This window comes from Porites lutea, chromosome 7 (assembly GCF_958299795.1).
Source record: "Porites lutea chromosome 7, jaPorLute2.1, whole genome shotgun sequence".
In the NCBI taxonomy this organism is placed as follows: Eukaryota; Metazoa; Cnidaria; class Anthozoa; order Scleractinia; family Poritidae; genus Porites; species Porites lutea.
The window spans coordinates 16,773,639-16,844,602 of record NC_133207.1 but is presented as its reverse complement, the minus strand read 5'-3'; the positions used below and the strand labels follow the sequence as shown (position 1 = coordinate 16,844,602).

The 70,964-nt window shown below is 39.4% G+C and overlaps 5 protein-coding genes and 2 pseudogenes across 5 annotated transcripts; 1 reads left to right on the top strand and 6 right to left on the bottom strand.

Moving 5' to 3' along the window:
• Positions 1-5,414: 5,414 nt before the first annotated feature.
• On the bottom strand, positions 5,415-9,957 carry LOC140944885 (uncharacterized). The gene is made up of 3 exons (XM_073393986.1): positions 9,699-9,957; positions 8,206-8,790; positions 5,415-6,994 (listed from the first exon to the last, which is right to left on the bottom strand). The coding sequence occupies exons 1-3, from the start codon at positions 9,919-9,921 to the stop codon at positions 5,847-5,849; spliced, it is 1,956 nt and encodes a 651-aa protein (XP_073250087.1). The 5' UTR covers positions 9,922-9,957; the 3' UTR covers positions 5,415-5,846.
• A 6,154-nt stretch (positions 9,958-16,111) lies between these two features.
• LOC140944520 (semaphorin-5A-like) lies at positions 16,112-20,750 on the bottom strand. Its single transcript, XM_073393644.1, has 5 exons — positions 20,651-20,750; positions 20,393-20,554; positions 19,778-19,948; positions 18,687-18,857; positions 16,112-16,236 (listed from the first exon to the last, which is right to left on the bottom strand). Exons 1-5 carry the CDS (start codon positions 20,748-20,750, stop codon positions 16,229-16,231), a joined length of 612 nt encoding a protein of 203 aa, XP_073249745.1. The 3' UTR covers positions 16,112-16,228.
• Positions 20,751-22,841: 2,091 nt separating this feature from the next.
• On the top strand, positions 22,842-34,916 carry LOC140944519 (uncharacterized; annotated as a pseudogene).
• Positions 34,917-38,217: 3,301 nt separating this feature from the next.
• Positions 38,218-44,466, bottom strand: LOC140944869 (roundabout homolog 2-like). The gene is made up of 4 exons (XM_073393973.1): positions 44,208-44,466; positions 41,599-42,180; positions 39,771-40,298; positions 38,218-38,606 (listed from the first exon to the last, which is right to left on the bottom strand). The coding sequence occupies exons 1-4, from the start codon at positions 44,428-44,430 to the stop codon at positions 38,371-38,373; spliced, it is 1,569 nt and encodes a 522-aa protein (XP_073250074.1). The 5' UTR covers positions 44,431-44,466; the 3' UTR covers positions 38,218-38,370.
• Positions 44,467-46,353: 1,887 nt separating this feature from the next.
• Positions 46,354-52,364, bottom strand: LOC140944882 (uncharacterized). Its single transcript, XM_073393984.1, has 3 exons — positions 52,033-52,364; positions 49,118-49,690; positions 46,354-47,958 (listed from the first exon to the last, which is right to left on the bottom strand). Exons 1-3 carry the CDS (start codon positions 52,256-52,258, stop codon positions 46,802-46,804), a joined length of 1,956 nt encoding a protein of 651 aa, XP_073250085.1. The 5' UTR covers positions 52,259-52,364; the 3' UTR covers positions 46,354-46,801.
• Positions 52,365-54,120: 1,756 nt separating this feature from the next.
• On the bottom strand, positions 54,121-58,868 carry LOC140944884 (uncharacterized). Its single transcript, XM_073393985.1, has 3 exons — positions 58,581-58,868; positions 56,810-57,400; positions 54,121-56,311 (listed from the first exon to the last, which is right to left on the bottom strand). Exons 1-3 carry the CDS (start codon positions 58,804-58,806, stop codon positions 55,164-55,166), a joined length of 1,965 nt encoding a protein of 654 aa, XP_073250086.1. The 5' UTR covers positions 58,807-58,868; the 3' UTR covers positions 54,121-55,163.
• Positions 58,869-60,873: 2,005 nt separating this feature from the next.
• Positions 60,874-62,910, bottom strand: LOC140944518 (contactin-associated protein-like 2; annotated as a pseudogene).
• Positions 62,911-70,964: the final 8,054 nt, after the last annotated feature.

Here is a 70,964-nt window from a genome sequence, read left to right as displayed (position 1 = left end):
CAACGAGAAGTTTTATGAGAATTAATTTCTATTATTTTTTTCGTTTTTGGGTTTGTTTGTTTAAAATCCCTCAGTCGAGGGATTTATACGTTTGAGGGATTTATACAGATAAATTCCTAATTAAATAGGTAAGAATTCAATTCATCAACCCCGCTCTTCCCTGCTACGTTATCAAGCCCTTCCCGGACTTTCAGTTTGTTGAATATTCAAGAGGGTTGTACGTTGAATAAAGGTTGTTGAATAACAAAAAAAAGGGCGTGAATCATGAAATAGCTACACTTAAAAACCTTAGACAAAAATGATCTTTTATCTGTGAAGAACAACAACAATAAAGGTCCAAAGTTGTCAAAAATAACAAGCATATCAGGTTATTAAGAATACGAGGTACTCGTTGTATTGCATTCCTACCAGGGCGTAGCTGCTTGTTGCACATTTGTTTTTCCCTCTTAGCTCCCTGACAAGGTTTTCCACCATAACTGGGGATGGTCGTGTACAGTTTTGAGAACGTTCCTGCGAACCAATTCCACAACTCTGATTACAGGAAGTCCAGCTACTCCATATTGACCACCAACCGTTCACTAAAGGAAGAAGGTAAAATCAACGAAATCAATCAATCCACAAGAACAAGTAGGAGAGGACCCAAATTAATCTTTCAGGTTCAAGGGATTTATTTCAAATTACTTGTAACGAATTTGAATTGTTATGAGTTAAAGGGTTTCCTTTTCTCTTCTTTCTTTGGGCATCCATGTACTGAATTTGAGTCACCCCTGGATTGAATCACACTATTAGTCCGCTTTAGTAAAGGAGTACGAGTGGAACGACTTCGATAGGCCACAAATTGGTCTGTGCTGAAAAATTAAAGTATTTGTTCATGCTTAGCGTGCGTATATCGAGTTATGGATGGACATCTCACCAGCCAGCTATATGTCATAAAGAATTTGCTCATGCTTTTAGCTGTACGCATATATCGATTTATAGATCCATGCATTTGGGAAGTTTGGAGAGCACTTCGAAGCTAGAGTTGCGCTCTAACGCATCTTTATCGTGATCTCCAAATTTTCCGCGTGCATCCATAACTCGATGTACGAACGGTAAGCATGAACAAATTCTTATTTTTACGTCGTAGTGGTGCAAAACAACAAAAGCGGCAAAGAAATGTACAAAAAGTGTGATGCACGTGCGAAGTTGTTGTTTTGCTTATTAGACCTTAATTGTTTGTTTCACAAAGCTTCAGGACTTGCAAAGCAGCTAACATTGCGCTAACGTATAGCAATATACCTTTCTCACAGCAAAATCCACTAAAACCTTGTTTGCAACTACACCAAATGTTTTGAAGAGTCCCACCGTTACAGCACCGCTGATTGCAACTCCTGATCTGCACAGGAACGTCCAAACGATATGGATATGGGGAATTTCCAAAGCAATTGGTCAGTTTAAAAGCTTGGCGTTTTCGCCATTGCCTTGCCATTTTACCTCACAAAAAGGTGCAATCAATCCACGGGGACCAGGAAGTCAAATGAATGTCCAATCTCTTAACGGACGAATTGGAGGAGTTTTATGTGCGTGGCTGCTTCTACCCTTACGAATCATCCAGCATCACAAGAAAAAGGGCAAGTATAATCAAACGCAGTCTTAGGGCCATTGATATCCTTTCAAAAGGTAGTGAGGGGATAAGCTAAAAGAGAGTGTAGCTGAATATGAAGGTCGAATATATGTTCCGTCAGTTAAGCTTGATTTCAATTAAATTCGCTTATAAACTGAACTTCCCTCGTATTTCTCACTCACATCGCCTGACTGTTAGCTCTAGTTTATCTATAATTGTTTTCTTTTTTGGCTTTTTTAGCTTTTTTAGGATGTTTTTTCATGTGAGATACAGAAACTGTACTTAACTGTAATTTCCTACTTTATTTCCTTAAATGCTATATTGATATTGACCTTTTGCGATGTCCTCACTGAAAGTTACCATTTTTTAGAACTAAAAAATAAGGATTTGGAATTAACTGGGTGTTAAATTTATCAAGGCAAAACCGAAATTGAAGAAAAGGTACCACTAAGGCGAAAGTTTTCCAAGTGCTACTTCACTTATCTCTCAATTTCTTTCTTTTCTCGTTTCGTTTCTTTTGCTTTGTTCTAAATGTTTTTCCAAGTACCACACGGGCAAAATATGTGCGCTAGTCGATATTTTTAATTTTGCAGGCCGGAATCACGAACTCGGAACCTGGGTATTGAATGAATTTGTTTTCCAAGTAATTGTCACGCTAAATGAAGCTAAAAATCCCTGATTAATTGGTTAGTCTTCTTATATTTAGTTCACTCCATGCGCGCGAACTTGACGTGATCCAGTGCCGCGAAGTAGGTAAAAGGGAAGAGGAAATTATTGCCCAGTGATCGCTTGTGGACCTGTGGTATCCTATGGACATTGATTACGAAAAAAGATCATGATGATGGAAATCACTATTTTAATATTTTAAAACGGCAATGTTTTCTTGGCGAGTTTTGGTCAGAAAAAGGACTAATTCAAGTGGTCACACTTTTTGTGCGTGGAGGGAGTTTGCGTATAGCAGAGCGATCGATAAAAGCTCTGGTGCCGGTTGTTCAAAAGTAATGGATGGAGCTATCCACCAGATACGTCACTATCAAATCCATTGGATAAGTATTAGGAAAACCAATTTCGCTTTTTATCCACTGGATAGAGATTAATTCGAGTGGATAAGGGTGGATACCCTTTGAACAAACTGAGGCTGTGCTCCGGAGGCCCAGAGTTTAAGTTCCGCCGGGATCGCTAGCTGTGTCTACTCTCTATTATAGTCCCGAGGACGAATCCTCGAGACACGCTTGAAAATAGCAAACTGGTTTGCCTCTACAATTTGGCATTTTTGAATGATTTTGTTTCATAGTACTAAAAAACCCCTTAAGGAAAGAAGATATATGATTAACCTTTTTATTTATTGATTCATTTATATTTTATATATATTGCTTTTTCATTTATATAAATGAAACGCTCTTAGATAGAAAACAATGAAATCTAGAAAAAAGTAATTACATTTCCCGGAAGAATTTAGTTGCAATTCATTTCAATTAGCTATTGTCGATTTAATAGAGCCTAAACAGTATAAAATTTCCTTTAGATTTGAATTTTTTACGCTTTTTTTCTTTGGTTCCGTCAAGCCTTTGCAAACCGAGACAATAACTGAATGAAAATTTGCCAAGTTGTTGAGAAAGAAGAAAAATAAAGAGGGGAGGGAGAAGAGACGCTTACTCGGGCATATTATAGCGGAGCTCCGCGCGCGAAGCTCGCAGCGGAGCACCATGGGTAAATAAATCTACCCATCCCAGAAAATTTGGTAATCACGTGACCGACCGACCGGCCGACCGACCGTCCGTCCGCACCACAGGCATACCAATGTTTACTCTCACATTTTCTAACTACTTTGGGAGCCCAGGAGAAAGCTGATTGCACATCAATGTTGTCATCAATTGACAGCTAGGAAAACAGGGTGTCCGCTGACCAGTATCACCTGACCGTATCGCGGGCTCAGGTGTCGACCCATTAAGATCGAGTATTTTTTGAAGTTATCCGCTGGCAATTTACTTGTTTTCAAATGATCGCAGGCTCATGTTTACCTTTTTTTAAAATTCATATCAAATATGTTGTGTTTATGTCAGTATCGTCCCGCACTATTACGATTTTGATTTAAAACTGACCTCAGACGCAAAAATTCAGCCAGTTTTTTTTAAATACAGGTGGGAAGACCTTTTCTTACCATGGTTACGTGTTGGTCACGCTCCACGTCCAATTTTTATGCTCTGATTGGTTAAAATTTGACAGGTGAGACCATGCGTAAAATTTATGTAGCATCTTGAAAGTTGTTTACTTTGACAGCTGAAGCTGACAGAGTTTTGAGTCAACTTGTGATGTTTTTAACTGTCTTTTTCCAATGGATGTACACAATGAAATACAGCTGCTATCAAGAGTGTTCTCTTATTCATGGCTGGTTTGTTTATTGGGTTTTTGGTTGAGAATTGCGTCGCTTGTCAAAGCCGATAATCCGATTTCGGATGGCATCGTTTTTGTTTTTCACCTTGATGGATGTGCACGAGAATTATAAAGGCTCAAGCGATCCTTGCCTTACTTGACAGCTTTCAGGAGCTGCATCTCGAAATATTGTAAGCCTGAGTAATTAATGTATTTAAATATAATTTCATGAAGTCCAGCGGCGCAGTTTATGAAGCTAGTTTATGCACGTTTAATTTGTATTAAGATTTGACTGAGACACTGATCTGACCTAGTATGAGGTTTGATATAAGATTAAGCTTACAGAACTTTAAAAAACCTTTAGTCGATATTAATTCACCGTAAATAGAAAGAAAAAACATACCGAAGAATATTTAGTTATAATTTTGGTTGTAGAAAGAAAGCTTTGAGCGATTTTCTTGTCGTGAGTTCATCTTTGGAAACAGCAAACATCGGGAAACCGGCGGCTTAAAACATAAACTTAATCTTTAAGCTTACTAGTAAAGACTTGAGGATTCTTAGAGACACTTAAATACTCATTTGTTTTCGTGAATGAAAATTCTTGTCTCTGTATATGTTCCACCGAATCATATTTCTTTATTGATTGTTGGTAGTCTCAAAAGTGTAATTTTCATCGCTTTGCCGTTTGTTTTCAGCCGTTCATAAACATCGCTTGCAGGAGTACTAAAGATGCCAAACGTATCAAACGCTTTTTAAGATTACACATCGTTATAAAACCGTTGATAAAATTAGACTCAATAAATTCTCTATAACGTTGAAGCGTAACTCTGTTAAGATTTCTTCGCAAATTTGGCGCTTGTCAAAAGTTAGAACCGGCTGGCCGTATAGGTGATTTTGGAAATTTTTGAACGGTTTCGCTAATTAAAAGTCCACGCGTGCTTCGATGGTCCTGAATATTGAATGAATGCAATTTGCGTTGAAAAATTGTGAAATACTGCATATTGTACGAGGTCTGTATGATAAAAACAGCGCCTCATAGTACTCTTTCTTCTCAGATGTGATGTATAAAAAAAAAATAAAAGGTTGGTTTGCACGCACCCAGATTTATTGGCAAGAATTTGTAAACTTGTCGAACGCCGAAAATTCGGTCTGATTTGTTTTCCAAGAATTTGTTTTCCACGCCTTATCTACTGTGATCAAGAGCCATTATTGCTCTTAAATGTGACCGAAGACTATTTTTTGGGTGTACATATAATATAAGGCTATATCAACTCGATACAAGATTTGTTTCACTCCAAAATCACTTAGCTTTTCCCTCAAAAGTCACATGAATGTGCCCTTAAGTTAACTGATTTGTGGAATGCAAAATTATTGTTTGATTTAAGTTTTAAATTTTTCAATGGGAGCTTCGCTTTTAGCTGTGGCTAAATCTATATATTAGGGTGGAATTTTAAGAATTTACGTCCTCTTGCCCTTTCAAAGATTAAGTAATAGAATTATTATAATAGTAAACATTTAAACAAATATATGAAAAAGGTGCTTACTGAGCCTGATTTAAGTCAATAAGCTTCGAGGAAAAGACTACTAGCTGTTTAAAAGTGAGAAAAACTGACCGTTCTGGTCGCTCAGCCCTTCGTAAATTCTAACGTTATCTCCGGTCTATATATAAGTGGATGGACAAAAGCATCTATTAGAAAAATGAAACGTGAGGGTTAACAGCAAAGTTTTGTTTGCGACTCTGTTGAACTCGCTTGATTACAGATATTATAGCCGATCATTTCGCGTGTAGCTGTATAATCGTATTTTAAATACGATTAGTTCGCCTTATGACAAAAATTGTTAAATATAAAGTCATGAAATCTCATGCATGTTATGCCAGGCCATAACACTTGAGCTTTCCTAATGTGTGATAACCTTCCTCATATGAATCATCTAAGTCTCCCAGTCTGATCTGTGTCACAGGAAGAGCAGACTTGTCCGTCAGTAGACCGCTGTCCTCTCTCCAGCCGCTGCCACCGTTATAACAATTACACTTTTGCCCATTTAGGCAGGAGTTTGTTACTCCGCATGCGCACGTGTTGGCTGCTCCACCAGCTCCTCCCCAGTAGTTCATTTTCCTTCCATCACGTGACACCCACCACGCAAGTGAGTCCTGTACAAAGGCAACTTCTATGCACTCAAACTTGATAAATTGTTCACAGTTCTTTGAAATTCGAGTGAGTGCCGTTAATTGTGCGGTGCTGACTCCACTGTAGGTTACATCTTTACGGTAACATCCGGGGTGATCAAACGTACATCCAGGGATATTACTGACATGTGTTCTCCTCTCGCTGTCGTGACTTATGACTGTCACGCCAACTCCTCCCTTGTCACTCATGTCACAATACACAGTGAACGGAGCCACGCCTCCTTTGCCATCAGGGTCAATAATATAATTTCCTGAAGAGCTTCCACTGCGGCCTGATTTTATACTGCTACAGGACAAAGGTTTGTTGTACACTTCAACAGTAGACGATGCCATTATTGTCCGTTGATAATTTTTCGCTACACATGTGTAGAATCCAGCGTCACTTGTGGTCACCTTCTTGAGAAACAAAGTTCCGTTTTGGAAAATAACATGAGTACGAGGAAGATATTTGTTGGTCCTCTTCCAAGTTATTTCTAGGGCTCCATTGGCTTTACAATTTAACATCAGGTTGCTGAACTCAGATACGGCAGCCTTTAAAGGAGGTTTTAGGGTAAATTTGAGCCTGTCAATCACTGTTACCTGGGCGAGAGCGCAGTCCTTTCCAAGGAGATTTTTCACTGAGCAAACGTAGGTCCCCCTATCTTCTTTCGTTACACGTAGTATAGTCATGTTCCCATCGATCACTGTTGTCTTTCCTCTTGGCAAGTGACCTAATGGTTTTTGCCACGTGATCGTTGGTATCGGCAGACCGCTAGCTTTGCACACTAGGTTCACGTTTTCTCCTTCTTCAACGATAACAGAGGAGGGCTTTTGTGTGATCAAGGCAGCAACTGCAATTGGGAAACACGAAAGAAAGAACGTTAACCTATAACTTTAAGCACCCACGAGGAATCTTCCTTAAGTTACCTTACAATGAGTATAGTCTACTTTCATGTTGGTGAATTAACAACTTTTTCCGTGCCATTTAATGCAGCCAGCGTACCTTCCAAGCATCCCCTGAGTCGGAGGCCACGGTTATCTTTTGAGACTGGTTTTTACTAAGGAAAAGTCGGAGTTAGATGGTAACCAATTCCGGAAAGTGATGTTTAAGAAGAAACGCAGTTCTCAGATTCCTCTAGCCTAAGAATACAGACGTCCGGCTCCTCGCTCCTCGCCTTCACTAGCGGGGCGAGAAGCAAGGAGGGACGGGATTCCGCTAACGCTTCCGTTGATAATTACGAGTGAATAAATACCCAATTGTCAAAATGTTGGAAATAAGGAGGGCTTCAATTTAAACTTCTAGGATGCCAGTGTTTGTGTTTTAATCCCAATAACATTGTTTTTGTAATACTGTTATTTGTTTATTGTTTCACTGCTTTCCGTGACTCCGATAAACTGGTTTTTAGTAGCAGGTAATAAACGGAGACAAAAGTGCTCGGAGTTGAAAGTAGATGGAAATGACATTCCGATTTTTGCGATTGCAATTCCGTTGAGCTTGGCACTTCCGATCGATATCTATTACGATTCCGATTTTTGATTTACATTAGGTCATAAGTGACGACTTTGACTCCGTCGCCTCATGATGACAACTACCTTGAACGTAAGCCTTTAGACTTAATACTAAGGCTATAATCTCACAAGAACAGAGAGAACAGAGAATCTTGAACCACCAATTTTCGTCTTAACTGCAAACCAACACCTAAAAACAACTTTAAATATGTACAACTGTGTACAAAATTAGGAAAAATATATTGTGAGCAGTAAAGTGTGCATGTAAACAACCTAACAAAGTGTACATCCAAGAGCTCATTAGAAGCTTGAGTAATATATTTTTGCTGGTAGTGTAACGGAAGCTGAGAGTCCACTACGAAAATAATACTGGAAAGTAGTAGAGGTTTTTAGCTTGTAAGTTTTGTTTTTCCATTTCAGACCACGTGATGGTACCCCAGAGAACTGTGCCTTCATATGCTAATTAAGGAAAAGACAAAAGGCAAATTTCCTGGACAACATCACGTGGTCTGAATTGGGAAAACAAAACATACAAAGTAAAAAGGTGTATTACCTTGAACAGTTAATGTGGCCGATGAGGTCACGACTCCAAGAATATTTCTCGCCTTACACGTGTACACACCTCCGTCTTGTGACGTCACATCTCTTATCATCAAGCCAGTACGTGTTTGCACGATTCTTTTGTCGGTGGTAAGACGCGAATTTTCTTTCAGCCACGTGACCTGAGGTATTGGATTTCCTTTAACCTCACACTGCAATGAGGCTATACCAGTTTCGTTTACCACCATGGAAGACGGAGGTGACACAATAGAAGGAGCTGAGATGGATTCACCAGGATCGCCCCTAGACCCTTGAGGGCCTTGATCGCCTCTAGGTCCAGGAGGCCCGTGATCTCCTTGAGGTCCACTTGGTCCTTGTGGTCCTTGTGGTCCCTGAGGCCCGATTGGTCCATGTTTGCCGGGGGGACCAGGCCTTCCTCGTCTTCCCCTGATACCCCTCGGGTAATGCGCCATGCAGGCCAGGTTGCTCATCGCCAGTTTAACCTCCCTTTTAATGTCACCCCGACTGATTATTTCGCTGACGTTTGTTTCCTCGTTTATTTTCGAGTTGCGTTTGTGACGAATGTGTATTTCTGCAACTGAGAAACAATTTATGTCACTTTCATGTTCAACCAGCGAAAGAATGTTTTGGTCGATTTAATTGCCCCTTCTATCTTACAGACTAAGTTATGCAGTAGCACAATAGCGGCTTATTGATACTGGCTAAAGACAAACTTTATCTACTGTACTGCATGCCATATATTTTCATGCACTAAAAAGATAAGAAAAGAAACTTCTATCCGAGGAATGCTAAAATCGAATAACAACATTTACGCTTTGTCAGGTTAGGTTTCAGCACTTAAGAATAGAAAGGGAAATCTTCTCAACATGTCCCAAAACAGCTGAGACCGATACGCCACAATGACGTTTCTGATCAGTATTAAACGGTTAAAAAAACTAATTAAATTTCTTAGTTCTTTTGAGAGTAAAAAAATAAAGGCTTAGTTACAGGATCCAACTATTAAGGGCGTTGTTGCGGAATTCAACAGTTAGAACTTCAAGCCCGCGAGAATCAGCTAACAAGCTCAGGGGTACCCAACGACAATTTTCGGAAAAATATCTGTTCGGAAGACGATTTGAGATCTAGAATTTTCGGAACATTTGTTGTAAAATTTCTTGCTTGCTTGCCTCTCCTAGGATTTTCGAACATCTCAAAAAAGGTAAAATTGCCCATCTTCAACGGATTTTTACCCTAAAAAGGTCACCTAGAATTTTCGGGAGCCTTTTTTCTGGCTGAAATTTTCGAACAGGTAAGTTTCGATCCCTATAATTTTCGGATCACTAGACTTTCAGCTAGGAAATCCGAACAGATGAAAAATTTATAGGGGATAAAAATATACCCATATCCACCGTTTAAATACTAAAACACGTTTAACAATGCTATGTTTAAGTGGTTTTGAACTATATTCTCGTTGGGTGCCCCTGACAAGTAAAACAAAGCACTCACCTTTACCAGTGTCACTGCGCAGCGCGGAAGCAATCAGTTCATTGTTCACAGTGCCTCGTGAGTGGATCTTTTCTTCTGTCTGTTGAGTCAAGACTTGAAGCATTTTTCGATGAGCGTGAAGCTCGATCTCGACGTGGATCAATGCCACGAAACAGAGAGCAAAAGAGAAAACTATCGACGAAAATACTATAGGGTTGTTGATCGGAAGCTTCTTCGTTTCCATTTCAACAACACGCTAGTCTCTTCAATGTAGTGATCAGGGCCCTTTAAGCCAGTGAAAAAACTTGCAACGAAACGGTTGAAGCGAACTCTTGTATGCAGTTACGATTGTCGTAGTTCAAAAGGATGTTTTAGCGGACGACGACTCACGCGTTAACTTTTAATCTGACCCTGTTTCCGTTTTTCAATACTGGCTGTTTTCCAGGTCGCTGAGGAGGCTTTCTATGTAAACATGCTTTAAAACGTTTGTAGGACGACCCTTATAGACATTAAAAGAATATGCAGGTTACACGTACGTTATTCAAATAAAGCTGTTTATGTCATATGTGTCATATAAGTACACTGAACTTTACTTTTTAACAACTTTGAAGTTGTTACTCTTCATAAGAATGCAAAAACTAGCAAAATAGCAAATCCGTCATGACGAAACGGAAGCTGCTGTTGTTTCTATCACAATTTTTAATTAATAGTCCACTGTTTTGTAACAGGCGGTGTGCGTCACGACCCACAAAGGTTCATGGGTAAAACTGTTTATGTGCCTCATTTCAATCGTGATACGGTCGAGTTCGCATCTCGTGAGAGAGATAAATCAAACCCAGGGATAAAAAAAAAGCTTCCTTTCCTGAAAAACATTACGGAAGAGAGCGATTTAGAGAATTTCAAGATCTCATAGTGGCCTTAGATGCTTGCTATGAGATAATTTCAATAAGTTTATCGCGGTTCGGAGACGATCAAAGGTGCGATTTTAGGCGGCGACTTCTTGCTTCTCAGAAGATTTTATATATTGTTTGGTTTATATGTATATTTTTATCTCAGAGTGAAAGAGATCTGTAGCTCATACCTGAATTTGCTTAAATAAAAAATTCATCCATTTAATAGTAACGTTTGATGAACTTTAATAACCCGGCAAGGAGGGGGGGCGCGAACAAAGAGCAAGGTGAGATACAGAGAAATCTTAGTTGCTTCGTCTCTCATAATTTTATTTTCATCGACAATTTTATATTATTTTGCAAACAGTGACTGTTTGTAATCCTTATGAGCAAATAAATCTTCTATAGGCAAAGGGAAAACAGACCAAAAGTAGCGCCCGCTCAGCTACAGCACAATGGGAATTTCACTGAAGCTGCGGCCGCAGAAACAAGCCACCATCATGTCTGTACGTTCACTGAAGTGAGCGCATTGTATCGATTTTGTTATAAACCTAACCTCAAAGTTTTAAAATCCTGTATGATATTGTCTAGATCTTCGATAATATTGTGTTTTGGTGGAGATTTATCCGCTCGCGTAAGTTTACATGAAGATTTGCATACAAATAGCACACACTGCATGCAAATTATTTTAAAGACACGCTTTCAGTTTCCGCACTGGGTTATCAAAAATGTTTTGTTTCTAAAGGTTATCACAGTATTCAAACTTATTTACCTTTTCTGGCTTAAAATGAAACAAAATCTTCTTGGATTTTGCGTTACCCACTTCACGTCGGCTTTCGCTTAAGCAAGTTTCTCAGCCCTTTTCCCGGGACCCTTACCAAATCCAACACTGTTTTGAATGTATTTTTAAGCTATTTTTGAAAACTGTTTTTAACCTGTTTTGTGAAATAGGTTTTAAATAGGGTGAAAAGTGTATTTTTAATGTATTTTTCGACTGCTTTTAAAGGTGTTTTAACCTGTTTAAAACGCTATTAAAAAACAATTTTTAATGTATTTTTAAATTCGTTAAAAATATATAAAAAATTCCAGGGCTTTTGCAAGGCTCAAAACAGGTCTAAAATAGTTTTTAAATATCTTATAAATCGGAATAAAAACAGGATAAAAACAGTTTCAGAAACATATTTTAATTTGCTATACTATTTTAAAACTATTTTTAATGGCAATTTTGAAAAAAACAGGTTTAAAATAGGTCCAAAAATATATTTTTAATATATTTTTCGACTGATTTTAAAGGTGTTTTAACCTATTTAAAACGCTATTAAAATGTTATGCTTCAAAATATATTTTAATAGCTTTTTAATGGGTTTCGAAATTTAGTAAAATAATCGTATTTGCAAATACAATAAAAATACTTTGAAAATAGTATTAAAATACCACAGAGGAAGAAAAGCAATAGCACGCGTATATTGTGAAAATACATCAAAAATAGGATGCAAAAATGCAAAAACAGTATAAAATTGTAAGAAAATAGCCTTAGAGTTGTCTGAAAAGAGTACAAAAATCGGTCGAAAGAGCATAAAAACAGTACAAAAACAGGATGAAAATACCAATTAAATTCAGGAAATAAACTGAATACAAAACCGTCGAAAATTACTCTGAAAAAGCAAGATTTACTTCTGCGAAATTTCTCCACACAGTCCTACGCTAGGATTTCACCGGAATTATCTCTTAGTCGATTACTTTACGTTGATTTCCCTACGAATTCTCGGGAAATTCTTATGGAATTTTTCAGAAATGCTGAAATCAATCTTTAGCCTGTGTACAAACCCCCTCCCCTCAATAAAAATCGGAGGGGAAGGGGGTTGGTACACAGGTTATCAATCTTCCGCTTCAAAAGAGTATTGCCGGTAAATAATAATCTACATACATGTAACTTACATTTTTTATTATATTCACGGCTTTACTCAATTATTATCAGAAGCTTGCAGGCTACGCCTGAACGTTTAATTATTGGCTGATAAAGAACAACATAAGAATAACACCATCAAATTTACACGAGCATGAAAGAGGTCGGTGACGTGACATCAAGTGACTGAGAACAGCGAGGCGTTGAACCCTGTAAAAACTAAAATTGCCGTACAGGCGGGAGTATATAAATGTTTACTACCCTTCATTTGTTTCTCATATGGCGTATACTTAAGCGTCTTAGTAACATGTTATGCATATATTGTGTATAATACTCACATAACAGAAGACTCTTGGATTAACACACAAGACAGCACAAGACCGCGTGCTTCGGAGAGAAACTGAACCAGATCCTTTCAAAGTACATGACAGTCGCTGAGGAGTCATACCTATTTTTGATCCGTGATAAATGCAACATCTACGTGTTCAGACAATCCGCAGAGTTGAAATGTATACTTTTGTAAGATCGTAACAAACAGTAAAATCAAGCGCACCCGCCATCACAGCAACCGCCGGTACAATAATTTGAAATGAGCAAAGGACAAAGGACGGTTTGTTTATCACGTGCATTTGTCACATCACCGCGGCGCGAAGTCGTGATTTCAGTCGCGCGTGACATCTTAGAAATAATATGCCATGCATGTGCGGAATAATCTATGAAAGAAAGATAACCATATGTCGGAGTTTATTCATATCTGAGCTTTGTTTCTTGATGCAATATATATGAGGTGAGATCTTAGCTTGGATAATTTATTTATTATGTAATTTAATTTTGGTTGGCCGCATCTTTGATATGCTTTAAGGTGACAGCGCGATGCTGTTAGTGAGTTCTTCACTTCTTGTGTGCCTATCATTACTTGGCTGTGTAGCCGCGTGATGCGGTTCCAGTCGAGACCCACAAATTGGCCCTTGCTTACCATAGAGTCTCCAGTAGCTCAAGTGGTTAGAGCATCCGACTAGATCACGGAGGGTCGTGAGTTCAAATCCCATCTGGGACTCGGATTTTTTTTCCGAGTCCTCCTCAAATTAATATCATGTTATGTAATTTCAAGGGCTTATTTTAGATAAACCTCTGTTGACCGCGTGCATCCGGTTCTCGGCCCGCGGCTTCGGCTGTTTGTGAAAAAATTTTTATATGAAATTAAAATGCGATTTTAAGAAGTTTCTTTTAAAAAACTTATGGAAAGTCCCGTAACTGCATTAATTGAATCACGGCTAAAATCTACGCGGAGATTTTCGCAGAGAGCTTGCAGGTAATGAACAGTGAGGAACGGATAGATCTTTTATCGGAACACTGTCACAGTTACGTGTTGTCAGTCAAAGCTAAAACCTATTCCTAATTTTCTTCTCTTTTTTTATTTAATTTAGATTTAATTTTTCGCTCAGCTTCGAACTTTGTTGGGAGGAGAATCCGGTCCACAATATGTGACAGCTTGTTTTGAGTCATTTATGAGTTCGTGACACGATGAAGGCTTAAAAATTAACTTTGTGCAATTGTTACTTTTATTTATAGTCTGAGTATAAGTCTCCCAAAAGACATTACAGTATTGCACCCTAGTAATAATAAGTTATAAGTACACTACTTTAAAGTATCTGCAATAAGGTAAGCATTTGACGACTTTAAGCAGACTTCAAATAGGTTATGGATAATCTGTTTTTATAGTCAGAGTGCTGTGTGCCCAAAATACAATTCAAATAGTCCTCAAAACAGTGTTTAAGTACCCTATTTAAAAGTATTTAAAATGCGGTCAGTTCTTAAGGTTTTAAAACATATTTCAAATAGTCTATTTGAACTCTGTTTCTAACTTTGTCAGTGGATGCGTCTCAAAATACATTTTAGATACAACTCAAAACAGTGTTAAAGTACCCTATTTAAAAGGATTTAAAATACGGTCAGCATTTAGGCTCTTAAAACATATTTCAAATAGTCTATTTGAACTATATTTGTAACTTTGTCAGTGGATGCGTCTCAAAATACATTTTAGATACAACTCAAAACAGTGTTAAAGTACCCTATTTAAAAGGATTTAAAATACGGTCAGCATTTAGGCTCTTAAAACATATTTCAAATAGTCTATTTGAACTATGTTTATAACTTTGTGAGTGGATGCGTCTCAAAATACATTTTAGATACAACTCAAAACAGAGTTAAAGTATCTTAATTACAGTCAGCATAAAAGCCCTTAAAACATATTTCAAATAGTCTATTTGAACTATATTTGTAACTTTGTCAGTGGATGCGTCTCAAAATACATTTTAGATACAACTCAAAACAGTGTTAAAGTACCCTATTTAAAAGGATTTAAAATACGGTCAGCATTTAGGCTCTTAAAACATATTTCAAATAGTCTATTTGAACTATGTTTATAACTTTGTGAGTGGATGCGTCTCAAAATACATTTTAGATACAACTCAAAACAGAGTTAAAGTATCTTAATTACAGTCAGCATAAAAGCCCTTAAAACATATTTCAAATAGTCTATTTGAACTCTGTTTGTAACAGTGTTACTGGTTCTATGCCCAAAATACATTTTAAATACTCTATTTTAATCATATTTATTAAACAAAATACATTGTAAATTGATGAGAGAGGTTTTCCTTTACATGAAATACAATTTAACTACACTCAAGATATATTTCAAACAGGGGCGAAAATTTAAATTTTTTTGTCAAATAGTATTAAAATACAGGAAAATAGTGTTCAAATACTGAAAATACATTTTAAATACTTTAAAATCAGTTTCAAAATACATATGGTTTGGTAAGGGGAGTTATGCTACTTCGCTGAGACAATCTCTTCATTCCAAGACACTTTCAACGCCTCATAACGGGGAAACTATCAGGGGTAGACCCGGGTAGACCCCGAAATTTACAAAGAAGAAAGGTTGAAGCAACAACTTGACCGAAATAATCCGATAAAATCGCTACCAGTATAACCAGGAATGAATCCAAGAAGAACGGCGAAAATTACAGTCAAATCGTCTGATGGCGGCTTGCACATGACCGCGAGCAATTCAAACTCGTCGCAAACGCTCAAGAAAGCAAAATCTTTAAAAGTAACGCAACTGCTAGCAAGATAAAGTGTTCCAACAACTTTCCAGGGCGGTATAGTGTCGAAATTGCCTACACAAGCTTGGAATAAAGCGAAAATTTCATCACAAATACCTCTGAAAACGGCTCTTTCCAAGCGCGAAAATCACTTTACAAATGACGCATTGGTCGAATCTCGTGACGCACACCGTCTGATTTTGTAAAAGAAAACTATACAGAATCCATTAGTGCTGTTGAATTGATTCAATGTTCCGAAGATTAAAATAAGACATTTTGTGCAAACCTGTGATTTTGCTAAAATTGGTATTCTGTGAATAAATCTGAAAATGCTTATAATTAGTCCAATATTTTTTTCATGCCCCACGGCTATCGGATCTCTCCCAAAACTAAATAGCATGGAGAAAAATGTCGTTGATGTTAAACCAAAGTTTTACTCCTTTGCAACTTTTCCCATGAAAATTTCATCTGCTTATCTAGCAACCACATTATCGCACCCTGATCACATGGAGCCACGAAACTTTTTTTTATAAAATTTATTTCCTTTTAAAGCTTAAATGCAAAACTCTTTAACAATTTTTATTGTGTACTCTTGTTTTTCTGACCCCTCCTTTCTGTTTCTGTGGTCGACTTGGATCTGCATCTTTATCAAATACCTTAAAAAGAAAGCATAAATAGAAGATTAGTCTCCAGCTATTTCAATTATTGAATGAGGCTACTGGGTGTGACAAGAAGAATTTTGCAGATCGAGGTTGGATATGAGGTAGCCTTAGAAATTACAAAAAGAGTTCAGTATTGCGTTTTATATCATATCTTTCCATGTGTTTCGAAATCGCGCAAGTCTACTTGCGTTTAGTGGCTTCTATCTTGTCTAAGAGTCATTTGCAAAACGAATGAGTTACAGAACCTTTTCGGAAACATCCAATGAAGTGGCAAATTTATCTGCATTAAGTCCAGTCTTCAGTGCATGCATAATTTATACCTTTTTATAGAAATTCCAAGATACCCGAAATTCCCGTCATAGATTTTGTGAAACTTCGCAGAACAGAATGAGTAGCGTGAAACATTTCAAAAGAAAATGCCAAACAGGGCTGAAATTCGATTTAGAGCTAAAACCATTGTGACGTCATTACCACGCAACATTTATTCCGATCGCTCAAAAAACTATACCATAATAAATTTATTCTAAGTGTTATCCACGTATCATAATTTTGTTACGATACAGATCGATTTGTTTAAGTATAATAGATTCAAAGATGGAGGGTTTGCCTTTAAAAATACTGGGTCGAGCCACCTTAAAAGACCTTGTTATGGCTGCAATTAAAAGTGACAATATCTTGGAACATGAACTTGTACACTTTTTATTTCCAACTAGCTTGCTCTTCTCTCTCCCCATGCAACCGATGCAATTTGATTAAAGGAACAGGAAGCAGTGCTCCAAACTCAGACTTATTCCAATTCCTAAGCTTACAATCGATGTCTTCTTTCACGACGAAGACTAATCTCTTTTGGGGAGGAGGAGGGGGGGTATTCTGCTCAAAGCGCAATTTCTACTCCAAGTAAGTTATAAAAAAGATGAAAGAATATAGTAAAGTTCTTCGTTGTAAAGCTACAACGTAGATGCTTGCATGCTTGATTAATTATCTCTGTGCGGGCATGAACAGCATATGTAAGAGATAAACACCAAGAACGGAGGTATTAATCCATATTCATCCCGAGGGCCGTAGGCCCAAGGGATGTATATGGATTAATACCGACGTTCAAGGTATTTATCTGACCTATTTCATGATATTATTCCTGATAGATCTCCGTAAAATGGAAAACACGTGTGTCTGTCTTGTTATTATAAAAATTGAACCGAATTTTCTGTCCCTGCTTTACTTAGCCTCCCCCGCAGGCGTTTTTAGGGGAGACCGTATTCCTTTAGGGATCGCGAACAAATACGATCTCTCCTAAAAACGCCTGCGGGGGAGGCTATGTTTTACCATAATGCAATAATTAAGACTTTTTGTTCAAGAGAACAAAGCACTAGCCACGTGCACGCTCACACCTTCATCGAATTAAAAAAAAAACAATAGAAGTTACAAAATTGTGAGATTTTGACAAGGTTTTGAGAAACATTTTGTGTTGTCCTCAAGAGAGTTTGCTTTGTATTTTTTGGTTTCTTTGTTCAGTTGTTTTGACCATCTTATCGGCGTGTTCGATCATTCAGTTGGCCGGTCCATGCTTTCGTGTTATCATGGAGTTCAGGAGAAGGACACGTTTTATTTAACTCCTAGACGTCGATTCAAGTATTCTGATGATGGTAAGTTTTAAAGGAAACAGCAGGGGTCAATTTAATAAAACTTTTACAAGTGTAATTTACGAGTGTGCTTATTGTTTTAGGGTCCCAAAACAATAGCAACATGTACACTTGTATAAATTACACTTGTACAAGTTTTTTAAAATTGACCTCAGATTATATGCGTTAGGTTATAAGAAAAGGGTCAAAAGGGTTTTACATTTTGCTGTTTGGTATGGAAATTGTCCAGTAGACAGAGTAGACCACAACATGCTGGGGGAATCGGTTAAAAGGTTATGCAAAGACGCTGGAATTGAAGGTCAATTCACAAACCATAGCCTGCGTGCGACAACGTCCCGGGGACTGCAGAAAGGAATTCCAGATAAATTTGTAATGGAGTGTACCGAGCATAGAGATGTTAGGCCATTGCAAAAATTATCAACGCCCAGATACTTCTAGTCTGCTACACAGCCGTTTTTAGTAAAAACGGCTGTGTAGCAGACTAAGATACTTCAAGTAAGATTGAGATTTCAAAAGAACTTTGACTGTCATTTATTGTTTACAGCTTTGTTGGAAATTAAGTTTAAATTGGGCTAGTGAAGGCCAGAATTTTATATTCAAGAGGGTTGTACGTTTAATAAAGGTTGTTGAATAACAAAACAAAAGGTGTGAATCATGAAATAACTACACTTAAAAACCTTCGAAAAAATGATCTTTTATCTGTGAAGGACAAGCAACAAAATTAATAACGGCCCAAAGTTGTCAAAAATAACAAGTATATCAGGCTATCAAGTATACGAGGTATTCATTGTAATGCATTGTTACCAGGACATGGCTGCTTGTTGCACATTTGTTTTTCCCTCTTAGCTCCCTGACAAGGTTTTCCACCATAACTTGGGGATGGTCGTGTACAGTTTCGAGAACGTTCCTGCGAACCAATTCCACAACTCTGATTGCACGAAGTCCAGCTACTCCAACTTGACCACCCACCATTCACTAAAGGAAAAAGGAAAAATCAAAGAAATCAATCAATCCACAAGAACGAGTAGGAGAGGACCCAAATTAATCTTTCACGTTCAAGAGATTGATTTAAAAGTACTTGTAACGAATTTGAATTGTTATGAGTTACAGGGTTTCCTTTTCTCTTCTTTCTTCGGGCATTCATGTACTAAATTTAAGTCACCCCTGGATTGAATTACACTACTTCAGTCCCCTTTAGTAAATTCAAAGGAGTACGAGTGGATCGACTTCGATTGGTACTGATGAACCATAAGACATAACAGGGAGTCATATCGCTTAAAAAGTGAATTTGCGTTCTTTCTGTCTTAAGAGCGATTATTCCTATCCACTTACTTTGTCAAACTGAATGTAGCCGGTCGAACTCTGGTGAAGCTGAATTTCGAGTAACTGATATCCAAGCTCAGAAAGGGAAATAAAATTTCGTCGTTGCTTGTTTACGTCCTCCATAAAGCGCGAAACTGGGCTTTTTCGCGTCGTAGTCGTGCAACAGCGGCAAAGAAACAGCCTCCTCCTCAGGCGCTTCGTTTTTCGCATGGCAGAGGCGAGCGCGAAACGCGAGTGACTGGTGATGAACCGCAAGGAACCATGGGAAGGGTACAGACGGCAGGCGAAGCGCGTCTTGCCCGTTGTCTCCTTCCCGCTTTCCTTTGCGCGCACATTTTCATCGAAAGAGAGACGTCTGGGTACGAGGCAGGGAAAGAAATGTACAGAAAAGTGTGATGCACGTGCGAAGTTGTTGTTTTCCTTATTTACCTTTTTTTTTTTTGTTTTTGTTTTTTTTGACGTTCCCGTTGTCGTCCGCGCCGTTGGATCTTAAAGTCCCTAACAGCAAACTGTGGGAAAACACTGGACATCACAAGTACTTTGCAATAGTTTGTAATAACATGACCGCTTACCCGGACACTGGTGTAAGTCGCACGCTTGAGATTGCTTAGATGGTCCAGCACAAGGTAGTCCACCATTGCTAGGCGTTGGATTTATGCAGCTTCGTGTACGGTTTTGTTCGCCTTTTCCACAGTTTTTACTGCAAGTCCCCCATGAACTCCAACTCGACCAACCTCCATTGACTATATATAAAAAGATCAACGAATAACGACGAAACACAAAGATTAATGTATGAGCAAGCAAACGAAATGAAAACTTCAGTCAAAGAATGGATGATTCAAAGTTAATAGACATAAATCATTTATAAAACGAATGCTGTATGAGTTAAGTTTCATTTAAGGTTCTGAGAACCTAGTCAAGGCCCTTCTGACAAAACCCCTGGTATGACTTCGCAAAGATTATTCTGATTATCGCACAAAATTAATTGGATTATTTATTTTTTGGGTCGGTTATTGAAACGAAGTCTATAACTTAGGCCGCGGTTTAAGTAATCACTGGACGCCCAGATTTGTTTCTTGGTGGGTTAATTTAAGAATATAAGTGCGTTTCTATAGTCTACGCTATATGCTTTATTGAAATTGTTCACAATAATTGGTGTTTCAATAGATAAGAGCAATATTGCTCACCTTTCTCACAGCATCTTCCACTGAAACCTTGTTTGCAACTACACCAAATATCTTTCAGAGTCCCACCGTTATAGCACCGCTGATTGCAACTCCTGATCTGCACAAGAACGTCCAAACGATATAGATATGGGGAAAATCCAAAGCAATTGGTCAGTTTAAACGCTCGGCGTTGTCACCATTGCCTTGCCATTTTACCGCACGAAAAAGTGCAATCAATCCACCGTGACCAGGAAGTCAATGCCCAATCTCTTAACGAACAAATTGGAGGAGTTTGTGTGCGCGACTGCTTCCACCCTTGAGAATCATCCAGCATCACAAGAAAAAGGGCAAGGATAATCAAACGCAGTCTTGGAGCCATTGTTCCGATCTTTTTATCAAAACGTGGTGAGGTGATTTTTTTTAGCTAAAAGAGACAGTGTAGCTGAATATGCAAGTCGAATATGTTTTGTTTGTTAAGCCTGATTTCAACTAAATTCACTTATGAGCTTTTCTTACCTCGTACTTGTTACTCAGCATTGCCTGACTAACTGAATGACTGTTAACTTTTTTTTGGCTCTTTTAGCTTGGAGTCTACGTGATGTTTGTCTTACCAATGCTGCTGAACTACGAGGTTAGTAGGCGAGAACTGAAAACTTTATTTCGAATATTAGCATAACCAGAATAATAAATTTTCAAAAGGCTATTCTTTTTTTGTCGAGGAATACTGTAATCAGCTATAATTTCCTTCTTTACTTTAGAAAATGCTCCTTTGATATTGACCTCTGGTGCTGTCCTCAATTGATTTAATAAGTTACCATTTCTTAGACCTAAAAATGAGGACTTTAAAAGACGAGTTTGAGTAAACGGGTGTTTAATTTGTAAACGGCAAAACCGAAAATGACTTAGTCGAGGTACTACTGAGGCGGAAGTTATTAACGACCTCATAGTGCTACTTTATACTCAGTATCTATCAATTTCTTTCTTTTTTCTTTTCTTGTTTTGTTATTAATGTTTTGCCAACAAGTACCACATGTACACAATATGTGCGCTAAAAAGTCAAAAAATAAAATATTAAAAACGTTTGCAGGTTAATCACTAACGCAAATAGTTGGGTGCCGCACGAAAAATATCGAGGGTACTTATTAAGTCATTTCATTTATATTGGTTATTTCTTTTTTGTATTTTCTTATACTTCCCCCCAATTTACGAGTGGGACAACATTCAGCCTTATTTACTACAACCCCGTTATTTTACTTTGAGAAAATACCCAATTTCGTTTTCTTTCATACTGAAATCTAACAGCACTAAGTGTACAATCATGTTCTTTTTATAGTAACCACAATCCTTAGGCAACATGGCTTAAAATCTTCATCTTGCCATCCTGATTAAGAATGGTGCTGTTGCCCACTCCAAATGTTATGATATCTGTCATTAAGCGGGTTTCTTGTCCAGGCCCTCGCTCCTGCAGCATGAAAACGAGGCTGAACTGTAACATTTATATAAACCCAATAAAAAGTGCACAATACGATGGGGAAATAGCTAAATCTTTGCTACTTGACGTTTAGAGCTCGACAGACAGTAGTGTGGGAGATAAAATGCGTCACGTGATCAGTTATGAAGAGTCACGTGACTTTCCAATAAAATCGATTTTAAAGCATAAAAGACGCTCTATTCAAACTTTCCTTTCATATAGTTTTCAACTTACTAACGTTTCTCATTTCGATTTACACATCCAACAATAAAAACACAAAAATTCAATAGGTGATCAGCTATGATGGGTCACGTGACTAGATAACAACCATTGAACAGATAATGAATTAGCCTTAGCTGTGTGAATAGCGTGATTGGTTAATTGTTTCAGTAAGCTCTTCAGGAATTATTTTCTCTAAGAAATAAAAAGAAACTATGTTTCATGGGGTAAATATGTGCTTCAAAAAGTTTTATTTTGAACTATGTATTTTCAAAATTAATATAAAAATAGATTGTTTTAATTATTTTTCTCAATTTAAAAAAAGACTGAATTCATACATTCGCCTCAAGAACTCGATAAAAGGAGGAACCAGAGACAAGCGCAAGGAGAAAAAGAGCACAGGCCAGGGATTAGGCGCAATGTGGATAACAGAGATCAGAGAATTGGAAACTGGGAAAGGTTCATCATTCTAGATGATAACAAGGCTAGCCTAGCTCATTTCCTCTCGACTGAAATCTCGGAGAGTTACAGCGCGCCTTCTGGGCGAGAGCTCGTGATCAATGGAGGCTTCAAGGAGACACTGAAGGTGTGGTCATCTGACACATCACGACAAGATATAAGAGAGCTCGCATCAGATCATGAGCAGGCAGATACTAGAATAGCACTGCATGCCCGAGACGCAGCAGCAAGAGGGTACAAGCAAGTCAACATTTGTGTCGTGATACGGACGTTCTTGTCCTCCTTTTGGCACACTGAGAGCAGCTTTGTCAAGAGATATGGATGTTTGCGAGTACATCAAGACAAAGGCGTTACATACCAGTTCACAGAATCACGCTCTCCGAGGAGAAGAGGAAGTCGCTTCTCGCATTTCATGCCATTACTGGCTGTGATACGACAAGCCAGTTCTATGGTGTGGGCAAGGCATCGGCAAGGAAAGTCTTCGAAGATGCACCTGACCTCTTGGAACACCTTGGAGAAGAAAGCCAAATCAGTGCTGACGTTCTTGCCAAAGCTGAAGCCTTTGTATGCAAACTCTACAATCCTGGAACACAAGAGGTGGAAATCAACCAAGAAAGAGTAGGAGCGTTTCGCAAATCCAAGAAAGAACTTGACGCCCTACCTCCGACTCAAGATGCACTGATTCTCCTCATAAAGCAGGCAAACTATCAGACCAAGGTGTGGAATAAGGCGCTGGAAACCATGTCCTTCTCTCCCAAAGCCTGAAGACAGCGGATGGTACTACAGTGAAGGCCTTCTGAAGCCAAAGTTAATGACACGAGAAGAAGTGTCAGCGGCGTGTTTACAGTTAGCACACTGTGGGTGCTCCCAAGAAGGGGGATGCTGTGTAAACCGACGCTACACTTGCGTTCAATTGTCTCTTTGCTGTTCCAAGGCATGTAAATGTGGCGACAGGTGCAGAAACAACAGGAACACTGCAGCAGAGGCGAATGAAGCATGATCTATAACTTTGATAAGGTGGAAGTCACATGGTGGTCTTGTGTAGCACTGAGATACTTTGCTTATGGTTTATAAGCTTGTATTTCTGGCTTAAACCGTGCGGTCGAGTAGAAGAAAGTTCAGTCTTTTTGCATGAAAAATCCTAACTCATGGTAAGTGTTACATAGGTTGGAAACGCTATAGAATGACTGAAAATAGAATGATTTCATTACATCACGTGACCCATCATAGCTGATCACCTATTGAATTTTTGTGTTTTTATTGTTGGATGTGTAAATCGAAATGAGAAACGTTAGTAAGTTGAAAACTATATTAAAGAAAAGTGTGAATAGAGCGTCTTTTATGCTTTAAAATCGATTTTATTGGAAAGTCACGTGATTCTTCATAACTGATCACGTGACGCACTTTATCTACCACACTACTGTCTATCGAGCTCTAAACGTCAAGAAAGATTCAGCTATTTCCCCCATCGTATTGTGCACTTTAATTGAGCTTATATAAATGTTACAGTTCAGCCTCGTTTTCATGCTGCAGGAGCGAGGGCCTAGACAAAAAACCCGCTTAATGACAGATATCATAACATTTGGAGTGGGCAACAGCACAATTCTTAATCAGGATGGCAAGACAAAGATTTTAAGCTATGTTGCCTGCTTCTACTCAAAAAGTTTGGCGAGCTGCCTCCTGACTATAGAGATCAGATCATTGAACGAAACGTAGTTAAAAGTGGTCGGACCTGGATATTGGATGAATTTGCTTTTCTAGCAATTGTCACGCTGAATAAAGCTACGAAAAACCTGACTGATTAGTTTTCTTATATTTGCTAGTTCTCCCCATGCGTGCGAGCTTGACGTGATCCAGTACCGCGAAGCAGGTAAAAAGAAAAGGAAATTATTAATGTTTGAAAAATTGTCTCCGAATGATCGCTTGTTGACCTGTGGTATCCTGGATATTGATTACGAAAAAAGAACGTAGGCAAATGCGATAAGGAACGGACCATTAGAAAAGTTATAGAAGGGAATGGCGAAGTACAGAATGTCAGTCTCTCGCACTGATTGGTAATTTAATGCCCCTTGTTACTTGAAAAGTAAAATCTCCCCTCAAAAATAAATTATTCAATACATGAGCTTCCATTTGATAGAATCGTCTGTCTTGAAGGTAACAAAAGTGAAGCTTTCCCCATTAGTCTGGAAAATAAGGCATATTAAGGGACAATTTTTAGTGTTGGCGTCACCGACTGCAAAGCGGTTTGCACGGTTCACCCCATTTCAGTCATTGAAGCTGGTCTCCCAAAAACAATCTAAGCCAACACTGCTCAAAAAAAGCAAGTCCTGCAACCACCACGTTAACTGCTTGCTGACTAGAAATATTATCAACAGAGTGGGTCATTGCTTGCATGCAAACAGCACAAACAAACTGCACAAGAGTGCGAAAACTCATCAAACTTTACAACAACCCCACCCTCCTGGCATTTAACCAGGCTACCCCAGTGCATAGCAGATGTTAACCATGTGTCTGTGCAACAACCTGACACCCACACAGAAATTCCGCACACTAGCACAAAGTATAATCTTTAGAACAACCCCACCCCCTGGAATTTAACCTGGCTACCCCAAATGCCTACCAGATGATAGGCCTGTGTCTGTGCAACAACCACACATCTAGCCAGACACAAACCCCCCTCAATTTGAGGGAGACATTGAGCTTTGAAAGACAGGGGCAAGCACCGGTACAAAAACTCAGGAAATCCGCATTCTAGCACAATGCATATAAACTTTAGAACAACCCCACCCCCCTGGAATTTACCCAGGCTACCCCAAATGCATACCAGATGATAGCCTGTTCCAAGCTCCGAGATGTTGGTGGAAAATCGTTCAGTAATAAGAAATGCGAAAAAAGCGCGGGAGCTGGGGAGAGACAGGGCGGCGGAGCCTGTACGCATTTTTTTAACGGCCTGTTCCGGTATATCAGCTCCTGATATACCCTCTGATTGGTCAATTGTGACAGTTAACATCATCACCTAGTAGGGTGGTCATCAGTTTGTCATCACAAAGATGGCTAACGCGAATCGCGCGTGTGATCTTCATGAATCCGCGTTGTCTTGTCCTTTAGAAGAGTGTCTGCGACTTGGCTCGCGGTAAAGATGTTTTCGGTATTATACCCACCGGTTTCGGCAAAAGTTGAATCTTTCAGCTATTCCCACGCTTGGCTAAAGCTGCTCTAGCCCTAGAAAACTCTACGATAATAGTCGTTTCGCCGCTGATATCTATAATGCGAGACCAAGTGGAACAATAGAAAAAGCTTGGATTTTCGGCCGCAGCTATTTGGCATCGGTGAAGAGGGAGAGGAGGACGAGAAGAAAGAGAGAGAAGGAAAGTGCGAAATTATTTTCGGTAATCCGGAGTCCTGGTTGATCACAAAGTGGCAATAACAAAACAGTCCAAAGACTGTTAAGCTTATTCCGCTATTACCAAGGGAGAAACTACGCGCTCCAGTCAAAAGACTCACACTATTTTAAGAGAAACTCTATTAAGCTGGAGTTTACTAAGTCACAATGCAATTCTCCTTAGTTGATGTAGCTTAAGTTTAAGCTGCACTTCATTCTTATAATTCTGGATCTGTAAATCACTATCCGTGATAATTTAACATTCTGCAAAGAAAACTAACGAGCTTGGCCCAGCGTGATACAACATTGCAGAAAAACATTACATTCACGGACTAAAGAAAATCGCTTTAGTCAGATCCAGAAAGCACTTTGGAGAAAATTAAAACCCTTATTCAGTCGCAATAAAAAGCTTTACGCTTCAAATTAGAGGTCAAAGAAAATGCTCTCTCATCAGAGGGCAAATCCTGCCGACCAGAAACAAACGCCACAGTAAATCGATATGTGTGCCATGACCTCTCAGTGTGAAACAAGCGGCTAAAGTCACATTTGCTCAGTGACAATGTAGAACCTTCCAGAGCATAACCTACCCAACAGAGGAAAAAACTTACCGCCCCCTTTTATTGCTATAAACTAGTGCCAAAAAAACGGATGCTCTCACAGGATAACGAATTCGAAGACATTAATTTCCACACATCGCACAAGGAGTTCGCGTCGCGTGCAATGCTCACGCGAGAAACTTGAGAATCATTGTAGCTAACTGAAGTGTTAACAGTTTTGACAGCCGAATCCAGACGTGACAAAAATGGGCGGAAGAGGGTCGTTAAAGAAATGCTAACAGGCTCTCTCTCCCATTTTTCCCGCCGCCACCGCCCCCTTTCCCAAGTCGTGCGCGTCTTATTTTCGCTTTGCTCGTTTTAATACGTTCCCACTATACTATCTGAGAGCCTGGCACAGGCTAACCAGATGATAGCCCTGTGTCTGTGCAACAACAGGACACTTAGTTCGACGGAAGCCCCCCTCAAAAAAAATTAGCTGCCCAACGGGGGCAACAGACCTCCTCGTACATATTTTCTGGAATTTCTACTGATTTCTGTCAATTCCAGGACGTTATTTGAAGCCCATGGTTAAGAGCTGAGGGTGAATAGTCCTAAAGAGGGAGATTGTTATTTTTACACTAAAAGCATCACGGCTTTAAGCAAATTAAGTTTTGAAAGATTGCCTGCAATGTGCTGGACTTGACTTAAGATTTCAGGCAACCCAGTTTTCAAAACTCCAGGTAGATATCCATGCAAGAGAAAATTAACGAAACAATAGGAGATATTCTAACGAAAAAATACGGTGGAACCTCTCTTTTGGGACACTTCTACTCGGGGGGGGGTACAAACTTTGGTCTCGGAAAAACGCCCATATAATCTTTTTATCCGTTACCTCTGTTGAAAGGACACCCGTCTATTCAGGGAAAAGGGACACTTTTTCTGGGTCCCAAAACCCAAGTTTAACGTCCATTCAGAGGACACCTTAGGACTCAAAAAGTGACTGTCCACAAAGAGGGTTGATATCTTCAACTTTGAGCTAATCACAAATGTGGAAGCTTTCACAAACTTAACTATCTCACTTTAAAAACTGATGTAATTTAAATTGGTCTGAAAGGAACCTATGTAAGCACCTCGTCGGACACATGTAATGTAGCAGGGATAACTTAATGATGATTAGCTATGATTTCTGTTTGTTTTCTTAGCTGGTTAATTATTCACCAACTCCAGCCCAACCTCCATTCAGAGGACACCTCTATTCAAGGAACGCTTGCCTCGGCCCGAAGGTGTCCCCTGAAGATTCCACCGTATTTATGCAGCTCGAAAGCTTCTCACCCGCCGCCATAAACTTTTCTAATGGTCGGCTCCTAAAGCAGCGAGGAGTATCTGCACTATTCTTCATATGACTAAACGTTACGTATTAGATGAGAGGTACCTCTCCATAAGACCAATGCTGGAGAACATTATTTGTTGGCAGTTTGTCAGTTGGAACATTACCTAGGAAGTTTTGCCGAGCTTTTAAATTGGCAAAATTGCTACAGTTTCCGGTTTGGCTCAAGTTCGTAACGCCACAGCGTGGAATACCAGTAAGCAATTTGGTTGGTATGATAAGCGAGATGTTTATTGCTCTTAATAAAGCATTGGATTGTCCCCCAGCCCCCCCCCCCCCCCCCCCCCCCACCAATTCCCCATTCCCTTCGGATTATCACCTTGGACAGTTAGCTTGGCCGATGATGTCGCCACGCCAAGAATGTTACTTGCTTTGCACGTATGCACTCCGCCATCCTTAGATGCCTCACTGTAGTTGAATAATCAGCCTTTATGTCCAGCCGGCCCTTTATCTCCTCGAGTTCCTCTTGGTCCCTGTGGTCCCTGGGGCCCGGCTGTTCCATGTTTGCCTGGGGGACCAGGCCTTCCTGGTTTTCCTCTAAGTTCCTTTGGGCAATGCGTCTTGCAGAGCAATCTATTCAAGGCCAGCTGAACTTCTCTATTGAAGTCCTTACGAGTGATGATTACACTGGCGTTCGAATTCTTGTTTCGATTTTCCGAGTTTCGCTCCTGGCGACTTTTGTGTTTTTGTAATAGAAAGAAAATTTCGTGTTACAAGTTTTAATTTTTCATAGTAGCACTATAAGCCAACACCACCCGTACCGTCTAACAAAATGACAAACTCTATAATGCACGACAGTCTCTATGGATTTGATTCTAAAAGCAGCCAGCTGCTTTTTTTCATCGGTATAGAAAATTTTACCTTTGAAAACAATTTGACACGAACTGAGACTCGATCTGCTTTCGGTCTTTCTCTGGCTACTGGTTGTTAACAAATTGTTATGTGCCGTTTTTATCCTTGATTGAGTATTCATGTTCGTTTGTTTTTCAACTAAAAATATTAAAAAATATCGAAATACTCAGATAATTGTCACCTTTCCCTAAGGGCGGCGTTCCTAAGTCTTCAAAATATAATTCAAATAAAACAGTGTTTTCAAAAGTACCCTATTTAAAAGTATTTAAAATAAGATATGGCCATTATTTGAGGCCTCAAAACAGATTTCAAATAGTCTATTTTACTGTTTGTAATAGGCGTACTGGATGTGTCTCAAAATACATTTTAGATACAACTGAAAACAGTGTTTAAGTACCCTATTTAAAAGTACTTAAAATACGGTGAGCATTTTGTCTTAAAAAAGATTTGCAATAGTCTATTTGAACTCGGTTCAAGTGACAGTGTTAGTAGTTCTATGACCAAAATACATTTTCAATATCCTATTTTAATCATATTTATTAAATAAAATATATTGTAACTTGATAAGTGAGCTTCTCCTTTTGAAGAAAATAATACAATTTAACTATACTCTTAAGATGTGTTAAACGTCTATGGAAAATGACATTAAAATCCCGCGGGGGGGGGGGGGGGGTACTCCCTTATATAAGCCATATAGGTATGTGCCGCCCCATCAGGGAGGGTTTTTTGCGCCGTTTTGGTATAAAAACAGGTATACACTTTGTCCATTTTGGTCTGGAATCGGGTTGAGTTTTCGAGGGAACCACGGGAGTGTAAGAACATTTTTATCGTTTCAATTTCAAATGAGTAAGAAAGAAAGAGAAATATGCGAATTCAAAATGGGTTTGAATAATTTTTGTGTTTGCGCCCTAATGTGATAATGATAACATAATTTCTACCTAAAAGCCAGGTCTGAAAATGGGTATAAATGTAGGAAGGTGGCTTAAAAATAGTGTTCAAATAGTGAAACCACATTTTAAATACTTTAAAATGAGTTTTAAAATACATTGGTTTTGTAAGGGTGTTTTTGTTTTCCCTTTTCCCCAGAAGCACACGTAACATTTGTGTATTGAACAGGATCATTTAAAACTACATGTATTTATGGTAACGGAACGAAACGGGAAGACGTTTAGATACAACGCCACAACAATTTTTTACTGAAACCGATATTCAAGAAACTCTTTCCTTGACAAAGCATTTAAGAGAGTGTCTCTGTAAGAGCGGTCCGGTCGATTTTGCTTAAGACACAGATTTAGCTCATTTCCTGTGTGTTGTAAGACATTCATGTACCTATACTAAAACCACAATCCGTTTGATCGGATCTCTTTATTTTTCAGAGTTTTACGGAAATTAAATTTCACTCGAGCGACGGCCTTTCGTGACACTTTTACAAGACTTTAATTTGAGACAACTTTGGAGGACAATTTACAAAAAAGTACGGGACTCAGCAAACATCAAATACCACAGACATGTATATTAACTCTATCTTATTCATCGAGGGAACTTTCGTGAACATCACGTTTCAATCAAGCAAACAGGAAGACTTGAACGACACCTTATCGGTTCGCTTAAGTCACACACTCGAAAACCGATCAAATTCAAGGTGCATTTTTGAAAAAGTGAGGCGTTCTTAACTGATCCAACTAATATAGCTAGGAAGTAGGTGCCATAGAAAAGGTAACTACAGAAAAAAACTTTGCGGCCCGACCTTTACTAAAACTTTATAACTCCGTGAACTTACCTAATTTTCGGCAATCTCCAAGTTTTGCCGCCATTTTGAGGGACTTGTCAACATGAAGCGTAGCAGATATAAATCGAGCAGGTAGATCTAAAACTATCAGAAATACATACGAAAGCATTCAAATGAACTGCACTTTCAATTCAAGGGGCAAAATTTGAAATTGTTCGTTAAACCTACCATTCCTGCATCCCCATGCGACCATTTCTTCCAACAATTCAAACACTACAACTAGCGGTCGAATTTCCCTCGTCGATTCCACCGTAGGAAATAACCTGTGACACCCAAGCTTCGACTCGAATGTGAAGTACGAATCAAACAACATAACTGCTTCATCTTCAAGGCCATGTCACGCTGGTATTTTGATTTTCTGATCGACAAGAACGGTGATCAGGAAGTGATCGCCATGTTTACCTCATAAACGTGACCGCTGACCAGCCGCTGAGTGAAAACAGTACTGAGCAGGGTGGTGTGGGTGGCGGACTTGTCGTCATAAGATATTCGAATACATGCTAACAAAGCTTTAGGACTCTCAGTCTAAACAGTGAAGGCATGCTTCGTGGTACAGACAACTTTTATTTTATTCTCATAACTTTTTCCTTTAAATTAGAACTGGTGTTAAATAATAGAGTTATTTAAATATTTTTAACCGAGGTACCCATATGACCTTTTTACTTGTACTCAGTGGTATAAAATAAGGTGTCTTTTCTTCCAGAACTTTTTATTTATGCGTTATTGCACGGAATGAACACTATACTTAGAAGGTTTGTTCTAAATCATTTTTGCTGTTCCCAAGAATGTATGCAAAATCATTGCTTTATACAAAGCTGACTCTAAAATATGATTTTCCTTAACAGTAACCAATGTCATTTACGTAAGGTGTTAATAAAACTAGCAATGTACAATTTTTAGCGTTTTTCGCTTATAAGCCTGACATACAATTGTCAAGTGAACTATGTTAGTTGCAGCTCATTCCTTGATTCTATGTGACCTTTTATCACTAAACCTCATTCTTTTCATTAACAATTTTCCTGTACTTTTTTTTTCATACGACAACGACAAAGAGTTTTATAAGTAAACCGATTTTTTGGTGTACCACGCTTATTACTTTGTATATACAAATACATGCAAAAGGCCGGCTAAATAAGCTCCTCCCCCTGCACCTAATTTTTTGGGTTGCCTTCGCCCCATGCCTCTGCACGACTCCCTGTTGGCTAAAAGGAAATTTGAAAGACTGCTATGCAGGACACATTTTCTTTTTCATTTTCATTTACCCTCTACAATTTTTTATAAGTATGTAAAAATATAAAAAACACAAAGGTTGTTACAAGTAAAATGGGTTTTTTTTGTACCCCTCTTAACATATACATATACTTTGTTATGGCAAAATGGTGGCTAAGAACGGCTGAATATATACCTACTTGGAAATAAAATGATGCTGCTTGGTTTCCCGTTAAAACATTACGTAAGAGTGACGCGTGTCTGTTCAAATTGTGACAAAACCACGTCACAAAGTCAAAGCAAAAGAAAAAAAGTGTAATTTTCATAACCAACTTACAATCTCTCCATTATAGACAGCTACAAGGGCCTTTGGTTCACTGCTTGATGGTGTAATTATCCTTCCACTGAGCACTGGCATTCATGGCTCATTTCCTTTATTTTTGACATTAGATCAGAACAGCTTTGAAATCTCTAGATTTAAGGTGGGTTGAAAAATTCTAATCCCTTACCCTTTCAGAAGACGACAGTACCAATGTTATCGAGAGACGGGGTAGCGAACCTTTCCAGTAGAATTTAAGTGAAGGATGGGCACTTCATAAGCCAAAGGGTGGCGCTGTTCGCTTCTAAGAGAAAGTAAGGCAGTATCTCACCTCCAAGTTTGAAATTGGTGAGCAACCTGGAAGGAAAGAGGATCTGCAAAAAGTCTCGCAAGCTATGAGGAAAGCGAAGGGGGAAAACGGAGAGCACCTGTTTTCCCGGGAAGTGTGGCGAGCCAAAGCCAAAATACAAGGAAGACTACAAGGATTTTTCTTCCGTTTGTCCTCCTCGAGATGGAGACGGGCAGGTTCGTCTCCGAGCACCGCGGTTGACGATAAATCTGACGAGGAATTAATTGACGAGGAAGAAGTGAATCACATGACCACTGTCGAATCAGTTGTAACAGAAATTGGCTTAACGCATCCGATTGTCTATGACATTTATGACTTGTGTGACTACGTCAAGGAGGAAAAATTGAACTATTTTGCTGTTTCCATGTTTAAGGAAATCTGTACTTTCTTCCAGCTGCCATTTAAATGGGAGTCGTGCAGAGGCATGGGGCGAAGGCAACCCAAAAAATTAGGAGCAGGGGGAGAAGCTTATTTAGCCGGCCTTTTGCATGTATTTGTATATACAATGTGATAAGCGTGGTATACCAAAAAATCAGTTTACTTATAAAACTCTATGTCGTTGTCGTATGAAAATAAAAGTACAGGAAAATTGCAAATGAAAAGAATGGGGTTTAGTGATAAAAGGTCACATCGAATCAAGGAATGAGCTGCAACTAACATAGTTCACTTGACAATTGTATGTCAGGCTTATGAGTGGAAAACGCTAAAAATTGTACATTGCTAGTTTTATTAACACCTTACGTAAATGACATTTGTACGGAAAATCATATTTTAGAGTCAGCTTTGTATAAAGCAATGATTTTGCATACATTCTTGGGAACAGCAAAAATGATTTAGAACAAACCTTCTAAGTATAGTGTTCATTCCGTGCAATAACGCATAAATAAAAAGTTCTGGAAGAAAAGACACCTTATTTTATACCACTGAGTACAAGCAAAAAGGTCATATGGGTACCTCGGTTAAAAATATTTAAATAACTCTATTATTTAACACCAGTTCTAATTTAAAGGAAAAAGTTATGAGAATAAAATAAAAGTTGTCTGTACCACGAAGCATGCCTTCACTGTTTAGACTGAGAGTCCTAAAGCTTTGTTAGCATGTATTCGAATATCTTATGACGATAAGTCCGCCACCCACACCACCCTGCTCAGTACTGTTTTCACTCAGCGGCTGGTCAGCGGTCACGTTTATGAGGTAAACATGGCGATCACTTCCTGATCACCGTTCTTGTCGATCAGAAAATCAAAATACCAGCGTGACATGGCCTTGAAGATGAAGCAGTTATGTTGTTTGATTCGTACTTCACATTCGAGTCGAAGCTTGGGTGTCACAGGTTATTTCCTACGGTGGAATCGACGAGGGAAATTCGACCGCTAGTTGTAGTGTTTGAATTGTTGGAAGAAATGGTCGCATGGGGATGCAGGAATGGTAGGTTTAACGAACAATTTCAAATTTTGCCCCTTGAATTGAAAGTGCAGTTCATTTGAATGCTTTCGTATGTATTTCTGATAGTTTTAGATCTACCTGCTCGATTTATATCTGCTACGCTTCATGTTGACAAGTCCCTCAAAATGGCGGCAAAACTTGGAGATTGCCGAAAATTAGGTAAGTTCACGGAGTTATAAAGTTTTAGTAAAGGTCGGGCCGCAAAGTTTTTTTCTGTAGTTACCTTTTCTATGGCACCTACTTCCTAGCTATATTAGTTGGATCAGTTAAGAACGCCTCACTTTTTCAAAAATATACCTTGAATTTGATCGGTTTTCGCGTGTGTGACTTAAGCGAACCGATAAGGTGTCGTTCAAGTCTTCCTGTTTGCTTGATTGAAACGTGATGTTCACGAAAGTTCCCTCGATGGATAAGATAGAGTTAATATACACGGCTGCGGTATTTGTTTTTTGCTGAGTCCCGTAGTTTTTTGTAAATTGTCCGCCAAAGTTGCCTCAAATTAACGTCTTGAAAAGTGTCACGACAGGCCTTCGCTCGAGTGAAATTTAATTTCCGTAAAACTCTGAAAAATAAAGAGATCCGATCAAACGGATTGTGGTTTTAGTATAGGTACATGAATGTCTTACAACACACAAGAAATGAGCTAAATCTGTGTCTCAAGCAAAATCGACCGGACCGCTCTTACAGAGACACTCTCTTAACTTTTGAGTTCTCTACCCGGAACCAATAAAATCCTCATGTAATGATTCTGCGGTGCACTTTGTTAGAATGTTTGATTCTTTGATAACCTTAACGCAAATGCGAGGATCCATGAATTATTCAGTTTTCGAAACTCTGGGAACAAACTTGTAAACCCCAAAACACTCACCTTTACCAGTGTCACCACGCAGCGCCGAAGCAATCGGTTTATTGTTCACAGTGCCTCATGATCTGTACTGAGTACATGTTTTTTTCTCTCTGTTGGCTCAAGAATTGAAGCATTCTTCGATGAGTGTGAAGCTGGAACTCGACATGGAACAGTGCCACGAATTCTAAGAAAGAGCAAAAGACAAAACTGTTCAAGAAAACACCAGAGGCGTTTTAGACGGGGCGCTTGTGTGATGGCTGCATTATCGGATAACACATAATTGTAAGAACGTAGTTACCGTACTTAAAGGGACTGTAACCAGCGAACAATTTGCAACCAGTCGTTGTTACAAACTTAACAAGTTAGGAAGATACGGTTTTCGTAGATCAAGAGAATGTTTTTGAGGAAGAGTCGCGGTGAGATTTTCTATCTCACCCTGTTTCAACCTATCAATACTGGCTGTCTCCCAGGTCACTAAGGAGGCTTTTTTGTAAACATGCTTTATTTTTGTATCCTATGAACGTGAGGATCATATTTATTACAGTGCGATTACGTGCATGCTATTCAAATGTCACCTCAGTACTGATCGTCAGTAACTTCAGATTATACGTCGATATATGGGAAATGAATCTAAAGATTCTCTTCAGTCACCTTCTGCATTCAAAATGAATTTGCAAATTCGCCGTATATTTTGAATCTGGCGTTAGTGACATACCTATATATTAAATATTATCCGAGTCAGAGATCTCCGAAGTGCGCAAACCCCTTTCTCTTTTAAAAGGAGATTATATAACTGACCCTGATGACTCGGTCATCAGTCACGGGAGTGAACATTATGGCAGCATCACCCATCAAGAGGCACTCATTTGAGTCTTTCAGATCAGAAGAGTGGACAGTTTATCAAGTTTGAATGCAACAATGATGTCTTGTTCATTCAGCCCGGTTTTTGTTTAGTACTTACTTAAAAAATAAACATATTTAAACTTTTAATAATGAAAACGTTTAGGAAAGGAAAAAATCCATCCAGGGCCGGGTTGTTCAAAGCTGGATCAAGATAACCCAGGGTAAGCGCGAAGTTTGAATTCAGATATGAAAGCTTAAAAAGGAAATTCAGTTTAATTCTTTTTGTCTACAATTTGATGATTGACTATTCTAAAAAGATTAGAGAAAATTGTCCGAGAAAATGCTTTTGACGATGAAAAAAAGAGACCCGGGTTAAGATGTAACCTTGGGTTAGCGCTAATCGGCCTTCGAACAACTGGGCCCAGAAGAACAAGTTTCCGTAGTTTTTAGAGTAAGTCAAGTTTGACACTTTTACTTCAACCACATTGAAATGCTTGTTACTTATCAGCTATTTCGAAAAAGGTTGTTGGAAAAAATGTGCACCCGACAATTCCGAAAGGTGATAATGGGATATGATCATTACACTGTTCCTGACGCTGCAACTGTCGAACCTATTTGTGTTGCTTTCCTTTATTTAGTACTCGCAAACATACGACCAATACCCCTCGTGCCATTCTTTCTAACTTCTTTGAAGAACAGTGAACTCAAAACCACCCACAATACCTTTGGGGATTGTCGCGTGCACGTTTTCCGACAACCTTCCTCGAAATAGCTGCCTGCGGAATCGGCTCCTGTAGCTAAATACTTGAGTGCTTCAAAGGGACACCTCGTTCATTTTAAAACTAGATAAGGGGGTTATCGAACCAGATGACTCCTTGGCTAATAAGAGTACTGAGATAAGTGAAAAATCAAAAGTATATGAACTAGCTGATGATTGCGTTCGAGGTACGAGAACGCAACCCCTAATTTGTGTTGGTTGTTCTGAGCATTATTGGGTATCCTGTGCAATTAATAATGGAGGTACTTTTGCTGTACGCAATCCTTACGTTCAAAATATGCCATAATCATCTATAAAATAACTAAGATAGTACGCGCGCTCTGATCGGCCGAGAGCAGTGTTTGCATGAGAGTATGTAAACATGGTTGTGGCGTCAAGTTGTTTGGCTTTTCGCGCGCTAATCACGCAAGCACGAATTTGAAAAAGTTTTCGAGTTCAAAACTCGACAAGTTTACTTTATTTACCCATTCCTTCGTCGGCTGAAACATGGAAAATCGTTACAAAGAAGGCGAGTCAATTTTTCTTCGCTTAAGCTGAAATTTTAAGCGAGAAAAATCCGTATTTTGCAAAGCATCTTTTTGCAAAACAAGAGCTGATTACGCGTGCAAGACTTCGTAGACAAGATTTTGCGCCTGGTAAGAATTTATCTTTTAATCAGTGCCACACAAAGAGTTTGGCGTTTTTTTTCGGGAAAGTTATTTTATAAAAGCAATAGAAAACTTTTGTCCTGTGTTTGCATAGCCTGATATAAACACTCGAGGCGTTGGGAAAATTCTCGACTGTTATGCAAACCCTCGACTTCGTCTCGGGTTTGCATAACTGTCTCGAATTCTCCCAACCCCTCTCGTGTTTATATCAGGCTATGCAAACACGGAAAACGTTTTCTATTGCTTAAATTTATCTATCGCAAGAACCATCCATTCTTCCTTGTCAAGTGCTACCTGTAAGCCTAACAAACATATCGAACACACTCTACTAAGCTCCGATTACTCCTAATTTATTCTTATATTTTATACTGAAACTCATACACAAAAGCATCCAGTCAATTCCCTTTACTTTTAACACTCTCGGGACCGCAAGTAAGAGTCTTTGGTCTTAACTAGCAAGGTATCGTAAAAGAGGGGGAGTTTGTTTGAGTCAATCGTCTTATTTAGTATTGTTGGGGACGTCGCTGTTGTTAGTAATAGTTAGTTATAGCGAGGTTCCTCAGTCACCTTTGAGAGAATTGACTGTGCACCCAGAATGCTATCATTCATTTAAAAATATCTTTAACTGGTGACTGCTAAAGGACGCGGCTCCTCCTGCGTACCTAATTCACGTCCCAAAAGATTTTCAACCTAGCTATTTATATATTTCTTTTGCTGTATTGTAAATTCGAATTCTAAGCTTTTAAATAGGTATTCTCATAGTTTCCTCTAAAATCACTATATATTTTAAGTGTGAATTTTCTTGTAGCTTTCCTCATTGGTTCGGTTTTGTAGTTTGCTACTATTTCTTCAATTAATTTTTTGATGAAGAGCCAATTGTAAGTAGAAAAGGCTAAATACAAAACAATTATGATTATGATTATAGTTTTGCATGTTTTGATTATCGTTATCATTTTCATCATCATCATCATCATCTTCATCATCATCGTCGTCGTCGTCGTCCTCATCATCATCATCACTATTATTATTATTATTATTATTATTATTATTATTATTATTATTATGCATACATCACGTTTTTGTCTATACCTAGGCGTGCGGCGGGGAAAACCGACGGTACAGAGAGTACAACTGAAAGTCTCTTCATAGCATAAAAAAGAATGGACATAACCTAATATGTAATAAATTAATTATCTAGTAGATAACGCAAGATTACAAATACAAAATTTTAACATTGCATGGTACTTAGTTTGCTCTATTCAATAAAAAATAGAGCTAATACAGTGATGACCATTGCTATAGGACAAATAGTAGAGTCTGAATATTTCGGATTTTAAAGCTTCCAGTGGACGCTGAATTTAACATGAGCCTGACTTATATGTGAACCGCACGATTAGACCAATGATTAGACAGTCGATCGTCCGTCCCTGACGAAAACGCATTTTGTCTTTCTTAACTGATGCGATTCATTCCCAAATAAACACGTGCGGTGGATAATAGGAATCTCCAGTGTTAGTGTATGACCTCCGTTTTGTGTGATCCAGGCACTTACTGCACTCCTTTTTCCCTCCAGACCAGTATTCAATTGCAGCACAACCTGCGCAGAGTTTTTTGCATTTCTCAGGTGTAAGACTGGGTCCCCTCGTAATATATCTTCGATTATTACTTCCACACCATTGGGGTGTATATTCCACCCACCGGGCTATAAAGATGAAGGGATCAATCAATCCGTCAATCAATCAATTTATTAATGTTAATAGTTGAGATTAGCTGGTTGTCGTTCAAGTGACAGACCATTAGGAAATTTAAAGGGCTGGGGTGGTACCGTTTCAGCTTAAATGTTTTTTGTTCGCACTTTTCCCCCTTTTTGGCTTTAGCTGTTGTGAATGTTTTTCTTACCTCTTCTGGTTGTATGCATTTTTTACATATACTCATTTTTTCATGTATGGATTTTTTGGTTTTTCTCTACCCTCCCCTTTCACTTTTCTGATGGTCCGTCCCCTTTAGTATCTGAGCCAAAAGCTCATGTCTTATAAAATTTAAAAAGGAGCAGTAATTGGAGTCAAGTATATTAAGAACGTAAAAATGATTATAAAATACATATTAAATTTAATTAATAAATCCTTTCCCCAATAAACAGCGTTCAGCGTTGGAGACGTAAGATTGCATCCGGGAAAGAGGTTTTTATTAGATTAAGCACTTGTCTATCATCTTAATCTTTTTCAAGCCTTGCGGACATTTTACTACGTGGTTAAATGTTTTTCTGGCAAAAACGAGGATCTCAATGGGTTAGTAGCTTTCATGAGGGTTGACGGTAGTGTTTTTCTAATTTTGACAGTTGACGGTTACATTTTAGAGCTTTTGGCGGTTGACGGTTATTAATTCAGTGGAAATTTAGTTCAAGAGTTTTAATAAGTCAAGAGTGATACGAAAATATTACCTTCAGTATTCAATATTGTTAACTGTTGAGTTATGCAGGTTGTCTTGGCCTTTAACTTATGAACTCTTAAAATATTGTCAGATAAACGCAAATCTAAAGTCTTGTAATGTCTAGAGAGAATGTGTTTGCCAGCATGGTGACTGTTTTTTTTCCAGTTTCGAGATTCTTCAGGAGCCTGAAGTCCGTGAAGATAAACTGAAATAGTAATATTTGAAATAGCTTAAAACTTCTTTGACGGTTAACACAATTAATCTGCATTTTACGCTGTTTGCCAGCTGACGGTATAATAACCCCATTGAGTCTCTTAGATTTAGCCCATTGCTTGGTTATAAGTAGAACCTAGTCCCCCTGTACGATTTTTGAAACTTTAATTAATACTTTACGTAGCTTTGGCCGAAGTTCTAATACTGAGTATTGTGTACTTACGTATATGCACTTCAACAACAGATGTTGCCTGTATAGAACGCTGAGCGTTTTTTGCTACGCAAGTATATGAACCTGCATCTTGTGAATTAATGTTGCGTAAAAGTAAACTTCCGTTGCGATGAATTACATGGTTTCCCGGTAGAAGATTTCCCACTCTTTTCCAAATGATCACTGTTGAACCTTGAGCTTTACAGTTCAGCATCAAATTGCTGGATTTCTTAGCTGTAATTTTCAGTGGAGGGGAAATGGTAAATCTAAGTCTTTCAATCACCATCAATATGGCGGCAGCAGTTTCCTGACGCAGGAGATTCTTTGCTGAACATTCGTAAGCCCCGCTATCTGATTTAGCCACACCCACTATGGTCAGATTCCCATCAACCACTCTTGTCTTCCCTTTGGGCAAGTGACTCAATGCTCTTCGCCACGTGATTTTGGGAGTCGGCCGACCACTAGCTTTACACTGTAGGATCGCGTTTTGCCCTTCTTCGACGATGATAGAGAAGGGTTTATGAGTGATCTTGGCACCAACTGGAAAAAAGAAGAAGGATAATGTAATTCGAGTTGAGTTGACGCCAAGTATGTATCGTATCTCTGAATTCAAGCTCGGCAGTTCATTCGATTTTCTTTAGATAAAATGAATGCCCTTAAGATTTTTGTTTGACTAAAAACACGCTTAAAAAACGCCCTAAATCAGGAAGCTTTAGTGTCGTTGGTTATGTACAAACCTGAACCAGGTTTTGTAAGTTGTCTCCATAAAACTGCACTCTTCATCAATTCTGATGTCCTCCCTAAATACTTAGTCGAACAGCAAAGATCTTTCAGGGCCGGTCATTGGTGTTTGAATGATACTACAAGAAAACAGTGAATGAGACAAGCTGTTTTGCGCAATAAATTTTCGCCCTTTAAAAATAGTCTTCAACAAGTTCGAAACAAAAATCAATATTGTTGACAAGTTTGGTTGAAGCTGAACACACAAAACGACTTGAACAAGCGGTCCCGTAATATAGAGTCAGAATTGAATTATAAATTGAACTTCTTCATATGCCATCATGCTATATAGCACTACCTTTATTGGCCTGAATACATGCACTTAAAAGCGTGCTTGCCAAGAAAAGGAAAAAGAAATATAACGTTGTGTGAGCCGCACTTCAGGGGCACCCAACGAGAATATAGTTCAAAACCACTTAAACATAACATTGTTAAACGTATTTTAATATTTAAACGGTAGATATAGGCATATTTTTATCACCTAAAAATTTTTCATCTTTTCGGATTTCCTAGCTGAAAGTCTAGTAATCCGAAAATTATAGGGATCAAAACTTACCTTTCCGAAAATTTCAGCCAGAAAAAAGGCTCCTGAAAATTCTACGCGGCCTTTTAAAGGTAAAAATCCGTTAAAAATGGGCAATTACACCCTTTTTTAGATGTTCGAAAATCCTAGGAAAGGCATGCAAGCAAGAAATTTTACAACAAATGCTCCGAAAATTCTAGATCTCGAATCGTCTTCCGAACAGATATTTTCCGAAAATTGTCGTTGCATGGGGCCCCCCTGGCACTTGCAGAGACAGTTTGTGAACAATTTATTATGTTAAAATATTCAAAAAATTTCAATGCATTTAATTAACTACACAACGAAGAATTAAGCCAGCTTTTTTTTTGTTGCCGACCTGCGCTCTCTTTGTTAAGATGCTTTTGCCAGAAGTCAATGTATTTACTCGTAATAAACTAATTTTTAGCATGATTTTAACCTTTGATAACACGCACATACGACAAGCTTATAAATAATTGAATTAAGACAAGTTAAAGCTAAGTAGGCTTTTTCATGTACCTTGCACAGTTAACGCTGCGGATGATGTAATAACGCCAAGTATATTTCTTGCCTTACAAGTGTAGAGTCCGCCATCTTGTGACGTCACATCTCTAATAATTAATCCACCACGTGATTCGACGATTCGTTTATCGGAGAGAAGACTGGAGTTTTGTTTCAGCCACGTGACCTGTGGTTGTGGATTTCCTTTAACCTCACACTGCAATGTGGCTATACCAGTTTCGTTTACAACCATAGGCACTGGAGGTGACACAATAGAAGGAGCTGAGATGGATTCACCAGGATCGCCCTTGGGTCCTTGAGGGCCCTGATCGCCTTTAGGTCCAGGAGGCCCCTGATCTCCTTGAGTACCTTTCTTTCCTTTAGGTCCTTGGGGTCCACGCGGTCCGGGAGGACCATGCTTACCTGGGGCACCAGGCCTTCCTCGTCTTCCCCTTATTCCTCTCGGACAGTTTACCTTACAGGCCAGGCTACTCAGGGCCAGCTGGACTTCTCTTTTGATGTCGTCACGACTGACAATTAGACTTGTGTTTGATTTCTTGTTTTTATTTTTTGAGCTGCGTTTGTAGCGACCGTGCGTTTCTGCAATTAAATTATAAACACAATTGGTGATAAAACCAAATTTTAGAAGAATTCTGGCCTTCTTCTCTTGGGAGTTAAAATATCACTCCATATATTTTGCAGGTTTTATCCCAGTTTCTTCAGTTGAAGCATCACTGCCGCACTCTTTGTTATGTGCATTACTGTATTGCTATTTTCAAATACAGGTCCATCCTGGGAATAGCGTAACGCGCGTGTCCATTTTCTCTTTTTTAATGAATAACTAATGGTTTGTAAAGAATTTTGGTTAGAGTAACATATATTTTGACTCCATCTCGGCTTTCGACCTGTAGCAGGGCAGAAGATATCCTTATTCTTTCAGACAAAGGGGAGGTTTTTCTGTACAAAACTACCACGTGTTGCGGCTACATATTTTGCTATCATAGCGGACGTAATGTTACACATCTGTTGTTGTCGCGACGACGTGTTGACGGAAGAAAAGAAGAGAAAACGGAGGTTTTCAAATAAATGCCATGATGTACATCCTACGTCATACAGCGCATGCCCTATCAGCGTTGCTATCGTATTTGGACTTTCGTTTGGACTGGCGAAAAACGATCCATTACACTACCTCTGGACTCTTTTTTTTATTCAAGTAAAGAAAAAATCTCCGTTTTCAAAAATATTAGGATACGTGTGGACGAGTCCCTTGCTGGTGTAAGGAAATATACCATACCCTGTGACCTCATGTAGCCGAACGCCTCTATCATCTCTTCTTTCACTTCCTGTCAGCATTTTAGCTAAAGAGGAAAGTTTCACTATAGCACGTGCTACCCCCACAGCTGAAACTTCCCTCTCGATAATGTAATATTAAACATCCAATTTTTGCGTATTTTGAAATAGAAAGAATATTATGCCCTTAGACCGTTCACAGTCCTCTATTTTTCCGGAAGATCATCGAGATTGAGCGCTTTGCGTTACGGGCTGCCATCTTGGATGAGTGTCAGAACTACTTAGGGGGCGGGGGCGGTTTAGGAGGAGGCGAGAAAAATAGAGGGACTGTAATAACATCACTGCAGCTCGCGTTCAGAGGGCGTGACAGGAATTTCACGCCTTTTACCATTCATTAATTAAGAAACTCCGCTGGTGATGAAAAACAAGCCAGACACATTTAGTATTGATTACGCATGTTTACAAATATCTCCTTTCGAAACAGTGATTTTATAATGTTTCTAGGCCATTCCTCGAAATAAAATCAGCAAACATACTCAAGAAAACATTTTTCTAATCAAAATATCAAAAATCCTTCGTGTGTTTGCGCAGGATGTGCCTTATGGTATGGAAGCGTACGTTTTATGGAAACGTCGACTTGTCAACGACTTGTCAGTGTCGGCAACTTAAACTAAACCCGTTGTCAACGCAAATTAACATTCATTGTCTAACGACCAATCAAACGCCCGCGTTGCTGGTACAACGCGCTCCGTGAACGCCAGCTGCAGTGATGTTATTACAGTCCCTCTATTTTTCTCGTCCCCCCCCCCCCCTAGCTATAATCCCCGACGCCCGCCCCCTCAGTAAAATTTGAAAATCAAGATAGCCGTGACGGAAAGACTCGGTTTATCTAAACGATCTCAAGAAAAAATAGGGGACTGTGAACAGTCTAATTACGCCCTCTACAACTAGCATAATCTCAAAACGCTATTATATACTTCATATCGAAGTACGAAATAGTCATGAATTAAAGAAATAAGGAGCCTATTTGCCATTTTAATGCCTTATTCACATCAAAAATAAAAAACATGTTAAAGTTTTTATGTACACAGCTTCGGTATATGACTGTTAAAGTATAGTTTCACATTATTTATATAAGATGCCGCTGCTCTGATTTTTGTCCAGTATTTATAACTAAACTCGCTCATTACGGAATTAAGCCGCACATAAGCTGCTTTATTCCCGCTTCGCGGTGTTGTTCAGTTCTACTTTTCACCTTTGTAAATTCAGTAAACATGTTATCTTGCCGTTTAAGTGGGGATTCATTCAGCAACCAACGTAAGAAACCTGGCACTCACCTTTATTTGAGTAGCCGTGTGGCGGGAAAGCAATCAGCTCGTTATTTCCAGTTTGGCTTGGCGCAACATTTCCTTCTCTGTGGTGAGTCAGGACTTGTAGCATTTTTCGATGAGCGTGAAGTTCGACCTCAACCTGAACCAGTGCCACGAAACAAACAATGGAGAGAACTATTGACGAAAAGGCTAGAGTGATGGAGACCGAACGCGTCTTTGACGTCCCCATCAGTCAGCTTAAGAGCGTTGGTATTTGAAACAAACGAATCAGTTGAAACTTGAAGCAATTCGAAGGCTGCCGTAACTCGACTTTTGCAATTTTCGAGTCTAATACCTTCAGTAGTTATTTCTTTCTGTGAAGTGTCCTATATAACGACATCATTAATAACCCGTAACTCTCAGAAACCTGACCTCCGCTTCGCTTAACATTTCCGCTTTTTCTGGCTGTTAACCAAAGTTTTAATGGGCCTGAAAGTTAAGGAGAGCTATTAAATAACCGGAAACTCAGTAGTCTTTAGATTATAGTAATAACTGCAAAGTAGGGAAGGGCGTGAGACAGAGAGGGGTTATAAGGCAAGGGGAGGGGGAGTGAGAGCCGGACCAACGTGGGGTCTTAAAATAACTGAGCATATTGCGGTACATCAGTCGGGGCAGGAACGCGTGACGAACCGCTAAGAACGTCATACGCCCTTTAGAGTGGTCAACCTTAAAAACATGCCTGGATGCGTGTATATTCTGTGCGGGGGTCCTCATCAGCATTTACCAACTCTGATCTTGAAGGTCAGGACATTTCAGGCAATCTTCCAAAGCATAATTTTCTAAAAATGTCGGGATGCTTTTAGTGTCAAAATGAAATCTCCCTCTCGAGGGAGTAAGTCGGTGCCGTAATAGACCTTTGTCTCGTGGCGGCCATTTTATCTCAAGAGATTTAAAAAGCTTTCGTTATGCCCGGTTAGCCTCGTAGAGAGAACGAGGCTAGCCGGGCATAAACAAAGCTTTTTAAATCTCTTGAGACAAAATGGCCGCCACGTGACAAAGGTCTATATGATGATCTTGATTCTTTGTCAACTCCGGCAATGACAACATCACCTCTTCTTTGGTGTTAACCTTCGATCAGGCGGGAGGGGCGGGGCCTGGGGCGGGGGGACAGAAAGGGAAGAACGACCGTCTGATTGCAGATTATTTCGTTATTGGTTTGAGCACGGGAGATCAAGAAATATAGCCAAGCTATTGTTTATATAATAAAGGATTAAATTAACTGCAAAAACCGTGGACGAAGATCCTGCTAGTTGTAAACGTTGGATCTCTAGAGAAGAGATCAAATCAGCCAAAACATAAAGAACAAGAACGAGAAGTCCGAAGACTACAGCAAAGCTGATTTAAAACAACGCGTGTTGTTTTTTAAATGTTCTATTGTTTATAGTTTATTTCGTAAGCTGCAGGTAGTCCAGTAGTCTTTGCTTCTTTCAGTGTTCATTTAGACCAAAACTTAAACAAAAACTCGAAGATTTAGAGCTCTTGAAGTTTCGAAATACGATCAGTTTTAAATAGACATGAATGAGATTATTTCTAGTTGGATAAGGAAAGGCTGGAAAGGAGGCACTGACCAACTCGCATTTCAGTGGCCCGCGCCGTTTCCCGTTCTTGCTGCGTTATCCTCAATCTATAACCAAAACTGAAGAAGCACGCAGTAATAGAACTGTTGGTTGAAGAGCAAAGTATTATTTGCAACATTTAACTGTTTACAATTTATCTGCATACCTTCTTATGGAAAATTCACGCTCTATGAAATTAAGGTTTTGGAAATTAACGCGACTTAGATTAACGCGAAATTATTGGTAAACGATTTTCGAATTAAGGAAATTAACGCGGAAGAGGGGGCAACATTTGAAGATAAAGGAAATTGACGCGACTTTTATAAAGAAACAAAACTTGTTGAGACAACAGGATTAAAGTTAAACTTGAAATCCGAAATGGATACTTTGTTTTTGGCTTGGCTCTTTCCTTAAACGTACGAAGGGTTTACGGGAAGAAATCAGGCCACTCAAGTTCTGCACAGTTTCTCTGTAACTGGCGGACCTCCACCCTGATAAAAATACTCCTCTTTCTTAGGTGTCAAGAATGTCAAAAGGTATTGAGAAATTGGGGTCAAAATAATGGAAATTAAGGTCATGGAAATTACCTCTACACTTATATAATTACCGGCACGGAAATTCGCGGTTAATTTCATAGAGCGTTAATTTTCTATAATAAGGTACTATCATTTTTTGAAACAAAAATTGGTAAGGTATCCAAACTTTTACAGAAATCACTTAGAATTCACTTGCCAGGCCATAACCTTTTAAGTTACCGTAATGTATGATATCCTGGGTAGGTGAAGAGATCCGGCATTGAAGCCGGCTGCTCGTTACCCATACTGACACAATCTACCGATCCATATAACTAATTATAAACAAAAACAACTGTTTGTCTTGAAAAGCAAAGTTTTCTTTGCAAAATTTAGCTGCATATGATTAATTTAGCCGCATAACCCTGTCACTGTTTTTTTTTTTGGAAAACAAGAAATGCCTATGTGTCCAAAACTATTCACAGAAATCAGTTCATGCCTGCCCATAACACTTGAGCTTTCCTAATGTATGGTATCCTTCCACAGTTGATTTATCAAAGTCTTCCAGTCTGATCTTTGTCACAGGAAGAGCAGACTTATCTGTCAGCAGACCGCTGTCCTCTCTCCAGCCGCTGCCACCGTTGTAACAATTACACTTTTGCCCATTTAAGCAAGAGTTTGTTACCCCGCATGCGCACGTGTTGGCTGATCCATCAGCGCCTCCCCAGTAGTTCATTTTCCTTCCATCACGTGACACCCACCAGGCAACTGACTCTTGCACAAAGGCAACATCATTTTTGCACTCAAATTTAATAAACTGTTCACAGGTTTGTGAGACTCGAGTGAGTGCCGCCAATTGAGCTGTGCTAACTGCAGTGTAAGATACATCTTTTCTGTGACAACAGTAACATCCAGGAGTCACACCACACCCAGGGATATGGACAACATGAGTTCTACTCTCGCTGTCGTGACTTATGACTGTCACGCCAACTCCTCCCTTGTCACTCATATCACAATACACACTAAAAGGTGCCACGCCTCCTTTGCCATCAGGGTCAATAATATAATTACCTGATGAACTTCCACTGCGACCTGTCTTAAGACTGCTGCAAGACTTAAGTGTAATGTTCACCTTGACAACAGATGTCGCAGTTACTGAACGCAGAGAGTTTTTTGCCACGCACGTATAGGATCCTGCATCATTTGGTGAAATGTTCCTAAGAAGTAAAGTACCGTTTGGATACAAAATATGATTTTGTGGAAGATGTTTTCCCACTCTAATCCAGTCAACGTCTATTGCACCTTGAGCTTCACAGTGCAACATCAACTTCCAAGACACCGAGGTGACAGCTTTAATGGGTGGAGTCAGGGTAAATTTAAGTCTGTCGATCACGGTCACCTGTGCGATTGCAGTGTCATGTCCAAGGAGATTCTTTGCAGTACACGCATACGTCCCGCCATCTGCTTTTCCTATTTTGAGTATTGTAAGGCTCCCATTTTCCACTGCCGTTTTCTTCTTTGGTACCCGGCTAAACGCTTTTTGCCACGTGACAGTCGGTATAGGTACACCACTAGTCTTACACTGCAAGGTGACGCTCTCTCCTTCTTCAACCATTACAGACAACGGCCTTTGAATAATTAAGGCGCCCACTGCATTAAAAAAAACAAGAGTTTTGAACAGCTTATCACCCTATTTCCTTTGTCTTTCTCTACTTAAGACATCCTTCACTGAGAGTTTAACTCCTACACCATTTGAATTCCCCTATGTTAAGAAAATACTTATCTCTTCTTCGTAGAGGTTTCTATAAGTAAGAAAAAAGATTTATTTATAAAGTATTCAAAAGTGAATTATCTAGGGGTGAAGGAAAAGGCAAAAGACGTTTTTCCTTCACTTACCTTCTGCCGCGCCTTCTCGCAGTCTAGTGCTTACAGTACGCTGCTTGCATTACTACGGTTGCATGGTACGGAGTCAACCCACACGCGCAGCTTATCGCAAGTGCGATAAGGAACAGACGATTAGAAAAGTTATAGAAAGGTGGGAGGGGAGCGGAAAACAGAAAAATTTATTCCTGTAAGGGAAAATTTACTAACGAAACAAGGGATGGATATTCTAATGAAAAAATGCAGTGGAGCCTCTTCTCTGGGCACCTCTATTCATGGGACACCTCCATTCAACAACAACAACAACACAAGCTTTATTTTATTGTTATTCAAATTGATGTGATAGGAACCCTGAGTAAGCACCTCGTCGGCCAACATATAAGGTCCCAGGGATAAGTTAATAATGATTTCTGTATGTTTTCTTAATTAGCTGGTTAATTATTTACCAGCTCTAGCCCAACCTCCACTCACGGGACACCTCTATTCAAGGAACGCTTGCCTCGGTCCGAAGGGTGTCTCCTGAATAGAGATTCCACCGTATTCATGCAGCTCAAAAACTTCTCACCACCGCCATAACTTTTTTAATGGTCGGCTCCTAAAGCGGCGACGAGCATCTGCACTATCCTTATGACTATAACGTGACATAGTAGATGAGAGGTAGCTCTCCATAAGACCAATACATGGACAACATTATGTGTTGGCAGTTTGTCAGTAAGAACATTACGTAGGAAGTTTTGCCGATCGAGCTTTTACATTGGTAAAATTGCTACAGTTTGCGGTTTGGCTCGAATGTCCGTAACGCCACAGCGTGGAATAACAGTAAGCAATTTGGTTGAAAATTTTTATTGCTCTTAATGAAGCCATGGATTGTTCCCCAAACACCTCTCCCCCCGCCCCCCCCCCCACCCCCCCGCCCTCGAATTATTACCTTGGACAGTTAACTTGGCCGATAATGTCGCCACGCCAAGAATGTTACTTGCTTTGCACGTATATACTCCGCCATCCCTAGATGCCACATCTTGAATCATGAGTCCACCACTTGTTTGCACAATTCTTTTACCTACGGGAAGACTGGAATTTTGCTTTTGCCACGTTACCCGAGGTGTTGGATTTCCTTTGACCTTACACTGCAGTGATGCTATACCAGTTTCGTTTACCACTATGGACACCGGAGGTACAACAATAGAAGGAGCTGAGATGGATTCACCAGGATCGCCCTGGGGTCCTTGAGGGCCCTGATCGCCTTTAGGTCCAGGCGGCCCTTTATCTCCTCGAGTTCCTCTTGGTCCCTGTGGTCCATGGGGCCCGGCTGGTCCATGTTTGCCTGGGAGACCAGGCCTTCCTCGTTTTCCTCTAATTCCCTTTGGGCAATGCGTCTTGCAGAGTAATCTATTCAATTCCAGCTGAACTTCTCTACTGAAGTCCTCACGAGTGATAATTACACTGGCGTTCGAATTCTTGATTCGATTTTCCGAGTTTCGCTTCTGGCGACTTTGTGTTTCTGCAACCGAAAGAAAACTTTGTGTTACAAGTTGTAATTTTTTCATAGTAGCACTATAGCCAACACCACCCGCGTAACAAAATGACAACCTCTATAATGCACGACAGTCTCTCTGGATTTGACTCTAAAAGCAGCCAGCTGCTTTTATCCATCGGTATAGGAAATTTTACCTTTGAAAACAATTTGACACGAATTGAGACTCGATCTGCCTTCGGTCTTTCTCGTTCTCTGGCTACTGGTTGTTAACAAATTGTTATGTGCTGTTTTTCCATCCTTGATTGAGTATCCATGTTGTTTTGTTTTTCAACTAAAAGTATTAAAAATTATCGAAATACTCAGATTATTGGTCACTTTTTCCTTAATTTACAAGACGGGTGTATTTGAAGACGACATTCAAAAGTGGCGAGAAGTCTTTGATCAAGTTTCGAAAGCAGGAAACTGTCCATTGCTAGACGCGCTGCTTACTTGCTTACTTGTCATGGCAGCCTATATCTAGTTCCTGGGCGTTCGATTCTCTCTCCTTACAGCCTATGGCAAAGTCCAGGATTGACCGAGCAGAGAACGCCTATTGGCTTTCACCTTGGGTATCTGTGAATTATCGAGGAGAGCTGGTGCGAAGGGATAGACAGAAAGGTGGGGGGAGGGGGGGGGGGGGCGTTCCTAAGTCTTCAAAATACAATTCAAATAAACAGTGTTTAGGTACCCTATTCAAAAGTATTTAAGATATGGTCATTATTTGAGGCCTTAAAACTGATTTCAAATGGTCTATTTTAACTCTGTTTGTAATAGTCTTAGTGGATGTGTCTCAAAATACATTTTAGATACAGCTCAAAACTGTATTTGATAAGTACCCTATTTAAAGGTACTTAAATACGGTCAGCATTGAAGGTCTTACAACAGATTTGAAATAGCATATTTGAACTTTGTTCAAGTGACCATGTTAGTAATTCTTTGCACAAAATACATTTTAAATACCCTATTTTAATCATATTTATTAAACAAAATACATTGTAAATTGATAAGAGAGCTTCTCCTTTTTTATGAAAATAATACAATTTAACTACGCTTAAGATCTATTTTAAACATTGGTGATAGCCTGCGTGGCAGGCGTTTGAAAGGGAGGGGGAAGGGGTTTTTTTTGGCGCAAGGGAAACGCGAGGGGCGCGCGCCCCTCGCGTTTCATCGCACCTAAAACTCCCTTTCCCTTCCCTTTCAAACGCCTGCCACGCAGGCTACATTGGCGAAATTTTAAACGTTTATGTAAAATAGCATTAAATTACAGGAAGGTGGCTTAAAAATAGTGTTCAAATAGTAAAACTACATTTTAGATACTTTAGAATCAGTTTTAAAATACATTGGTTTTGTAAGGGTGTTTTTCCTTTCCCTTTTCCCCAGAAAGGTAAAGGGGAGACACCAGTCAGACTCCTTCTCCTCATTTGCTTCAAAATTTCCTCTCAACCAACACCTAAGGAAAGCGTGATAGTAACTCAGCTTTCAAACCAAGGAAATTTTAGTGCTTGCGCATCTCTTCACCCCTCCTCCGAAGACGCCTGTACTGAAGGCTAAAAACTTACGAACAATGAACGAATTCGAAGGAAAATGAAATTCTTAGCACACATAACATTATATTGAACAGCATCTTTTAAAACTTCGTGTATGTATGGGAGCGGAAGGGAAGACTTTTAGATACAACGCCACAACTATCTTTTACTGAAACCGATATTCAAGAAAGTCTTTCCTTGATAAAGCAGTTAACGTTTGAGTTCTCTACCCGGAACCAAATAAAAAAACCTCCCAGTTATTGATTCTACGGTGCACTTTGTTAGAATGTTTGATTCTTTGATGGAAGGCCTCCACTCAAATACAAGGACTCATAAGTCATTCAGTTTTCGAAACTCTCCCAACTCAGCGCGGAAGCAATCGGTTTATTTGCCTAATGAGTAGATATTTTCTTCTTTCTGTTGGCTCAAAAATTGAAGCATTCTTTGATGAGCGTAAAGATCGAACTCGACGTGTACCAGTGCCACCAAACAAAGAGCAAAAGAAAAAACTATTGATGAAAACACCAGCATGTTGGAGACGGGACGCTTGTTTGATGGTTGCATTATCGGATAACACAGATATAAAGCGGTCACGGTCTGGCCCTAGACACGGTCACAATGCCCCTTTCCCAAGACTGCCCACGTGATAGAAGTTGGACTGTACATGTTTGAGTTCTTTTCGTACATGTTAGAAATAACTTCGTGAAAATTTAACGTTATATATCCTGGGTCATGCACTGTGGGCGCTATGTCTCAGCCAGTGAACAGTTTATAAAAAAAAGCATTAACCCATTTTCTTACCTTCACCCCCGTCACTGCTGTGTAAGGACAAAATCGGTTCATCGTGAACAGTTTTACGTGGCCCAAAATTATCCATTCTCTGGTGACTCGAGACTTGAAGCATCTGTCGATGAGCGTGAAGTTCGACCTCGACGTGAACCAGTGTCACAAAGCAGACAACAAGGGATAGAAATATTGAAGAGAACGCTAAAGTGTTGGAGACTGGGTGCGTCTTTGATGACTCCATCAATCAGCTTTAGTGTCTTAAACGAAATTTTAACGTAACTTGCTCGTACAATTTTGATTCTTTCCGTACAGTGGCTTTGTTTTTTAGACGTGTCATGTAAACCTGACCATGTTTCTGCCTTCAGTTTTGGATATTTTCCAGACCGCTTAAGGGAGGATTATTATAAGCTTTTCCTAAATTCCAAAATCAGCGCGGCGAGGTCTGTTACGCAACCGCATATCACGGGGTTTCAGTCAGTAAGTTTAAATTTCATGGCAATGGTCTCTTAAAATTAGTCCTTGGGAGTTAGATAGAAGAAAGCGCCGGAAAACTCAGGGCACTGAGGTACAAAAGGAAGGTAAAAGAGTGAGCAAAAATGAAGAAAACAAGTCAGAGTCAAGCTGATGGCAATAGCTCATCTTCAGACCTCTTGTCTTACATATCACCATTGTTAGTACGGGAATCTTGATGTTTGGACAAAAAGCTGAATACAAAGTAACACAGCTCTAAGTTTGCGTAAAGCTGCCAATAACTACAATAAAGTATTTACCTACATTACCAGTGTTGCTAAGCAACAGTTAAAAGCAATCGGTTTATATGACGGTCACAGTGCGAGTTAATGTTAGGTATTTTTTTCTCTCTGTTACGTTGAGTCTGTGAATTCGATGGGCGTGAAGCTCAATCTAGAGGTAAATCAAAATCACGTGGGGCTCTCAACGAAGTTATTTACAGGGAAGTTCCTCTCCAGGGTCCGATCTCTTCATCTTTAATTTTATATGCCATTCTTAACGCTGACAGAAATAAGGACCCCTTTTTATACCAAGCAAGAACACTGCACATCCCTAACTATTGTAAATGCAAGTTGTCCTTTTGACAGGCCAAGATGCGTCCGTTAGCCCGTTTATGTCCTTTTACAGACCGAAATGACCGTTTTCTCTCTTCATTCGTAAACTTCAACATCGCTAACCTTTTATATACCTGGACCCAGTTGTTCAAAAGTTGGATAACGCTATCCACGTTGAATAAATCACTATCCACTGGATTAGCGTGATTGGTTTCCCTAAAACTTATCCGTTGGATAGTGATTTATTCGGTGGAAAGCGCTATGAACAAACTTTTGAACAACTGCTATTGTTCAAAAGGATGTTATCTGAGCCTATTTTCGCATTCTGATTTACACCTGCCTCGACTGTCCTCCAGGTTGCTGAGGGGACCTTTTTCTTTTTTGTTAACCTGCTTAATTAAACTTAAAACCATATTGATTACGAGTATGTTACTTAAGTAAGATGTGTCACAAATACACTGAGCTTCATCTTTTTATATGTTAACAACACCCGGAAGCCGTCTTCTACCGGGAAGGGTGAGACCACACTGGGTACTAAAGCAAAAGTAATTATCATTATACCGTAAACTCCGCTAAAATATAGCCAATCAGAATGCCGAAGACGTGGAGCTATCACCTGCATTCAGCACTCTAGACAGGTCACTTGATGTAAATTTGTAAGATTTGGATAACAATATTGTATATCTTCTGATATAAAGGGCCCCTAAAGAAACTTATCAGTTCGTATTAAATCCGTTTGAATTACAGCAGGGGATAAAATCCTTGTATATGTACCAGTCTGCACTTTTTGTTCATATATTTATTTATTTGTTTCTTCATTTCACTTTATTTTCACGTTAATGTTACGTCAAACGTATACCAGAAAACTATTGCAGTAAAAGTATTGTTCTAATAAGGCATTAATCTGCTTTTTTTTAAAAAATGAAATAATAAAATCCAAGCTCTTGCCGATAAACGGCAACAGCAGGGATATCCTTGACGATGCCGTTGTTTTCGTATATACACACGGAATGATCTCAACAAATCAGAGAGGAACCATTAAAAAGGGAGATTTGATTGACGGACCAAATCACGCGAAAGTTTAAAAATAGTTCTTCACAGAATTTTCAAACATGGCAATTCACAAGTTTATCACTTCGCAAACAACAGCGTAATGGCTTAAATGGAACTGCTAAGAGTTTGAATTGTTTCCTTACCTGAGAAGAAAAGTAGAGCTTTGTTGTTTTATGTTGACTAGCCAAGTTATAGCACAAAAGGTTTGTTGTGTCGTTCTTCGCAAGAAGTGCTGACAAAAATGGCTGCTCGGTTCCTCGAGGTAAGAAGTCGTCTTCCTGTAGCATTCTTTCTCCTATTTACTTGAAACGTAGAATTTCTGCAAACATTAATTTCTTTCAAATTTGTTTGTCATAAATAAACTTCGATTTTTGGGCCAAATGTTTCTTGTTAGGACACACTGAGTTCACGAAACGGCCTCTTCTACGCGAATAAATGGGAGTTGTAAACAATCCATTGAGCAGAAAACATGCGCATTTACAGTAAATGGAAAAATGCCGTTTTGAATCCTTCGAAGTCTTTTCTTGTCTTAAAAAAATAGTCAACCCTCAGATTTTGTCGACTTTTAGAAGATCGTTCTCTAAAAAACTGGGAAACACAGAGCTCACACATTATCCACTCGCTAGGAGGTGAATATTTTTTAATAGTCCGGGAAATGGAGGGGAGGGTGGGGACGTTTTCAACTATTTCATCAGCGGCACGTTTTCTTCCTGGTATTTCAAAATTACAATAATATGAGACAGCTGACATTTCCCATTTTAAAGTTTTTTTATTCAGACACTGCTGCCTGGAAAATGGCTGTCAATTTTAAACTTGTTCTTGAATCTCCGACCAACTCGACGTATTCCAGTCACAGTGGGTAGTTTTCCATTCGGACGTCAGTAATCTGCGCTCTATCACTAAAGAGAAGCACGGAAAAAAGGAACTGTTTGTCGGTTTTCACGACAGTTTTCTTTGCCTTGTTAAACTGCAAGAATTAACTTTTAAATACCACAAAAATTAAAGTGTTTTAAAATGTTTAAAGAAATCTCATGCCTGGCCATAACACTTGAGTTTCCCTAGAGTATGATAACCCTCCTCGTCTGAGCCATCAAAATCCGCCAGTCTGATCTGTGACACAGGTAATGCAGATTTGTCCGTCAGCAGACCGCTGTCTTCTTTCCAGCCCCTGTTACGATCGTGACAATTACACTTTCTTTCTTTTGAGCAGGAGTTTGTAACTCCGCATGCGCACATGTTGGCTGATCCACCTGCTCCTCCCCAGTAGTTCATTTTCCTTCCATCACTTGACACCCACCAGGCAATCGACTCCTGTACAAAGCCTACATCACTGCTGCACTCAAACTTTATAAACTGTTCACAGTTTTGTGACACTCGGGTGAGTGCTGCTAGCTGAGCCGTGCTCACTCCATTGTAAGTCACATCTTTACTGTAACAACCAGGGTTACTCCACCCGCATCCAGGGATATTACCGACATATGTTCTACTCTCGCTGTCGTGACTTATGACTGTCACGCCAATTCCTCCCTTGTCAGTCATGTCACAATACACACTGAACGGAGCCACGCCTCCTTTGCCATCAGGGTCAATAACATAATAACCTGAAGAACTTCCACTGCGGCCTGATTTAATGCTGCTACAAGACGTGTTCTTTGACACTTCAACAAAAGACGATGCCTTAATTGTTCGTTGATAATTTTTAGCTACACATGTGTAAGTACCGGCATCATTTGTGGTCACCTGAGTTAGAAATAAAGTTCCGTTTGGGAAGATAACGTGATTCTGAGGAAGATTTTGGTTTTTTCTCTTCCAAGAAATTTGTATGGATCCCTGGGCTTGGCAATTGAGCATCAAGTTACCTAACTGAGGGACTACAAACTTTATTGGAGGCGTCAGGGTAAATGCGAGCCTGTCAATCACAGCTACTAGTGCGACAGCAGAGTCTTCTCCAAGGAGATTTTTTGCTGAGCATGCGTATGTCCCACCATCTGCCTTCGTTACACTTACAATGTTCATGTTCCCATCGATCACTGTAGTCTTTTCTTTTGGCACGGTACCTAATGCTTTTCGCCACGTAACCATTGGCATCGGCACTCCAGTAGCTTTGCATACAAGGGTTACGTTTTCTCCTTCTTCAACGATAACAGAGGAGGGCTTTTGTGTGATCATGGTAGCAACTGCAGTTAATAAGAACGAAAGAGCATATCACCCGATCATTTTGAGTCACCCTTGAGGAGTTTTCTTTGAGTTAACCTTGCAATACAGTAATTTCATACTAGTGAACAAAAAAAGCTAAAAAAATTATTTCATTGAATGTAACAAGCGTAAGGCCGTCGCTCCTGTGAAGTCTAAGGCTACAGTTTTGTTTTAATGCTGGTTTTCGATAGCGACGGAGTTGGATGTCATATTCGTAATCAGAATCTCACAGCGTCATGATTTTCGACAAGGATTCCGCTTAGGATAGCGGCGATCTTTTCTGCACATCCCCTGGGGCCTAGTAGCATGGGGTGCAAGTAAATATTCTAACAAGTGCATATCCAAGAGATCGACCCGAAGTTCTTTCGAAGCTTAAGTGCAATATACTTAATTGCTAGTACGGTAGCAGTATTTTAGTTGTTTAGTTGTATGACAGTGAACTAAGACTACTGGGACATTAGTATTGGGAAGTAAATTACCTTGAACAGCTAATGTGGCCGATGAAGTCATGACTCCAAGAATATTTCTAGCCCGACATGTGTACACACCTCCGTCTTGTGATGTCACATTCCGAATCGTCAGTCCACCACGTGATTGTGTAATTCGTTTGTTCAAAGGAAGACTGGAATTTTGTTTCATCCACGTGACCTGAGGTGTTGGATTTCCTTTAAACTGACACTGCAGTGACGCTAAATTAGTTTCGTTTACTACCATGGACACCGGAGGTGACACAATAGAAGGAGCTGAGATGGATTCACCAGGATCGCCCTTAGGTCCTGGAGGGCCCTCTTCGCCTTCAGGCCCAGGTGGCCCCTGATCTCCTTGTGCACCTTTGTTTCCGTTAGGTCCTTGGGGCCCGCTTGGTCCGGGTGGACCATACTTACCTGGGGGACCAGGCCTGCCACGTCTTCCCCTAATACCTCTAGGACAATGCATCGTGCAGGCCAGGCTACTCAGGGCAAGCTGGACTTCTCTTTTGATGCCATCACGATCGTTGTGACTGACAGTTGCACTGGAGTTGTTTTTTACATTTTTGTGGTTGCGTTTCTGGCGACTGTGAACTCCTTCAACTGCAAGGAAAGAAAAGAAAAAAACAGTGATGTTTATACTTTGTTAATAATAAATAAGGAGGATAATAGGCCATTTCTTTGCACGATGGCTACATTATACACTGTACTACTACGACCAGAATCCTTTTCGCTTTTCTTTTCATCATACTTGGTAGTCCCAGTAAGGTCTAAAAAACAAAAGCCCTCATTTGCACAAGAAAGCAATACCCTCAAGGGTCATAGTAGTAAAATTATGTTATCGTGCAAATGGCCTAATGCCATCCCCAAAACGCTCTACCTTGTTGCAGGTTTTTAAGAAATCATTTTTGCTTTTCACTGACGTAATTGATAAGGGGCACCCAATGATCAAATACTTCATAAGTCTCTCAAACGGTTTTCTCTATTCTTTAGAAGCCTTTTTCGTTATTTTGGAGCTGCCCTAAAAACTATTTATCTGATAGGATGTCTTCGTTAGGAAAACTTTGGTCGTCCGCGTTCCTTTTCCTTGGTCTATTATAACTTTCATATCAAACTATTTAAGGTTTCCTTTCCCAAGTCTTTTTTGTGAAGAATTTTGTTTACGTAATTGTTGATGCTGGTAAAAGTATCATCATCATCATCATCATATCTCATCGCGCCATGACAAGTTGGGAGTATTTTTATTGCGTATTGACTTGATGGTAATATGAGTATCTCGGATGTGACCTTATGTAACTGACAATCGTTTATCCTTTCAGACAAAGACAATTAAGTCTTTTCGATAGCACAACAGCTGAAACGGATACAAGATCAAAGATTCCCTTAAGTTGCGCAGTATGAAAAACCAAACTTTTTTCAGTATCAGGAAACAATGTTATATTTTTCAAACTGCTGCTGGTTGCTGAGTTGCTGCTGCTAGTTGTTGGATATTGATACCATACGTACACCATTCATTGAATGTCTTAAAGACATTGAGGAGCTATGTCTTCGGATTCAATTCGTTAGCAAGTTTTCAACAAATCACATTCCAACTTGGCACTTTTACTAATTTAGAGCGCTCTTTTCATTGGAGTCAATGGACGTTCCCTACCTTGTTCATGTCAAAAGATAAACACAAAACGAGGTCAAATAGCTTCCTACGAAAAAATTTATGCGACGCATCCTCGACGCTATGTCTCAGTCAGTGAATAGTTTATAAAATATAAGAAATGACGCAACCTACCTTCAACAGAGTTTCTGTGAAAGGACGAGGTGATCGGCTCATTTTGAACAGTTTTGCGTGGCTCAAATTTGTCCGCTCTTTGTTGACTTAAGACTCGAAGCATTTGTCGATGAGCATGGAGTTCGACCTCGACGTGAACCAGTGCTACAAAGCAGACAACAAAAGAGAGAAATATTGAAGAAAACGCCAAAGTGTTGGAGCCCGGGCGCATCTTCGACGACTCCATGACTCAACTTTGCACGGTTAAGTAATTAGTTGCGAATGATTGCCTAAAAATAACTGGAAGATTTTACACCACTGTTAAACGAATAGCTAAGTTCGTGCAATTGTTATTGTTTGCCGAAAAATAGCTTTGCCCTGTAAGAAGTGACGTTTCAATCTGACCTTGTCTCTGCCTTTCAATTTGGCTACTGCCCAGCCCTCAGCGGGAATTTTCCAGAAGCATCTATTTTGAAATGCCAGTTTTTTCAATCTACGCAGCAAGTTCTATTACGCAACCGCAACTGATGAAGGATGCAAAATGGACCTCAATTTGGTGAAGAGCGAGGCATTCTTTATTTTGGGGATTTAACTGTTTATTAATTAGCTACATATTATATTTTTTAAAAACTAAAAAATTTGCTGAGGTATCCACAATTTTACAGAAATCTCATGCCAGGCCATAACATTTAAGCTATCGTATTATGTATGATATCCTGGGTAAGTGAAGAGATCCCTGACCAACAACTCGCACTCGGGCTGCTCGTTGCGCCTACTGACGCATTATCTACGATCCACAACTAACCGGCTGTAGCGAGTGTACTGAGTGTACCGGACCATAACCCTAACCCTAACCACGTCACCTTCCTAGACGCGCGACTCGGGCCCAGACTCCCAAGCGGTCGAGCTAACTCGGGTCCACACTCCACGCGACTCAACCGCTGACTGCAGGCCCATCTGACCGCTGGCCAGGTACTTACAGTGTTACTGCGGGCGCAAAACGCTTGGAACGGGCCGAAGCCCTACTTACATAACTGAAAAAGGTAACTTAAGAGAGGCGACTCCGTAATCGCCGCCCTCGCAGAAAGCCCGGCCGTTGCTCTACTTTTCCACAGAATTTATCTCTCCAATCACAACCGAAGCTATCACCTATTCGCTTGTTTTATTTGGTCACTCTTTGCCTTTAATTTCCCAAAGTTTCATGGAATAAAAGTGAAAAATTGATCCGCTAAGGCTCAAATAAGACTAACAAATAAGTTTTCGCGGTGTCGACACAAGAAGCCATTATTGATGACGTCATCGAGTATCCAGAAATGGTAATGACCCGGACTGACAAAAGATAAGAAATTTAAAACATGATTCGTGGAATTGTATACAAAAACAGAAAGTCTGAAAAGTGCATGTACATTTAAGCCTGAAAATGGATAAATGACCGTTATTATTGCAAAAAAGTTTAAGAGAGTAGAATAAAACTGCAATAATACTGTTGCTTTTTCAAGGGGCCCAGAGCTCCGAGTGCGCTTTAAATGTAGGAGGGGTGCCTGGGGAAGAGAAGGGCTCAATGTGTAATTTCCCTCCTGCTTTCTGTAGCTGGTTTTACTTCAACCTGATTATTGAAGAAGAAAATTAAAAACAAAGACTAAGCAAAAATCTGCAAACCTGTAAAGTTATTTACTGAAAGAAAATAGAAAAAAAAGCATTATGGGTCATGACGTTAAGCCTTTAACCTTTTCTCCTTTGTCCTTCCTTTATGAGTGAACTCGAAAGGGGAACTAAAAGAACCCACACCACTGTTCGAGAAGAGAAGTGTACATTTTCCTGGTTGTGGGGTCTAGCTCTATCTCTGTCATCCGGCTTTGCTTATCACATATAATCATAAAGTGAGCATATAAATGGACCGACAGTGGCAGCCAGTGGCGCCATTCAGTATACTGAAGTTCGAACTTACTGTTCATACATAATATAAAAAGGACATGTACTGTACATGTTTTCCTGTCATCAAATTATTTTGGTCACATCCGGAATTGAAAGTTAGCAAATTGCACACCCTTGGGTGACCTTTGATGTCGAATTCCTCTCTACACGACTGAAGAATGCCCGACGACCGCCCTTATCTGGAGGAGGGGGAAAGGGCATTCTTAGAGTTAACTGAGTTATACGCTGCATGTGTATTTACTAATGCGCAAACTCTGTTTGTGTACTGGATTATCAATTTCACCCCATTTTCCTGTAATATTATTTAGCTATTGTTTATCTTAACACTTTTAAACATGTTTATTAGTAATATCTATGGATATTTGGCAAAACAGATATCTCATGATTGGCCATAACACTTAAGTTTTCCTAAAGTATGATATCCTTCTTCGCCTGAATCATCCAGGTCTGCCAGTCTGATCTGTGACACAGGAAGAGCAGACTTATCTGTCAGTAGACCGCTGTCCTCTCTCCAGCCACCGCCACTGTTGTAACAATTACACTTTTCCCCATTTGAAAACGAGTTTGTTACTCCGCATGCGCACATGTTGGCTGATCCACCAGCTCCTCCCCAGCAGTTCATCTTCCTACCATCACGTGACACCCATCAGGCAACCGACTCCTGTATAAAGGCTATCGCTCCGTTGCACTCAAACTTGATTAACTGTTCACAGTTCTTTGACACTCGAGTCAGTGCTTCTAGTTGGTCAGTATTGACTCCACTGTAAATTACACTTTTACTATAGCATCCCGGATCTGTATTAGAACATCCAGGGACATTAGCAACATGAGTTCTACTCTCGCTGTCGTGACTTATGACTGTCACGCCAACTCCTCCCTTGTCACTCATATCACAATACACTCTGAACAGAGTCACGCCTCCTTTGCCATCAGGGTCAATAATATAATTACCTGAAGAGCTTCCACTGTGGACTGATTTTATACTGCCACGGGACCTCCATCGCACTTCAACAGTAGACGATGCCTTGATTGTTCGTTGATAATTTTTTGCTATACATGTGTAAGATCCAGCATCATTTGTGGTAACCTTTTTGAGAAACAAAGTTCCGTTTGAAAAAATGACGTGGTTTTAAGGAAGATTTTTACTGGCCCTTTTCCAAGTTATTCCTAGGGATCCTTGCGCTTTGCAATGTAGTATCAGGTTGCTAGAATCGGATGCGACAGCCTTTATGGGAGGGGCTAATGCTAAATTTGAGCCTGTCAATCACTGTTACTACGGAGAAAGCGGATTCCTCTCCAAGGAGATTCTTTACTGTGCATACGTAAGTCCCTGACAATAACACAATAACCCTGAATAATGAGAGGCTCTCACTTGTAAACACAAAATTTCTGACAAAATATTAGCGAATTTAAGCCCTTATTTTACTGCCTTACAATATATTAATAATCATGAAACTAAGAGGTCATATAAAAGGACGGTTAATCTCAAGATTCTTAAATTTTCTAACAAATTTATCGAGCGGTTTAAAAATTATTCGCTAATTTGCTAAAGTAGACCGAAATGTTTACATTACCTCTAAGAAGAGCGCCTTGATACATACTAATCAAGTCCTTCTTTCTAGCAATCGTCTGCAGGTATCTCCATGATCTTTCACACACGTTTTTAAAAACATTGAAACTATTATGAGGTGAAATTGCATGTCAAAAGCGCTTCGTTTAGTATAGATAACAGTCGAACATCAAGATTGTCCATTTTTTACCGAATTTCAAACCATAAAACCTTCTTCCCAAAATATCTCGATAACGCTCTTACAGATTTCGCTTAAACTCCACGAACATCGAGGCGGCTATTGTAGGAAAAAGCTCCAGTAAACGATTTTGGAAGAACAGTTCCCAGTGCCGAGAAATCATGCTGCAAGTAAAATAGGTAATGTCGTCATTTCGTTGCTATGACAACTCCGATGTCATTGCAACCCCGATCAAAACAATTTTTCATCTTTATCTAATACAACTGTGGTGTCAATTTTTCCAAATCTTTGTTTATGGCGACGTAGTTTACGCTCAAACTTGGGAGGTATTGACCTTGAAGAACTATATCGAGCCACCTTAAAGTTTTGGCAAAGAGGTCCATTGTGAAGCAACAGTTCGAACTCTAAGCCTGCGAGAATCGAATCACTAAACCAAAGCACTTACCTTTACCAGTGTCACTACACAGCACGGAGGCAATCGATTCATCGTTCACAATGCCTCGTGAGTGGATACTTTCTTCTCTCTGTTGAGTCAAGACTTGAAGCATTTTCCGATGAGCGTGAAGCTCGATCTCGACGTGAATCAATGCCACGAAACAGGCAGCAAAAGATAAAACTATCGACGAAAACACTAGAGGGTTGTTGATCGGTCGCTTCTTCGTTTCCATTTCGACAACACAGTCAATTGTAGTTATCAGGGGTCTTAAAGCCAGTCAAAACTTGTAGCCAGACAGTTGAACTAAAACTAACTCTTGAACGCAGTTACGGCTGTTGAAGTTTAAAAGGATGTTTTTGCAGACGAGTCGTGCCTAGGGCCCTTTCTCTGACCCTGTTTCCGCCTTTTAATACTGGCTGTCTTCCAAGTGGCTGAGGAGGCCTTTTATGTAAACACGCTTAACCTTTTTATCCAATGAACTAAAGGAGGATATTCACTAATACTCATACGATATCTAACCTATATCACATTTATCATACTGAACTTAAACTTTTTTTTGTTTTCATTTGTCAGTGTTGTAACTCAGAGTCGAGTTTGCTGGGTTAGGTATTAGACCGCTCTGGGTATAGAGAGCACTAAAGTAAGCATCTAGGATAGTCTTGCTCTCGTGGCAGGCATTCGAAAGGGAAGGAGGAAGGAAATTTCACGCAGGCTAAGATAGTGTCAACCAACAGCCTACCATAAAACAACATCACGGAGAAGAAATCAAGCAGGCATGCGTATGCAATTGAAAGGGCTGTTCAGCGAACTAAATAGTCGAAATAGTCTACCGTTGGACTGTTTACCCCCCGGGGGGGGGGGTACTCCCATACATTACCTATACGGTTATGTGCTGCCCAACGGGGTCGTGATTTTGAAGCTCCTGATTTAGAACGGGGTATCGATTTCAGAGGCGTTTTCTAGAACGGGGTATAAAAAATTGTAGATCGCGGCTTTATCTTCTGCTTGAAATTGTTGCTGATTATGAAGAAGCATTTATTTGATGTATAAGTCGAACAAATAAAGAAGTATCTCTTTAAAAAAACAGGGCTATTTCAAACTTTCTAGAACGGAGTATAAAGAATCGGCCCATTTCTAGAACGGGATATCAGTTTTAGGACGAATATATACTAGAACGGGTTATAAAAAATTGGCCCATTTCTAGAACGGGGTATCAATTTTAGGGGAAATTCTTTTTGGAACGGGGTGCCAATTTGGAGTCCCGGGCGGCAAGTACCCAAGTGCCCCCCCCCCCCCCCCCCCGGGACTGTTAACCAGCTACTGCATTCATAACATCCCTGAATATCATCTTGAAAATACCCCATTCGTTAAAAAGACGACACAGTAAAGTCTGAAACAAACTAAAACGATAGATTGATAGAAACAGAGCAAAAGTCTGATAAACAACGAAAATTATTTAACCGAACACACCGTTTTGTTCACATTGAGTATTCGTTAAATTTACCCCATTTTCACTTTACATCAAACGAGTCCATAATTTGTTAAGATGGGCCCACGAACAAGAAGAACCAAAATAAATAAGTAAATAAATAAATTTATTAATTATTAATTAATTAAAATATAACGAGGGGAGGGAGGGGATGCGCTTACTCAGGCACAATCGGGAATGGAGGGTAGTGTGGGGACGTTTTCTACTCTTTCACTAGCGGTAAGTTTTCTTCTTAGCCTTTCTAAGTTTCAAAATTTCGTTTAGTTCAGTTCAGTTCATTTATCTGCCAGGAAAATTAAGACATTCAATGCATTGCATGCATAAAAAAATAATATAGTTAAAGGCCCGAAGGTGATGTAAATTACATTAGTTAAAGTATTATAAGTATTTTTCTGGTGGGGAAGCTCAAATTTAAATCTAAGAGGCTTATTACTATCAGCTCCCTCTCTTGATTAAGACTATATATAATAAACGACAGACGAAATTATGTTGAAATATAAATTTTTTACCTTAGAATAAAAAACAAAGCAAAACAAACTATAAGGACAAAAAGCAGCAAAAGCAATAAAAATAGCAATAAAATCTACATGTGGAGAATCAGCTAACGAGAAATGAAAATTTTAAAAGAGAGGTAGACGTAGTCCTGTGTATATTGCGATTTAGTGTATTGAAAAAAATTGGAATCCTGAAATCTTACACCAAAATACTTACAGCTGACCTTCATCATTTTATTACTGGGAACGGTTTGGAAACTAAAATTTCGAGAACTTTTTTGGACTTAGAGCACTTAGAGCATGAACTTTGCATCATTTCAGGCCGGGCATGCCAAACCCAAAGCAACTGGCTTCACGATCCGCATGCCGGGCATGCCAAACCCAATGCATCTGGCTTCCCGATCGGCATGCCCGGCATGCCAAACCCAGTGCAACTGGCTTCACGATCAGCATTGCCCGGTATGCCAAACCCAATGCAACTGGCTTCACCGGACGAGCAGACCGGCGTGTTACCAGTAACAATCCCAGAAACAATTGCGGGAAACATTTCGGTTCCAGACCCCTTCTCGTTACTAAAGTGGCGAATGGTAAAGTGTATTTGCCCGAAATTTCGCTTTGCAACACAAACCTTCGACGGAGGCTAAAATTGAAAAATGAATACAGATAAAAACGTTATATATGCGAAATTTAAATATAGAGCAAGCAGAAACTAATCGGCTAATGAAAAAGATAAATGTCACTAATTTATACCAGCTTAGGAGCCCATAACCCAGAGAGAGCAACTCGCATACCTGCCGCCACGACGTTTTCAAGGACCGGTTTATTTTGAGATACATTTTAAAGTTCTTTTTCCCTCGAAGACGGTAGCTTTGCCCCGTTCATGAGCGCATTATTAGGAGCATAAGGTATGACAAAGGAGAACTAAACGTCATTTTCAGGTGTTTTGGTTTTGCTGAGTGGTTTGTGGGACCCAAAAGATATTCTAAATTCGCGCCAAAATCGTTCTAAAAATAAACTGTTTTGTGAAAACGCCATGACACGAGACATGGAAGTTGCTCGCTCCGTGTTGTGGGCTCCTGTTTATACCGAGGCTCGAATGTCTTTGCTCTGTAAACAAAGTGAGCCTCCTTTGAGAGGCTCATTCAGGCTCAAACGGTCGGCATTATTTTCAATTTCTCTTGGGACGAGTGTAATACCCAGGAGAGATTAAAAACAAAGGTTATGCAAAATTTTGGACGGCAAACAAGATGTACTGTAGAAGAAGTGCAAATGGTGAATACGGGTTCCTGGATCCAGCATTCCCGCTCCTTTTACAAGAAAATCTGGTGTCCCGCCCTTTTTTCACCACTTCCTCAAATCCCCTTTTCTATTTAAAAGACTAATTAATGCAAAGGCTAATCAAATGTAAGATGTAGATCGGTCTTGTCGGTTGATTGATATTTGGAATTTATGCGCGTGATAAGGCCATTGCACATAATAAATAGCTTTTTATTCCTCAGAATGACCAAAGAGCTTGATATGACGGTATAATACGTCGTCCTGCACGTGTGCGCATTAACATCAAAACGCTTCTAGAACGTTGGAGCTTCCCGTTTCCAAGGATCAATGAGTCAAATTCATATTCGATTCAGACGCGCATCTTGTGTTCTCAAGTAAAAAATACTAACGCCAATACCTCCCTTTAGCATGCTAGCAATAGCGACCTCGCGGTTTTCTCTTAGACCACTCCTTGTGGTTTCCTCTAACGCCTTGAACCTTTTTAACTGCTTCTGAAATCTCCCCGTCTACAGCTCTTTATGTTCGTTGTGTAACGAAACATTAAATCATTTGTGGATCGCTGCGTTGCTTACGGGGCTAGCCTTTCCAAGAATTTCAGTTAGTGGAGATTGGCGCCAAGTATAGAGAGCAGAGGAAAAAAGAAGGGAAAAGTGAAGAAACAGTAAGAGTGAGAGAGGAAGATTTCTTCCTCCTCTGTCCCTATCCTCACACCCTCCTTTTTTCTGCTCATTTTTTTGGGCCCGTCTCCTTTACCTAAACGCTGGAACAGGTTAACCCGACTGGCGCTGGAAGACTCGCCTGTGGCCACAAGAAAACCGAGGGAAATCAAAACTTAATCGGCAGAGCAGAGATCACTGTTTTGCCATATCCAAACTTATACTGATGAAATGAGAAGCCCTTCAATAAATTTAAAGAGCTTGGCCAATTAAGAACCAGGCATCAAGATTAACTGGTATGCTATTGCATAATTGGTACGGGCTTCTGTCTGCTCGTCTGTTGATAACTGGACAGTTTCAACTAGGGGTGCGTTTTTTGGGAAAATCCAAATCCAGATTTCCGAATCCAAAAACGTATTTTGCGGTAATTTTTTTGGGCAAATCCAAAAAACAGATCATGAATCCATAAAATCCAAGTCCGGATTTTTGAGATTCAGAATCCGAGCGTTTTTTTAGGAGAGGAGGGGATTTGAAAAAAGTACAGTTTTGACAAGCGGTTAACACAAACAGACGCCATACATGTATGACATTTTAACTGACCTATGTTGATGGGGCTATAACTTTGAGGCATAATTAGTTACATATTATTCCATGTTTGTCACCTACTTACATTCGTAGACTGTTTTTAAACCCTTACTTGTCATGGTTTTTGTACGCAAAAAACTATGCAGTGTTTGCTTACGCCGGTTTATTTTTCAAGTAATAAGTAAACATTAAAATTATAGGCTTCGGTCTTAAATTCTTATAATTTTACTATCCTAAGGTATATTCTACTCGAGAAACTTAACGTTTGTGTTTCAAACCGAAATGTATATTGATTTCATATGTAGTTTATGTTGCTTTTCATTGTTATCTTTGCCGCGAGGATCAGTTTGTTTTTTTTTCCTCAATTGTCTTCATCACGAGGAACACGAGGACATGCCACAACCTTCGCTTAATGAGTGATTTTCTTTCTTTTTTTTAATTTCCCGTGAACATTGGAACAAAACTGGCGGTTATATACATGACTGTACTGTCACTACTGGGATTGAGACAGACGCGCCTCTAGAAGTACCTTAATAAGCCCCTCCGATGTGTGGTAAATTAAAGAAACTTGTTATGCTTATGCGGCTAACTTAAAGTACCTTTTATCTTGTATATCTCATCTAGAAATGTCATGCCAAGTTCACTGTTCTGCCGTTAGGTAGAAAGCAGAGCTGAGCTGGAGAAGCCAGTTTTGTTTTGAAATTAAAATAGAGTGCTAGTAGGACTTAATATTTTTTGTTCTTTTCAATATCCCTTCTTCCTTAAGTTTCAAAAGTCATAGTTAAGCTAACGATTAACATAAGACAGTATTGGCTGTGTATTTTTAATTTAATTTAATTATTTATTTCGATTTTTTAATTTATTTTTAAGCATGTTCGATCACCGATCTGGTTTATGGTATTGCAAGGGGCAAATGGACCTAAGGGCAGGCTTTTCACCCGTCAGTTGTTGTTCCACAACCCCATCTCATGTAATGGTTACTGAACTTTGACTTCCAAATATAAGAAATGAAAGTATTTTAATCACATTTCATTAGGTTAATAATACTTGCAAAAACAGCAAAAACTGAGAGTGAAGATTGATTTACCAGGGATGCAGGTAACTAACAGATTTCATTAAAGTGTCCTGGTATCAAAGAGAAGAGACTCAGGCCTGAAAAAATGCTGAATGATGTTTCAAAGTCCCAAAAATTGATTTTTCCAAAGGAGTTCACCGGTGATTTTGGTAAACAAAAAATTTACAACTTACGACTTTGCAAGTTTTCCTTTCCGGGCACATAATTAACCGATTTTTCCGCCTTTAAAATGTTTTACTCCCCCAACACTTTTTTAAAGAATTTTTTTGAAATGTTAATTAACCTTACAAGTCCCAAATGGGCCCAAATGGTGTACGTGGTAAACAATCTTTGTTGGCTTTCTACATAGCCACGTGCAGTAAGAAAATCCAATCAGAAATTATTGTGCAAATCAAAACGCTGCTCCGCGCCATATTCAAAAATTGGTAACTTCAGTTGTGAGAGCTGGCGAAGGTTGCTCACGAAGGAGAAACAAGACTCTCTCGTTTAAACTGCCTAGCCGTCTTTCTCAGCTTCGCAAAGAAAGCTAACTATGAACGAAGCAGTCTGGGATGTTAAAACAAGCGCACGAGGTAAATTATACTTGTCTTGTTAAATTTATAATCAGTACGGTTGAAATTTGTGGTCCGACGAGTCCAACTTAAAATTAAGTTATTTTAGTTAGCGAATGTTCTTGTTTTAAACTTATTAGTTCCCAGAGGAGAAATAGCGGGTAGAAACGAAGCCAAATGCTCACTCAGTAAAATTTATTAGTTTTTTTTTATTATTTTGAAAGCCCTGTGTATCTCATGTCGAACACGTGGCCATCTCAAATACAAGCTTAGCTCAGTGAAGTCTTTGATAACGAAAGTAACCCAGCAAATCATATTTTGCTATTCATGCAATTTCATATCGGTGACACAGACAGTAATTCACCATAAAAACAGCAAATTTGATACATTTTCTTTCCCCGGTACTATACTAGGTAACATGACAGCGAGAATATTTAATCTGAATTTAATCAGAATTTTCTATTACTTGAGGACAGCTAAAAATTTTTGGATGACCGTTCCATTCATGTGCAATTTTCAAAGCTTATCTAATAAACTCCCTACGATTTTCTGAAGTTTTAATTTTTCACATTCCACACCGCAGGCTAGACTATTTTTCGAAGGAAAAAGGAAACCTAAAATTTTCGGATTCAAAAATGTGAAGGAGAGAGGAATAAAAAAATTTTTCACTTTCGTAATGCGCTAAATTGCATCTAAAATTTTCGGGACAACAATACTAAAGCCCTTGAAATTTCGAAAAGGTTTAAGTTCCCCTAGGATGAACGAACAGATTGTATAGCACCGCTTAGAATGCATTTTAAAGGTCTAAAAGTACCCTGGATAGTCTCAAAAAGTGTTTTCAATGCATTGGGAGGAAACCGTGGTCGTTAGGTGCTCCTGAATAGAAGCTGTAAACGGAAAGCCTCAAAGTTTGCAGAAGGTTTTTTTAATTTTTTTTTCCAAGAATTTGAACAAACATTTTATACTTAAAAGAATAAAAAAGCACCTTGCACAGTAAACTTAATTAGAGAGGATGGGAAAATGTGACGTCATCGGTTGATACTTTTGGTTGTCAACGTTTTTAGTTCGGCAATTTCAAACAACTCTTTTTGTAAACTCGCTAATTGAGTTTTAGCTTCCTTGTGTGCAACTACTAAACAGGTTTGGAAATTTATTGATGTCTTACTGAAATTCATTGATGTCTTTCTGAAATTATTGATTTCTTACTGTCTTACGTTGAGTGAGATCGCCCTTACATTCAAAAAGGGTCGTGTAAAAACGAACCGTAGTTAAATGAGTGAATTGAGGAAACAAGATATGCATACATACAACTTACCGTTTAAAATGAATTATTTAAACAGTTACATGCGATTTATAATTAGACAAATTACGATATGTAAATAGATTGGATCAATAAGGACTTTTGACTTGCCATATAAAGTTGTAAACTAGTGATTAGTTTTCACATAAGTTAGATAGTTTTCATTATATTTAGCCAGATTTCGGCTTAATTGCCATGGTAAAAACCGGTTTGTACCAACCATTTGTAATCAAACCTTTTCCCACCTCATATGATGTCACTGCATCACGCGCGATCTCTCGCGCGAATCTATTGCAGCCGAGCCTGGATTGTTACCATGGTGACGAACATCACAATATACGATCCTTAATACAAATGGACAAGATTCGAAAAGATCGTCAGCACAGCCCTGTATTAGTTTGACTGAGTCTTTGCAAAGCTTTCTAGGGCATGAGAGTATTCGATTGCAACTGAATTTGAAAAATAAAGTATTTCCGTATTTTTTTCTTCATTTCTCTTTGCGTAGCTCTCTGAAGCGTTTAAAGCCTTTTCACTACTGTTACCTCAGCTTCTCATGTTTTTAATTTTCAGCCGTCAGAGCAGACCATCTTCCTCAGTCAGTCCTTCAGATTAGGCCGTGGAACCAAACCACAACGGCAGGTCATAAGATCTGCCCCAGATCAGACCACCACAACAGACAATCAGATGAGTCTCATATCCGGCCACAGATCAGACCATGAACCAACTCCCACATCAGACCATCGTCAGACCAAACCACCAGATCAGATCAGCCCACAGACTACCATCCATGACTCTCCAGTTCAAATCAACACAGCACACCCAACCTCATAAAATGGTACAGGTGAGGTGCATTGTTTG

Coding starts and splice junctions, on each gene's coding strand:
- LOC140944882 (XM_073393984.1), bottom strand. CDS start 52,258: ATGGAGTCATCAAAGACGCACCCAGTCTCCAACACTTTAGCGTTCTCT. Junction 49,691..52,032: donor CAGCAGTGACGGGGGTGAAG/GTAAGAAAATGG, acceptor TTTCGGTTGCAG/AAACACAAAGTCGCCAGAAG. Junction 47,959..49,117: donor GGCCAAGTTAACTGTCCAAG/GTAATAATTCGA, acceptor TTTTTAATGCAG/TGGGCGCCTTAATTATTCAA.
- LOC140944885 (XM_073393986.1), bottom strand. CDS start 9,921: ATGGAAACGAAGAAGCTTCCGATCAACAACCCTATAGTATTTTCGTCG. Junction 8,791..9,698: donor GCGCAGTGACACTGGTAAAG/GTGAGTGCTTTG, acceptor ATTGTTTCTCAG/TTGCAGAAATACACATTCGT. Junction 6,995..8,205: donor GGCCACATTAACTGTTCAAG/GTAATACACCTT, acceptor TCCCAATTGCAG/TTGCTGCCTTGATCACACAA.
- LOC140944884 (XM_073393985.1), bottom strand. CDS start 58,806: ATGGAGTCGTCGAAGATGCGCCCGGGCTCCAACACTTTGGCGTTTTCT. Junction 57,401..58,580: donor TCACAGAAACTCTGTTGAAG/GTAGGTTGCGTC, acceptor CTTTCCTTGCAG/TTGAAGGAGTTCACAGTCGC. Junction 56,312..56,809: donor GGCCACATTAGCTGTTCAAG/GTAATTTACTTC, acceptor TATTAACTGCAG/TTGCTACCATGATCACACAA.
- LOC140944520 (XM_073393644.1), bottom strand. CDS start 20,750: ATGGCTCCAAGACTGCGTTTGATTATCCTTGCCCTTTTTCTTGTGATG. Junction 19,949..20,392: donor TGGAAGATGCTGTGAGAAAG/GTGAGCAATATT, acceptor TTTTATATATAG/TCAATGGAGGTTGGTCGAGT. Junction 18,858..19,777: donor CGACTTACACCAGTGTCCGG/GTAAGCGGTCAT, acceptor TTTTTCCTTTAG/TGAATGGTGGGTGGTCAAGT.
- LOC140944869 (XM_073393973.1), bottom strand. CDS start 44,430: ATGGGGACGTCAAAGACGCGTTCGGTCTCCATCACTCTAGCCTTTTCG. Junction 42,181..44,207: donor ACACGGCTACTCAAATAAAG/GTGAGTGCCAGG, acceptor ATTTAATTGCAG/AAACGCACGGTCGCTACAAA. Junction 38,607..39,770: donor TGTTGTTGAAGTGCATATAC/GTAAGTACACAA, acceptor TCATCTTTATAG/CCCGGTGGGTGGAATATACA.